The following is a 72089-nucleotide window of genomic DNA, read 5'->3' on the forward strand; positions in this document are numbered from 1 at the left end:
TTACCCCTCCACACTACTGTCCCAGCAAAACCCCAATTGTTAATCTGCCTTTCTCATATGTGTACTGACAGCTGAACATTGATAGAGAAATATCATTCATGTAAACTTACTTGTTTCACTTTAAATTAACATCACAGACCACAAATGGGTACTCAATAAGATCCAGAAATCCTACTGTTTTTCTAAGAGACTCACTCCCACACTGCCTCTTTCATTGTATCTCCTTCTTCTAACATCCCATGCCCCTCCTCAGCTTTCACCTTTACTTTTAGTTAATGACTTTGCTTCATACTTCATTGAGAAGCCATACATGGGAAGACTCATCATCTCACCCTCCACCTACCAATGAACCTGCATTTGCACTGCTCTTCTCTACAAGTCCAGGGGAGAACATGCTCACTCCTTCTAAGGAAGGTCCCTCCTCCAAACATGGCTCTTGATCCAATCCCTCTTGCTGTCACCAAGACTGGGTCATTCTCTCCCTTTCCTTCATTATCATCACTTCTTCTCAACTAAATCATTCCATTGTTATCCTAATATTCCCTACTAGCTCCCAACATAAAAGAAAAGGTCTCACTTCTCTGCATAAACCTCTCCAGGTTCCACTCTATCTCTCCACTTCCTTTCACCAAAAAACTGCTTCCAACTTTTTCTATACTCAGCCCATCCTCTTTCTTACTTTTCATTCTCTCTTCAGTCCACTCCAGTCTGGTTTTCCCTCCTGACCATTCCAATTAAGGCTGTTTCGGTCAGTCGCTATCATCCTCTCTCCTGTCAAGTTCAAATAACTTCTCCCTGTCCTTATCTTACCTCTCAGCAGCATTGCAGAAGAGACTAACTTCTTTCTTTTAAGAATCTTCTGTTTACTTCCCTGACACAATGCATTCTTACTTTTCCTCCTACCTCGCTTGCTACTCCTGACTCTCTTTTGATATCTCTTCTGCAAACTCTCTTTGTTGGTGCTCCTCAGAATCACTCAGGAACTCTCTTCTACTCCTTTCTATTTACACTTAAAAAAAAATCCCATCCAATAGTTTAAATTACCACCTGTATTTTGACGATTCCGAAGTTGGTATCTCCAGTATGGATGTTTCTTCTCAACCCCAGATACCCACCACCAACCTTAACCAATGTCCAGTTGAAAGTTTTACCATCTGAATGAGTCTGAAATTGAATTTCCAATCCAAACCCCCCATACCTCCACCATCTCAGTAGATACCCTTATTGCTCATCTGATTTGCCTAGCTCAAATGCCTCAGGATCTTCTTGATCCCTTTATTTCTCTTATCCGTCACATTTATTCCATCAGAAAGACCTACTGAATCTAGCTTCAAAACCTACTTCAATTATGTCCATTTCTTTCCATCTACTATGCTACCAGCTTTGTCCAGGCCACTGTCATTTCCCTTTTTGGTCTCCCTTTTCTATCTTGCCCATCATTTCCCACTCTATTCTCTACATAGCATGAAGTGATTTTTTAAATAAGATTATTCCTTCACCCATCCATGACTGCATAATTTACTTAGAATAAAATCCAATCCCCTTACTATACCTTCTGCAACTGGGCCTGACCTAGCCCTGCTCAAGTCTATATAGACTTCCTTCCCCCTTGCTGACCAAAACTCATCCCCATAGGTCTTGCCTCAGTTCCTCAGATACAGCATGCTCTTCTGCTTCAAGGCATTTGCATGTGATTTTTTCTCTGCTCGGAATATTCCTCCCACCACTCTTTGCATATCTAGCTTCTTCTCGTCCTCCAGGATGGACCTGAAATGTTATCATCCAGAGTAAATTTTGCCCCAGTCCAACCTTGTTTTTTCAAGAGCTTATTATAATTTATACTTTTTTGTGGACTGAGATTGTCTGTTTACTGAAATAGAATACAAGCCCCATGGGCAATGATCACATCCAACTTGTTCACCTTCATATTCCTATAGTCTAGCACACAGCTGGGCACAGCACATACTTGGTGAATGAATTAAATAAGGAATTACTGAAATAGAAGGAGGGGAGTGATATGATGAAATCAATATTTCAAGGTAATGATTCCCAACTTGGGGCAATCGTTACTCCCCAAGGGATATTTGACAATGTCTGAAAATATTTTTTCTTATCATGACTGCGGTAAGGGAGGATTTGCTCATGGGTAGAGGCCAAGGATGTTACTAAGGATCCAGTGAAGCACAGGACAGCCCTCCACAACAGAGAATTATCTGGCCCCAAATGCTACTAAAGCCAAGGTTTAAAAACCTTGTTTTTAAAGTGAAACTCTGTCTCTTTAAACAAAAACAAAAGCAACCAACTTGCTATACCTCTCTCAGACTCGCTTTTCTCATCTGCAAATGGAGGTAATTATATCTACTTTATAGAGCTATTGTCAGGAATAAAGGAGATAATGTGTGTAAGCAGTTGGGGGGAGCGGAATGGATTGTTCTCTATGGCCTCCAGAGGAAGCCAGCCCTGCCAATGGGATCCCTGGTTCTCAGGCCTTGGATTCAGACTGAATTACATTTATATATGTTTATAGAATCATAATATGAAAATATACTCTTGACCAAGGAAAAGTGTTGTTTAAGAAGAAGTCTTAATTGTAACAGACTAGCATATTTTAACTGTTTTTCTTATTATAACCACACTGGGATAGAAATCACTATGAAGACAAATACTAAGAAAATACACGTTTAATTTCAGATTGAAGTTTATGACTACAGGTAAAGCTTAAACAACGTTTTTTAAATTAAACTATACCTTAGATTCAGCAGAACTCTCCCATCTGCATAAGAAGGTATTCATGGCGTTGAGAACAGCAGTTACATATCAGAGTGACACTTGCATTGATAAATCATCCCTTGCTGTTGCACTCTTCAAATTAGCAAATGAAATAGCATCATCTGGCAATGGGGCAATATTTATAAATTAAATTTATTAACACATGCACAAAAAATCCCTATTTTAGAGAAATCAGCAGAGAATTTAAATAACAGACTATTGCTAGTTGGTCTCTTCTTTAACTGGCAATGGGGAGTCCAGTTAAAATGTTGTTCCCAGGTGAGAGATGATGGCCTGGAATGACGTAGTGCATGCAGTATAGAAAGAAATGAATAAATATTTAGGATGTAGAGTCAACTGTACTTTGTGATAAACTATATGGAGGAGACAGAGAGAGACAAATAGACAGACAAAGATATTCAAGATTATTCCCAGACTTTTGATTTAAATGTCTAGATTAACGTAGTGCATTTATTGAGTCTAAATGTATAAGTGGAGCTCATTTGGAGAGGAAGATGCAATCAATTTCGAATGAAACATGAAGTTAATAAACGACTGTGGAAGTCACAATACAAGCTCAATAAACTCTAAATTTATTGCTAAAGTTAAAAAACTCGATATAAATTTGTAGAGGTAAATCACGACAAATATTATAAAGGTAAAAACAATGTGGCATGGATAAATACCATACAGAGAGTTACTATAGATATTTCACCAAAGAGAAAAAAAGAATAACATGAAATAACATAAAGAGGAGTAAAATTTCAGAAATGTAATGATTAAAAATACCTATAGAAAATAATTGAAAGGATTAATGTATAATTCCTTTTAGCACAAGCAAGTCAATGAAATGACCAGTTTCTACTATTTATATGAAAGGAATTTAAAGTTTTACAATATATAGAAAAAAAAAAAGAAAGAAGACAATAATATCTATTAAAACAATGGTATTAGGTCTTCTGGTTTTATTTCTTTATGACTTGAAGTTCTTTATCATGAAGAAGATTTATATATGTTTATAGAATCATAATATAAAAATATACTTTTGACCAAGGAAAAGTGTTATTTAAAAGGAAGTCTTAACTAGCATATTTTAAAATATTATACTAATTGTGGTAGGCTGAAAACATGGCTCCCGAAAGATACCAGGTTCTAATCCCTGAAACCTGTAAATCTTACCTCATTGGGAAAAAGACTCTCTTTACAGATGTGATTAAGTTAAGGATCTTGCGATGGAAATATTATTTTAGATTATATAACAGGGTCCCAAAGGCAATCTTGTAAGAGGGAGATTTGACACAGAAGGAAGAGAAGGAGGTCATGTCATTGCAGAGACCAATATTGGAGTGATACAGCCACAAATCAAGGAATACTAGAGCCAGCAAAATCTGGAAGAGGCAAGGAATGGATTGTTCCCTACAGCCTCCAGAAGAAGCCAGCCCTGTCAATGGGATCCCTGGTTCTCAGGCCTTGGACTCAGACTGAATTACATCACTGGCTTTCCTGGTTCTCCATCTTGCAGATGGCATATTGGTCTTCATAATCATGTGAGCCAATTCCCATAATAAATCTCCTCTCATATATCTATATATCGACATAGATAGATCTAATTAGCTAGCTAGATATAGACATATAGATTATATTGGTTCTGTTTCTCTGGAGAACCCTAATTCAATGAGATTTGCATTTTAGAAGAATCATTCTGACTACAGACTGGGGAAGGAGTTGGAAGGGAGCTAGAAGGAATGCAAGGAGATTTCTAGGAAAGAAGAAGCAAGCAAGGGATAATGGTGATCTGGAATGCATTAGTGGCTGTGGTGACAGAAAGAAGAAAACAGATTGAAGAGATGTTAAGGGAAATGCATAGATAAAGCTAAGTAATTCATTGCATATGAAGGGAGAGAGGGAGGAAAGAGTCAAGCTGACTCCCAAGTTTCTGAATTCAGCAACTAGTTATTTTGCTATTTATTGAGAGAAGGAAATACTGGTGATGATTTAAGGTGAGAAAAGGGCTCATTTGAATTTGAGATGTCTGTGAGATATCCATGTCAAGACGTGTTCTCTGATTTTAAAAGCAATATGCATTTATAGTGCATTATTCAGAAAACAGAGTACATGGAAAATAAAGCAAACATCACTTTAACCCCACTACCCAGAAATAGCCACAGTTAATATATGGGCATACAGTCTTTTCTTTAAAGCTGTGTGCACGTGCCTACACACACACACTCATAAACACACACATATACACATAGGCACACACAAATATTAGGCTATTAACATTTTGTAGTCTATTTTCCCCTTAACAATGAATCATGGCCATTTATAAAGATATTATTCTTCTACATTATTATTTTCGATGGCCACATAGGATTTCATTATATAATTTGCTAAATTTGATTTAACCAAAGCCCTATTGTTACCAAATTATATTATGAGAAGATTTTTGGACCATGAAACTATGCTGTATATCATTATACATTTGTCAAAACCAATAGAATGACCACCACCAACAGTGAACACTAATTGTAAACTATGGACTTTGGGTGATAATCATGTGTCATATGGGTTTGTTGACTGTGACAAATACACCAATCTGGTTCAAGATGTTGACAGTGAGGGAGGCTGTAAGTATGCAGGGGTAAGGGATATACAAGAACTCTCTATGTCCACTCAGTTTTTCCAGGAACCTAAAATTGCTCTAAAAGAAAGTCTACTCTGTGTGTGTGTGTCTGTGTGTGTGTGCATAGAGAGCAAGTATCCTTGTATATAAAACTGCATATCTATTACTTTAAGATAAATTCCAGTAAATGGCGTTGTCTGTTCAAAGAATATGCTCATTTAACATGTGCTTATTGGGCAAGCACATGTTCAATGAGGCATGGTGTCTCCTGCCTGTAATCCCAGCACTTTGGGAAGACTAGGCACGAGGGCAGAGGATCACTTGAGCCCAGGAGTTCGAGACCAGCCTGGAAAACATAGTGGTATCCCGTCTCTAAAAAATAAAAAAATTGTCCAGGCATGGTAGTGCATGCCTATAGTCCCAGCTACTCCAGAGGCTGAGGCAGGAGGATCGCTTGAGCCCGGGAGGTCAAAGCGTTAGTGAGCCATAATCACACCACACTACACTCAAGCCTGGGTGACAGAGTGAGACCTTGTCTCAAAAAAAGCCACATAGGCAAACTCAGGTTGCTTGTGTTGCCAAATTGCCCTCCAGAAAGTATTTAATAACTTACATTTTTACTAAGAGAGTACAATTGAGTTGATTTTTGATCCCTGACTCAACACAGCTCATTATTGCATTTCACTCTATACTTCCATTTATGCCTTCCTCAAAATGGTAAACATTATTGATGCTTCTGTCAACAATATCCCATTTTCTTCATCACAACGTAGTACCAAGTTCACCTTGTCTTTTGATTACCAGCTAGTTCCATCTCTGAGAAAACGTATGCCATGCTAATTTGTCTTTATTTAAAATTTCAAAGAAATTCTCACATGGATCCCAGATGTTGACTACTTAATGCAAGAAAGTGTTTCCTCATTATACAAATATGGTATGTGCTCAAAATATTGGCATTGTTTAATGAATCACTTACAATAACTACATCACAAAAAACAATGGTTCATGTGTGAGTCATAATTTAAACAATGCCAATTTTTTTATGTGTACCACATTTGTATAATAAGGAAACACCTTCTTGGATTAAATGGTCAACATCTGGAATACATGTGAGGGCTTTGAAAAATTAGCATTGTATTTTCTTAAATTTTCCCAGTATAGAAAGAAATCCACACTGGAGGAAACTTTCACAACAATTTATGTATCCCAGATATTCTTGCAAGTAGTGTGTTGTGTGGTTGGTACACAACAAGCTGAAGTCAAAGCAATATTAGTCAAATTCCATGGGAAGGACTGCCAAGGAAGTCTAAGTCTTTTGCTTTTTTTCATTCTAAGCCTTCTCCTCTGATATTGTAGACTATGATTGTAGGAGGTTGAATAGTGGTCCCCCCCGCAAAAAAAAAAAAAAAAAAAAATACGTCATGTCCTGAACCCTGGAAGATGTGAATGTCAGCTTCTTTGAGAAAAGGGTCTTTGCAGGTGCTATTAAGTAAGGAATCCTGAGACATGATCATCTGGATTTAGGGATGGTTCTAAATCCAATGCCAGGTATCCTTTTAAGAGAAAGGCATAGGGACATTTGGGACACAGACACATAGGGAGAACACATAGGAGAGAAAACCATATGGAGACAGAGGTAGACAATGCAGTCATGCAACCCCAGGTCAAAGAATGCCTGGAGCTGGAGCTGGACCTATCAACAACTGGAAAAAGCAGCCTTCTGGATGCATCGGAGGGAGCATGGCCCTCCTGACACCTTGATTTTAGGTGTCTTTCCTCTACCACTATAAGAGAATAAATTACTGTTGTTTGTGGTAGTTATTGCAACAGACCTAGGAAACTACAATGCCTATTCAGTAGTTGATGGGCATGGCATTCATAGTGAAAGAATTAGATATATATTATGTATTAATTATATCACTGTATTTTATTCAAATTTGGCATGCCTGGTGTTTGGCTTTTGACTAACATCAAGGAATGGTGTTTCTGCTTTTGGTGTAAATAACATTAAAAGTTTCCCAGCTCCCTTTTAACTTTGGAATGTTCTGATCTTGAAAGACTCTCCCCTTCGGTTATTTAAGCAACTTGGAAAAAAAATCCATAAATTTATAACAAGTGGGAGATTCTAGACTAAATAGGCAAACCAGATTTATCACCTCAGGCTTTGGAGTGGTGACAGATGCCAGATCCCCATTAGTTTGCTTGACTCCTGCCCACTTGGTAGACAATAATACATACTCAAAAAGCTGAATAATGTATCAGTTTGACTACAAAGCACAATAAAACAGACAAATATTATCCCATATTATTATGTTTGCTGCTGGCTGTGGACTCAAATCCAAGTGTGTACACTCTCTTGAATTTTGAACGCATGGGATATGTTTTGATAAGCTTTACGGTGGCTTTTTGGAAGAGGCTCTCCCTTTGGTGTATTTGATACACTATATTTAACACCACTAAAAGTATATTTATTCAGTTTTCATTCTAAGTCTTATGTTTGTTGAAGTTTCATTTAGCTCAAATAAATGATAAACATCAGATTGCTTTTCTTAAGTGTATTCTATGGTACAAAAGCCCATGATCATTCTTTCTATCACCTGTCATCTCCTAGCCCCATACCCTGGTCCACCTTAAGAAGTGAAAGAGCTACAAGGAGATATTACACAGCTGTCATAAACAGTTTCAAGTAATTTTTAATGACATGGGGCAATGTTCTGTGTACAAAATTGAGTAAAAAAATAGTAGAATCAACTGGATATATGCTATGGTCCAAATTTGTTTAGACACATATAGTTACATAAAAATACATTCAAAAAATAACTGAAAATGTTTCACGAAAGAGCTAAGTTGGCTATCACCAGGTGGAATTATATATGAACTTTACTTTGTTAGCTATATTTTCAAGTGTGCTTCTTTATAACCAGAAATAATAATGTAACAGAACTGAAGTAGTAGCTGGAAGCTAAGGGCCATCTTTGTTAGGCTATTGCTATGTCTTTAGGGTAGTTGCTTATTTCAGAAATTGTTTGTAATTAATTCTGCAAAATTTTCCATATGTATTCAAGAACATTCATCCTGACTTCCCCAACTTGCACTATTTGCTTTTTCTTCTCTCGTCCTACTTACCATAGGTATAGGCTGACCTGAGGCTGAGAAGGTAGAAAGAAAAATAGAAATAGGGTACACCTTGAACAAAAGGAAACTACTGAATTCTTCCCTGGACTCTTTCTGGCTCCTCTTGGGTCCACTGTGGCCTGAATGGAGGAGGGACAGCACAGAAAAGCAGCAGGGTCAAGCAGCTTGCATTTTTCTGTATGGTGGATCATGGAAGAACCTTGCATTGCAAATGGAAGATGACGTGTTGGAGGATGTCAGAAGCTTATTTTTTGCCCCAAATTCACTGGATCCCATCACCAGTGGAATGGAAAATGTCACAGAATTTCTTCTTGGCAAGAAGACTAGATTAGAAGCTCCTTGAGGTCAAGAACCATGCTCTTCATCATACTTGTTTACATAGAGCTAGGATAAGGCTTCATACATGTACCCGGTAAGTGCTTAAATTTAGAGAGAAAAAATATTTTGAGGAATTTCAGATAGCCAAAATGCAGTGTCTAACAAGCTTATGTACACAGTAGAATAGGCTTCATGGAACCATTAGTCATCAAGGGAGGGGTCATGAGCACACTGGGGGGTATGTAGTTTTTAAGGGAATGCATCAGAAAGTGGAGTGAAGGGGGCCAGAAAGAACATCTGTGGCTTGGACAAGCATATTTAATTGTGACTTGTATTTGAAAAGTGAACAAGAGTGTGTATTAATGATTCTTGAGAAGTGGGGTGGGTGGCAGGGATTTTGAAGCAGTATGTATGAAGTGTATGCCCAAATCTGAGCACATATCCAAAACTGGTTGGAAGGTATAGCATGTTCATGGACATGTACTTATAATGTTTGAGAACCACTGGACTGAATAATTGGGTTCCCCATTCAAACCACCATATTACTAAGAAAATAGAACTGCCCTTTAAACATTAATGATCATGGTTTTCATTGTCTCAAAAGCCAGTGATCATCCCTAACCTGTTTATATATTTCCAACACTAAGTATTTATCTTTCTGAAAGCTTAGGGGATAATGCTCACCATTTTTTCTCATCTGCTTAAGATCTTTTTGATAATGTTTTTTTAAATTAAAATGCTTCAGCCTCCAGGCTTCTATGGCCCTGGCTCTCACTAGACCACTATTTCTCTGGAAAGCAGACAACAAATCTACTAATATGTCATCAACTGAAGAAATGGAGTCTGCATCTAGATGGCAGAGAAAATTATATATTTACATGAGGGGAGGAAGGATGGTAGCAAAGCACAAGAGAGAAGGGAGACCCTTCAACACGACAGGGGGCTCAGCCACTCTCTCCAGCCATTCAGGCAAGTAAAGGCAAAGTGAAAGCACACCGGGCATATGTATGTGTACTGTGTGTGTGTTTCCTAAGTACCGGTAATATATCCATCTAAAGCATACTTTTCCTAAGTGTTAACACATTCCAAAGTGGAAAACAATTAAAAGCTTGATTTATCTATTTGAATATCAAGCTAATTTTACAGTGAGATGCCTCTGCTGGGTCTTAGATGCCTCTGCTGGGTTAGCTCTGAGGGAAGATTATTTAAGAACCAATTAGCCCTACCTGTGTTATCAGATAGCCATGACAGAGGTTTCTCTTATTTGACTTTCAAGTTATTCTCAAGAAACACTGACCACAGGTAAGCATTTTATGATTTTAGCAGTGAGTGATATATATATTATATATATCTCTCATATATATATATATATGATAACAGTGCTTATGCTTAAACACTCCTATGGGACTATTTTCTATAGAGGCTTCATAGTTGAAGGATTTTGCAATTCCTTAATTTCCTTAAAGTTCAAAATCTAATAGAAAAGACAATACTGAAGATAAAATCATTACCCAAGTAAGATGGTAAAGCTTCTGAATTTCTTTAATAAATCTCACTGCAATCCCCAAAATGTATCTCTTACAATGCATCCCATAGCTGTGTGAATACATAACACTGGTATGCAATCCCCACATGGTTGGTAAGATTCCAAGATTCAAAACTTGAATGTCAGGGTTCAAATCCCATTTATTAACTTAATGACGCTGGATAATTACCCCAACCATACTCTGCCTTAGTGTCCTTGTCTGGGTAACAGGAATCCTGATAGCAATTACCGTCTACATCACAGGGTTATTGCCATGAGGATTAGATGAGCGAATCCACCCTAAATGCTTAGCACAGTCTCTAGCACATAGGAAGTACCCTATAAATGTAAATGAGGTTAACATTATAAGAATAGAAACCATACTATAAATCATTTTAAGACTAGTTTTAAATTTCAAATTTTTGTCAGCAGATCCGTGCTCCCATTCCCCACAATGAGGCACTGAGACACGCTTCTAAAATGACTTTTAAGTAAAAGATCATGTGGTAAAGACACGGGTTGACATACCAAGTCCAATTCTATTCATATAAAATAATTTCCTGCTGTTGATTAAAACCATTATCTTCTGAAATATCTTTTCTAAACACTAAACCCTCAAAAGACGTTAACTTCTCAGACTAGCGGAGTTCAGCAAATTAGAAGCCACCATCATTATGCAGCTTACTCACTAACAAAATGCCACTTAATGAACTTCTCAGAGTGTTTCTTGTCCACAGATTGATAAGAGTTCAAGGCAAAACCACATCATTTCCTATTTTTGTTTCATTTCCTTCAAAGTGAAACATAATTTCTTCTTGGTCCTGGAGTAAAAACTTCTGGATTAACTAAGTAGATCATTACCAGAAATGCAATTTTAGAAAGATACGATTTCAGGGTAGTCAAAAAACACAAAACATCTGTGTAGTGTTTGTTAATACATAAAAATAACCTAATATGTAAAGTGTATGTCACCTAAGTGGAAGATTGAGTCTCTAACTAGAAGCGCAAACAGAAATCATCGTTGATTCTGTTAGTTATTGTGGTTTTAAGTCCAGTTAGAAAAATTTTAAGAACTGTGACACCACGACTTTCTTTAGTCTTGGCCAGAGATTACATACTTCTTGGCATAGATATTCTGTTTGGCCAATACGGTATTTGAAAAATTACTTGACTCAAATATCTCTGGGTGAGCCACAGCTTTTATTTACCTGACAGGGTCTTAAAGGCATTTTATTTTGCAAACCCTGGTCTAGGCCCATATTTACAGAGAAAAGATTAAAAAATACTTATTAGTTAAATGGGCCTCCTGATGGCCCGATGGTCCAGAGACTTGGAGATTAAGGATACTAATAGTTATATAGAGAAATTCTTCTAATTTGCTTGTCGGGTTCATTTTAAATATATATTTTCAGTGTATGTATCTAGCAGCAGCTCATTTGATGAGGACTGCTGAGTCAAGGTGTTAAAATTCACTTACAGCTGGATACCAAAAGAAGTTGGAAAATAGAGAATTTTTTAAAACATGTTTTTGGAGTATGAAAGTTTGCACCGAAGTCCAAATTTTACATTATTTTCAAAAATTAATAACATTCTGTCAATGGTATTTTTCTTCACATAAAAGGAAATGAATTTACTCAATGCAATAGTTAAAGAGAAACTAGTTTCTACTAACACATTTTAATGGATATTTATGTATCTACACACATAGAGACACACACACATATACACATACTAAGAGCAGGGACCGAGCCAGCTGTTGCTGTCATTCTTTTCAGTTCCATCATACTTCTTGGGAGATTCTACTCCACTTACAAATTAAGCCTGAGTCTAGGGCCACACTGGAGTGAGTTTCCTAAAGCATTAGTTCATATATCGCTCCAAAGTTGTTAGGCTGTAAGCACTGGTGAGGTACAGGCGAGCTGGCATTAGAGCCCAAATGTTACTACTAAGCGTTCTTTTAAATTGACGTGGAAGAATGCTTCCATTCAGACGGCCCCAGTAAGTACACCCTTGCTTCCAGCTTCTTCTTCAGAACATAAATACAAGGCACCTTGCAGTGAATTTGCTTCTGGGGGTGGTGCCCCTGAACTCTCCTGGATTAGTCTTTCTGAAGGTTCTGGAGAATTCTTCCTCCATCTTGGACTTGAGTGCTGTTGGGGGACATCCCATATTGAAGGACATGGAGAAGGGAAACCCAGAGCAGACCGTGAGAGGGGATCCTCTTGAAGACCTACTTCTTGGATACACCTGTTGGAAAGCACTTCCTTTTCTTTGGAATTCCGCCATTTCATCCTTCTGTTCTGAAACCAAATTTTCACCTATTGACAAAATAATTGCACAAAATGATCACTTATTCCAGGTTATTTTACTTCAGCATTTTCAACTGTAATTGCTTCTACTATCCCTTCTACAGAATACCTTATGAAAGCCAACCTCAAAAAGTCCTTGTGGCTTTTCACATGAACTCCTTCAAAATATCTTTTTTTTTTTTTTTTTTTGAGATGGGGTCTCTCTTTGTCACCCTGGTGCAATCTCAGCTCACTGCAACCTCCACCGCCCAGGCTCAAGCAATCCTCCCACCTCAGCTTCCTGAGTAGCTAGGATGACAGGCATGCACCACCACAACAGGCTAATTTTTATATTTTTTTTGTAGAGACAGTGTTTCACCATGTTGCCCAGGCTGGTATTGAACTCCTGAGCTCAAAGAATCTGTCCGCCTTGGCCTCCAAAAGTGGTGGGATTACAGGCATGAGCCACCACACCCTGCCAAAAATATCTTAATCTAATATCCCCATACACACATTTGAAACAAAACAACTGTGATAAATTGGTTACACCCTGTAAGTCTGATAGCTTTCAAAATTCATTTAACTCCTAGATATTTTAAAATATCATCTAGTCTGTGCTGAATTATTTATTCAAAGAAAATGGATGGGCTAGTATTAGCATCTGAGTGTTTATTTAGTGCCAGGCATCAGGCTATGCACTCGGGATGGATTTTATAATTTGATCCTCAGAATGGCTGTAAGAAGTCCTCATTTCACATGTTAAAAAAACTGAAGTTTGGAGATATTAACTAGCTCATGGTCACACAGCTAGTGAAATGGAAGCACTGAGACTAGAATTCATGACTGTCTGACTCCAGGGCCCAGGCTCTTATAAACATTCAGACCTCATCAGGAGCTTTCTGAGACTAAATTAAGAATGCATTCTGTAATGCTTTGATAAATTGCAGGCTTTATACAGTTTCCAAGTCTTGATTACTCCCAGGATTTATCAAACTGTAAGAATTAGGCTCAATAAATAACAACTAATTGTAATTAAGCCAAAAGTGCTTATGATAGTGGTTCCTAATTTGAACCATACCTACCCCCAACCCATGCCACTTGAGTCTTTATTACTAACCTCCCTCTTTATACACTGTGTAGTCAACTGTGCCTGAGCTGACAACTTCACAACTGGTTTCCTGGAAGCTTAAAAGCCAATCACATTCTTTCCTGTGTATTGCATCACATCCTTACACTAACAAGTTAGTTGATTTCTATTTTTAAAACAAAAACTAGAAAATTTTTACCTGAAGAAATAATTATTATATCAACCAAGTATTTCTCTCAGTGAAGAAAAAAATTCTAGCTGAGGCTCTCATTCCAGATTGGAAAAACAATTTCTTCTTTCTTTCAACTTGATTGGCAGTGTTCAAAATGGCAACCAAAGAAATCTACCCCAGGCAATTCAGTGCAAAAGACTGTCATCTCAGTTACAACACCATGATTAAGGCTTTTCATATGAAAACAGAACTAATGTGTACATACCACAGCACTTGGTTCTACTCATAAGCTCATTTATTGTTTGCGGTGGGCATTTATTCCTAGAAAGCATATTCCTAGAAAGCATGCCAAGTATTTCTAATGGGTTTTTACTGAGACAGTTTTTTGTTTTCAATGGTGATTCTTTCCTTTATCATCACATTCGTTATTTCCTCTTCTCTTAGCTTTTCTGTATATCTATAAATATTTGTTGTTAAGTGATATCTCAAAGAAAAAAAAGCATAAAAGGAGTTTCCTCACAATCAATCGTGTTGAGACAAATGCATATATGGGGAGTAACATTGAAAGTTCTACCTCTCAAGAAATGCAAAAACAAATTCCAGATAGATTAAATAGCTAAATATAAAAATAAAACTGCAAAAGTTTTAAAAGAAAATAGAGATTATCGTGATAGTCTTGGGGAGACGAATGTTTTCATAAGCATGACATAAAACAGAGGATACATGGAAAAGATAAAAAGGAGCCGAATACATAAAAATGAGAAATTTCTGTACAAACATATGAACAAGCCAGAAACTACCCAACAAAACTAAAAGCAAGAAATCTAAATGATATTTGTACATCCATGTTCACAGCAGCATTATTCACAATAGCCAAAAATGGGAAGCAACCAAGCACCTAGGAACAGATAAATGGACACATAAAATGTGGTATATACATACAAAGGAATACTATTCAGCCTTGAACAGGAAGGAAATTCTGGCACATGCTACAACAGAAATGAACCTCGAAGATATTATGCTAAATAAAATAGGCCAGGCATAAAAGTACAAACGCCATATTATTCCACTCATATGAGAGCCTTAGAATAGTCATTAATAGAAACATAAAGTAGAATAGTGGGTGCCAGGAGGTGGGAGAGGGGGAAATGGTGAATTATTGTTTAATAGATACAGAGTTCCAGTTTTACAAGATGAAAAAGTTTCTGGAGATGAATGGTGGTGATGGTTTCACAACAATTTCTATGTACTTAATGTCACTGAACTGAACACCTAAAAAAGGTTAAAATAATAAATTCTGCTATGCATATTTTACCTCGATAAAAAAAGTCACAAACTTAGGACTTTTGTAACATCTGAAACAGGAAAAATTTCCTAACCATAATATTCCATAATTCTTGACTAACAGCCAAAGTATTGCTACATATCAATAAAAAGACAATATGATAAAAAAAAAAAAAGATGCAGCCATGAAAAGGCCAATTCACACACTACAAGTGGCCAATAAAACAATTAAAAGCCCCTCACGTTCTGGTAGTTAGGAAAATTCAAATTGAAAAATAACAAATAGCATTGCCCATGAGAGTGGCAACATTTTTCAAATCATAAATGGTAGAGGTTTTGCAAAATGGAACTATTTGTTAGTAAGAATGAAATTTTCATATGTCAGTACCTAATTTGATACAATGTTGTATTTGGAAAGGAATTTTTAATCTGCCACATTTTAAATGTACGTACACTTTTACACATAAATCTCACTCACACTCTCTTCTTACAAAATATTTTTAAAGTGCATAAAAATTTGTGATAGTGAAAATTGGAAGTAACTTAAAATTGAGGATGGTGAAATGATGGTCTGTTACGAAACACAAAAAAAGAATGAAGTAGATCCGTATGTACTGACATGGAAGGAAACAATCCATAATATTCAAAAAGGAAAAAAGCACCAAACAATACACATTATCAGTAGCATTATTCATAATAGCCCAAAACTGGGAACAATACACATGCCCACTATCAGTAAATGGATGAACTGTGGTATACTACATAATGGTAGTACTACACAGCAATGAATACACATGAGCTTTTACTACACACAACATGAAGATTCTCACAAACATACTGTTAAGTAAAAGAAGCATATAAAATTCTATTTATATAAATAATACTGAAAGATACTATTTTTTAAAATTTGTTAATAGCTCTATGAGCCTATAATTCACATACAATACAATTCGCCCATTTAAAAGGTACAGTTCAAAGGTTTTCATGTATTCACAGATAACACAACCATCACCAATTTTAGAACATTTTCATCACCTCAAAAGGAAATCCCACACCCTTTGGCTATCTCTGTTCTACTCTCTATTTCCCCAGCCCTAAGTAGATTCATTTACTTCCTCTCTGTATAGATTTCCCCATTCTGGACCTTCAAATTAATGGAATCATATAATATGTGGTCCTTGTAAGTGTGCTATTTCACTCAGTAAAATATTTTCAAGGTTCATCCATGTTGTAGCATTATCAGTAAGTAATTCATTCTTTTTTATGGGTAAATAATATTCTACTATATGGATATACCACATTCTGTCTACACACTGAATAATACTACTTATATAAAAGTACAAAAAGAGGCAAAACTAAGAAGTTACAAGTTAGGATAGAGGATACCCTTGGAAGGAGCAGATAGTGAGTGGGAGGGGATACTTGGAGGATCTTCTGGCCTCTACTGCTAGATCTGTGAGCTGGATATACACGTGATTTGTACTGTTCTTTAGAAAATGTCAAAATACATGCACAATGTGATTAAATTTTTATGTAAGTATGTATATGTATATATATATATATATGTACACAAACACAATTATCAGCCTCTTCACTTGTAAAATAGAGGTAGTAAAAGTAGTTACTTCATAAAATTTTTGTATGAATTAATTGACACAAAAATGTAAGGGCACCTGGTAAGCATGCAAGTGTTTGTGTTACTATATGTTCGTGCATATACAATACACATATAAATTTATTTTTTAAATAATACATGATGTGTCAAAAATTCAAACAAGTGCCATTTGTGAATGACAGAAGTAACCAAGGAATTGGATTCGAGGAGAGTAAGATGAGTTTTCACTTTTATCTTTACAGGTTTCCTTTTTAATTGAATTTACCACAATAAATACCATGTAACTGATATATTGTAATTGATGTATTTACAAATAAGAAAATGTTAAATTACTTCTGAGATGCTGTAATTGATATACTGATATATTTACAAATAAGACTGGTATATTTACAAATTGTAATTGTAATGTTATCATTGATATAATTGTGTAATTCATACATTTGTGTAATGGATATATTTACAAACAAGAAAATGTTAAATTCTGAGATGCTGTAACTGATATACTGATACATTTACAAATAAGACTGATATATTTACAAATTGTAATGTTATAATCGATATACTACAATTGTATAATTGATACATTGTGTAATGGATAGGTTTACAAATAAGAAAATGTTAAATTACTTCTGTGATTCAATAAGACAGAAAGTACTCACTCCTGAGGCACCAAATTTTACACACAATATAATTAACTATGTAAAACCATATGCCTATGGATAAGAACAAGATAGCATACAAATAGGAAAATAGTTGTTTTTGAGGCAGGAGGAGAGATTGTGGTCATACCCCATAATTTTTATATATGTCTGTTGCATTCTCTTTTCAGAAGTCTCTTTTTGGGACCACAATATGTACTATCAGAGATTTTCACAATTTCTCAGAGCACTGTCAGATGGAACTTAGCTACTTTCTACTGCTTTCCATCTTTTAACACTTACTTCAAGTTTCAACTCAACCAGAGGCTCTCCAAGCTCCCAAACCTGCCTGTTGTCTCCCCTCTGATAATAGGAGCTTCTTACACCAGTGAGATGCAGGCCAGGCCCACTGAGCTCCCCTAATATCCTCTCTCAGGCCCAACAGCTCCTCTGAGATCAGAGAGTTCCATCACTAGACTTTCCAGAAGTCGTATATGGACCCATCACACGGCTGTCCTTTGCAGAGATGGTGATCAACATAAGGCTTCAGAGAGATAAGTAACTTTGAGAACTGATCCCCTTATTGGGCAGTATATCTAACCTACCACGTGATACTGTCTAACTTTTTATGAGTTTCCATGGGGTGTGGAAGCTTCTGAGGTGCACAGACTGTGTCTTATTCAGTATTTATCAATATTCCCTGTTATTGCCTACCTAGCACAGTGTCTTGCACACAACAGACCATCAAGATCTGGCTGCTGATTTATCTGTTATATACACAAAACTGCTTTGTGACATAGACAGAATTCTTATATTTGTTTCTGTTTTTTTAAGTGAGAAACTGAGGCACAGAACAACCAATTAAGGTTATGGACTCATTAGTACCACACAGCTAGGAGAGCACAGACTGACTAATATAGGCCAATTACCCTCTACTACACCTCGTGCAGCTTCCTACTACTTGACAAAGTTGGGGCAAGCAGCTTGTGAAGACACTTCCCTAGGGTCAAGGAGCGTTTAGTCCAATAATAACTGTGTTTATTTTTTTGTTTTTTGTTTTTTTTTTTTTTGAGATGGAGTCTCACACTGTCACCCAGGCTGGAGCACAGTGGCGTGAACTCGATTCACTGCAAACTCTGCGACCTGAGTTCACATCATTCTCCTGCTCAGCCTCCCAAGTAGCTGGGACTACAGGAGCCCACCACCTCACCCGGCTAATTTTCTTTGTATTTTTAGTGGAGTCAGGGTTTCACTGTGTTAGCCAGGATGGTCTCGATCTCCTGACCTCATGATCCACCCGCCTCAGCCTCCCAAAGTGCTAGGATTACAGGCGTGAGCCACTGCATCCAGCCAATAGCTGGTTTTAATAAGATCCAAAATTAACCACCAAGTCATCGGTAGTGAGGAACAACAGTAGAGTATGGTGGTTAGCCCAGAGCCTCCTCTAACTCTTTAGTCCCTTTATGTTAATTCAAAAATTCCAGGCAGATGTAGGCCTGCACCAGAAAACTCAACCTGGCAAACAGTGTTCGTGCTGCATTTCAGCTGCCACCATTCCTTTTGGCCAGACGCCTTTGTACAGTGAACTTTATGCACAACTGTACGTGGTATTTTTAGGTTAAAGAGAACACAAACCCCAGAGTCAGGTTGTCTAAGGTGGGAGCCTACCTCCGAAACCTCTTTACTACATGATATAGAACCTACATTCAGTTTCTTATTTTTTCATTTAGAAAACAGGGATTATTATAGTGTGTATTTCACATGACAATTATAAGGAGGGTTAAATAGGAAACTTCCAGTGCCTTATGATATTGATTATTTGCAACAAGTAGGTCAAACGTTAAATGGAGTATTATACAACTCCAAAAGCCAGAAAGTCCCATTCACAATTATACAAAACCTCAATGAAGAAGAAAGCTATGTAAGTGTTGCAAATGTGAAACTGCTTAATTGAACTTGACATAAACCTAAAGAACAAAATCATGAAACCCATTAAGAAGTATTCATGAGTCACTCATTCATGCTTTGATTTTGGACTGGAAATGAAAAGAAAGATAGGAAAAGTGGTTCCTGCTTTTTGAAGAATTATTTAACCTGTTTCTCTGAACACAGAGCAAACGATTTATAACGTAATTACCACATCCTTAGCATTTCTCTTCATTTGAAAAGAACTAAGCAGCCCAATGGCAAAAACCTAGACCTCTCAGCAAATGGATCTGTTTCCAAATAGGAAATGGGACATATATCTCCACCCACTAAAAAATATGAAAAGCATTTCAAGAACACCTCAGGCTCTAGCACCATGCCTGGTATAAGAAATATTTGCCAAATAAATGGATTCCATTGTGTGCCTCAAGAAATCAGAAGCAGTTTCCTATGGCCCACCACCCTGAACACAACTGATTTCATCTGATCTCACAAGAAATCAGAGGCAGTAGACATCTTCCTGTTCATTAGTACCTGTGATTCCTTTAGTCCCAAGTTGATGGCAAGTTTCTTTCGGTCTGTTTTGCTGATATATTTCTGTTTCTGAAACATTTTCTCCAGAGCCTTTCTCTGGTCCTCAGAAAAGACAGCTCTTCTTAAAATGCCCCTCCGAGCCTTGGAATTAGAGTCCTGTGTCAGGAGAGGCAGCACGCTGTCTTCTCCTAGAGTTGAGGGAAAAAGATACAAAACCCCAGTTAGCTTCAGAAAGAAGTCAGTCTTTCGTGGGACAATATGGTATCCTCCTACTCTGTACTATGGCCAAATGACCTCATTTCAACTCTGCTCACTTAAAGCAGTACTTCCTAATCTCTTTTTGGCTATGGACTCTGATATGGTCTGGCTCTGTGTCCCCACCCAAATATCATCTTGAATTGTAATCCCCACGTGCTGAGGGAGGGACCTCGTGGGAGGTAACTGAATCATGGGGGTGGTTCCCCCGTGCTGTTCTCATGAAAGTGAATGAGGTCTCATGAGACCTGACGGTTTTGTGAGGGGCTTTTCCCCACTTTGCTCTGCACTTCTCTCATTCTTTGCCTTCCTGCTGCCATGTGAAGAAGGACATGCTTGCTTCCCCCTCTGCCATGACTGTAAGCTTCCTGAGGCCTTCCAGTCATGCTGAACTGTGAGTCAATTAAATCTCTTTCTTTTATAAATTACCCAGTCTCTGGTATGTCTTAATTAGCAGCATGAAAACAGACTAATATAGACTCCTTCGAGAATCTGATAAATACTCTTTGCTCCACAGTGCAGGGGAAATGTACATTTGCTCATCCTTCCAATTTTGCATGCCACATCAGACAGCCCAAGGTCCCGGTTACAAAGCCCCAATATGGATTAAGTAGTAGGTGATTTAAAAACTTCATTTTTCTCTAATTCTTCATTTGTTTATTTACTCATTTTTTCAACAAAATTTTGAACACTTACCATATGCCAGACACTCTGCTCAATACTACACAATGAGAAATAAGACAGATATGTTTAATTGCCCTCCTTACCTGTAAAATATTGTAGAAGGGCATTTATTGAACTAGCATCACAAATGTGTTGTATTCCTAAAGAGGGAGATTTGGGAACACAAAACAAGGGGTCTGACATAAACCTGGGACAGGGAAAACTTGCAAAAGTCAGAGATGTTTAATCTGAGAAGAGAAGAGAGAACTGAAGGGCTCTCAGTCACTCCCCTGCAATTCCACTGATCATCAACTCCTTGAGGTCAAAAAGGCAGAAACTCCTCTTTCTGCCTTTTTGTGCCTAGCACAATACTGGTTCCCATGCTCTGAGAGTTTATAGGCTTTCATGGTTCATTCACTCATTCTGCTTCCCAGGTGTGGCAGGCAGAGAAATGGCTCTCAGAGATGTCCATCTCCTAATCCCCAGAACCTGTGAATATGTTATGTTACATGGCAAGGGGAATTAGGGTTGCAAATTGATTAAAGTTGCTAATCAACTGACCTTGAGATGAAGTATCCTGTATTATCCAGGTGGGCCCAATGTAATCATAAGATTCCTTATAATTGGAAGAGGGAGGCAAATTAGGAGGTCCTAGTCAGAGAGAGATTTCAAGATGCTACATTCTTGCTTTGAGGTTGGAGGAAGGGGCCAGAAGCCAAGGAATGCAGGCAGCCTCAAGAAGCTGGAAAAGACAAGGAAACAGATTCTCCCCAGAGCCTACACAACGAACACAGCCCTGCTTGATTTTAGCCCTGTGAGACCCATTTCAGGGTCTGACCTCTATAACTATAAAATAATAAGTACTTGTTGCTTTAAGACACTCAGTTCATGGTAATTTGTTACAGCAAAAATAGAAAACTAATACACTGGGTGTCAGGCTCACAGAACCAATTGCTGAAGAAACCAGACAAAGAGCACATGGTTCCCACCCTAAAGGAGCTCACTTTCTTATGGGAGGGGTGACTCATGAACATTAACTCTGTAACATAGCACCAGGAAGGCAGGCTTATGGTTATAGCTACTATGCATTCTGCTGCTTAATAATTATTTACTGAATAAACAAGTAAATGAATGTCTTAAGTACTAGAATAGAAAGATCTGCAAAGTGCACTGGCACCACAGAGGAGGAAATGATGAATTCAGAGAAAATAGTCAGGTCAAGTCAAGTCTAAAAGAACAATACCGTTAAAGAGAGAAAGAACCAAAGCCAATTCAAACAGTTACTAGTATGTCTGAAAGCACAAGGAATAAAGTCTATGCAAGGAAAAGTAAGCAGTCATCAAGGCTGCAGAAAGGCATAAAGCAGAGGCTGCAAGAGGGCAACCATATCCAGTCTGCAAATGGGCTTTTTTTGGTCTTAGCATGTTGGTTAAGAATTCTTATTTAGTTATACACATTTAAAAAGTGGGAAGTTCCACATAAAGTCCAGGTTTCTGACACCTCTTCAAAGGTAACCACACTGGGCTTAAAGTGAGTAGCAGGTGCCTCTTTTTTATATGGAACATGTGGCCCCAGTTTGCCACAGTCTTGCTTAGTTTGCTTTTTACCTGCCAGGCTTTTGAAGACATTTGGACCTCTAAAGTGGAATGGAGTCAGATAATAGAGAACTGCAAGGGTTTGGGCAGGTAATGAAGATCAACAGAAGTAGGACAGGACATAATAATAAACATACACTAAACACCACTATTAATGATTACTTTGTGTTAAGCCACTGACATGCATTATTTCATTTAATTCTCACATTGAATCTATGGAATGAATGCTACTATTACTCTCTCCATTTTACAGAAATAAAATGAAACTTAGGAAGGTTAAGTAACTTTGTTCAAGGTCACAAAGCTAGGGTTTCAAACCCAGGAGACAGATACCACAATAAATGTACTAACCCTACACAATACTGGCGTTATCTGATATGTATTTTAGAAGGAAAATGACAACAAATCTTGTCAATTTGGCTTCTACAATGTGACAGCTTCCTTTTCTATTTGTCTAAAAGATTACAAACATCTCCTGGCTAAGCCCCGGGTTACATCTCATTACAATTCATCCTCACTCTGCAAAATGAACCACTAACTTCTCCCTCTTTCCTTCCAGCTCTGTAACTCTGTATCTTCTTTGAATTGCCATAACCTTGAGATGTCATCAAGCCCAATTCTCTATAAAGGTCTACTTTCATTGATGCCCCTCCATTCACCTTCACATAGGATGTTGGTTATTTCCCCTGTTACATCACTAATTCTTTTTGCCTGTCTCATACCAAGATCATATCTTGAAGTCAGACTTTGACAACTAGATTCACTATTCTTTATCAGAGATTTAAGCAGTTTTATGAAATATTGATCAATAATAAAAATATTCTGAATATCTCAATATCTTTTCCTAAGTGTGTTTCTTCTCTGAACATTCCTTGGTTTGGATCTCAGCCCTTACATGCATGTCTTAAAGCAAGTTATTCAGTCTCTTCCAGCTGATTTTATAAGGCTGCTCCCAAGATTCAATGAAATAAGATAGCAAAATTTCAGTGGTTAGCTCACATTAAGGATCCTACAAATCTACTTCACTTCCCATTGTTGGATTTTATTTGATCTTTACAAGAATCATATGCCACAGATATCCCTCACTATAGATGAAGATGTGTTCAGAGCAGTCAAGGTCCAAAGACACACAAAGGACATGGAGCAAAGCTGGCACCAAGATCTTCTGAATTCAAATCAGTGGCTCTTTCCTCTGCACTCCGGCATTCTTAATTTCTAAATGTATCCAATATATAATTATTACAGCAATAAGTATTAAAAATTAGGAGGAAAAATAAATATCCACTGGTAAAGAAATGCATATGTAAATTATCCACTTGGTAAAATTTAAATGAATCATTAAAGATGAGAACTATGAAGATTAGGCAGCAGCAAAGAAAGTACTTACACTATGATTTTTAAAAGTATGATATTTAAGATACATATTATGTTCACAACTAAGCAAAAATGCAGAGAAAAAATGGAAAAGACAAAAGTAAACACAAAACTGTGTCATTGCATTATAGAATTCTGGACAAATAATTCATCTCCACTGTCCATGTTTTAAGTTTGGTTCTATTTTCTAATGAAAACAGGCAAGCATTGTAGCAACCTTTTTGGGAATAACCTGTCAGTTACCAAGTCGTTGTTGAGCAATAATCAAAGATGAATCCAAATCCATCCTTAAGGTGTTCACAGTTGATAAGGAAAAGTCCAAGAAGAATACAGCCACAATACAGTGGGATGAGACCACAGCACAGAAGGCATTAGTGCAGCAGATAAGAAGCCACTGAATTAGGATGGTCAACAAAGTAGGTCTTAAGAGAGAGCAGCACCTAGAAGAACAGCAATTCCTCTTGCTGGCACACGAGGGAAAGGCAGGTAGAGGAATTAGCATTTGCAGAGGCATGAAGCCAGGTGAAGACAAGTGTGAAACATGGCAGACCTAAGAATCTCACACAACCTAGTATTTCTGGATTGCAGGGTATGACTGGAAAGAACACAGGAGAAAAGCTGGAAAGACAGATTAGGGTCAAGGGTGCCTAAAACAAGTTTAGGTTATAACTTGTCAAGGGAAGCCTTTCAAGAAGGACATAACCAACCTAGCATTTTAGAAAGGCAAATGTCCTCTTGAGTTAAAAAAAAACCTTTTATGTCTATATACAGAGTCTAAAACAAATTTATGGTAATGGAAAAAATATGTACCCTTTTTTTTCTAAGTGGAATTTGTATAAGTAAGGCTCAAGATTCTATTCATTTTGGCTCTTCTTCACCAAGATCTACAAGTTAAAATAAAATAGTAAGGAAATAAAACTCATTTAAATGCCCCTAAAACTTTTAGTAGCAACCCATAGGTTTCCCTAACAAGTTGTTTTTAAGTAAAGAAAAAGATTTGTTGCGGGAAGTCAGGGACCCCAAACGGAGGGACCGGCTGGAGCCACGGCAGAGGAACATAAAATGTGAAGATTTCATGGACATTTATTGGTTCCCAAAATTAATACTTTTATAATTTCTTAAGCCTGTCTTTACTTTAACCTATGAACATAAATTGTGAAGATTTCATAGACATTTTTCAGTTCCCAAATAATACTCTTATAATTTCTTATGCCTGTCTTTACTTCAGTCTCTTAATTCTGTTATCTTTGTAAGCTAAGAATGTACGTCCCCTCAGGACCACTATTGTACGAATTGATTGTAAAACCTGTGTTTGAACAATATGAAATCAGTGCACTTTGAAAAAGAACAGAATAACAGCGATTTTCAGGGAACAAGGGAAGACAACCGTAAGGTCTGACTGCTTGCACGGTTGGGCAGAATACAGCCATATTTTTCTTCTTGCAGAGAGCCTATAAATGGATTGCAAGTAGGGAAGATATTGCTAAATTCTTTTCCTAGCAAGGAATATTAATAATTAAGACCCTGGGAAAGGAATGCATTCCTGGGGGCAGGTCTATAAACAGCCGCTCTGGGAGTGTCTGTCTTCTGCAGTTGAGACAAGGACTGAAATACGTCCTGGTCTCCTGCACTATCCTCAGGTTTATTAGAGTGGGGAAAAAACCCCACCCTGGTGAATTTGAGGTCAGACCAGTTCTGTGCTCTCGAACCCTGTTTTCTATTGTTTAAGATGTTTATCAAGACAATGCATGCACAGCTGAACATAGACCCTCTTCAGGAGTTTTTGATTTCACCCTTTGCTTGTGATCTTTGCTTTGCCCTTTGCCTTGTGATCTTTATTGGCCTCAGAAGCATGTGATCTTTGTTCTCTCTTTTGCCCTTTGAAGCATGTGATCTTTGTGACCTACTCCCTGTTTGTACATCCCCTCCCCTTTTAAAGTCCTTAATAAAAACCTGCTGGTTTTGCGGCTCAGGGAGGCATCATGGTCCTACCGATATGTGATGTCACCCCTAGAGGCCCAGCTGTAAAATTCCTCTCTTTGTACTCTTTCTCTTTATTTCTCAGCCAGACGTCACTTTGGGAAAATAGAAAGAATCTACATTGAAATATTGGGGGTGGGTTCCCTCGATAAAGATTCCCATCAAGAAAGCCTACAAATAAATTATTCTTACCATTGTGGTATATATTAACATTTGGGGCATCATCAACCCAAACTAGCCCTTGATCTTGAAAGGTGAGACCTGGAGTGGCTGTAAGGATCAAAGGGTTAACTACTGGGTCTGGTCCTCAAGTTTCAGTGCCCTATAACAAACAAGAACTCAACCAATAGACAAGCAAAAACAAAACACCAAAAATAAAGAATATTGTATTTTTTCCTTCTTTACTAGTTGTCTGGTTTCTTTTAGTACTGACCTCAATACACAAATCAAGCTTGTTCTCATAAAGTGATGTAACGTGGTTCCTACAAGAAGCATATGACAATGCTGCTATTCCTAAACCACCACTGATGCTCCTTCCCATGGCTCACCCATGTCTTTTATGGGCAATCTCTGGATCTAACCACAAACCACATTGATGAACCCATACCACTTTCATACCTTCTAAATATACATATAAGCCCCTAAATTTTATGTCTCCATAACACATGTCCAACTATTCATAAATGTATGACAAATGTCTGACTTTTATGGATACTTCCAGATAAACAAAAATAAACAAACAATATAGAAAGAAACAGGCATGGAGAATAAGGCGTGTAGCAGAAATGAGGCTTTAAAAGCTGGAGTCACCAATTCAAGGCGCTACAGTCTCTATCAGTTCGAGGATATTATTATTATTATGCAGCTTCCACATATATTTGGGCTTACATGTGCTGACATATGTGCCAACTACATGCATTATGTCATGTAATCTTTACAACAATCCCTGGAAGAAGAAATTACTTCCCCCATTGTTTACAGGAAAAACCTAGGTTCTAGAAAGTTAAGTTGTGCAATTAAAGTCACACATCAAAGCAGAGGGAAGCAAATCAATGCCTTTGTCAAATTACATCAAAGATCATCAAAGGTACGAGTGGGCAAGGAAAGAAGTGGGGAAGTGGGAAGAGTCACATTAAAATAGCAGAATGACGCAGGATAGGCTGGGTGCAGTGGCTTATGCGTGTAATCCCAGTACTTTGGGAGGCCGAGGTGGACGGATTGCCTGAGGTCAGGAGTTTGAGAACAGCCTGGCCAACATGGTGAAACTCTGTCTCTACTAAAAATACTAAAATTAGCCGGGCGTGGTGGTGTGTGCCCATAATCCCAGCTACTCAGGAGGCTGAGGCAGGCAGAAGTGCTTGAACCTGGGAGGCAGAGGTTGCAGTGAGCCAAGATCGTGCCACTACTGCACTCCAGGCTAGATGACAAAACAAGACTCCATCTTAAAAAAAAAAAAAAAAAAAAAAGAGTGGCCTGGGATAGAAAACTTTTCAAAGGCATGATTCCCTGGACCCTGACATGCTCCCTAATCACCGTCTTCCCCAGCAGCCCTGTATGAGGGCCCAGTGAAGGGTGCTACAAATGGAGGTATGCTGTGGAGGGGAGGTGGGGGGAGACAGAGAGACAGAGAAACAGAAACACAGCATTGGACAATCTAGTGGTCATCATTGCCTCTCTCTATTGCCTCAACTTCCAGAAAACATGACTTAACTCTGAAGACATGGCAATGGTGTCTGTAGCAGCCAGCAAACACTACCAAACAGAGAGACCTTATCCAGTCACTTTCTAAACATCAGACCACGAGCAAATAGCTGCAGCTCTGGCCTATCTACCACTGCAAATCAAAAGCATCTTGTACTGTGAACAGCTTGCCAGTAATGTGTGTAATGTTTAGACTCACAAGGAACTCATGTTAATCTCTGGATCATTGATCCCATTCGGGGACACTTCCTTTCTCCTGTATCTTTTCACCTATTGCTTTGAGAAGCTCTAGAAAGGCTTCTGGATCATGCATGTCCAGTGCTGCTCTTTGCCCCAGTATAGTTTCCAGCACCTGCCATGGCACTGGCCTTCTCTCTGTTTCCTGTTCTGTTCCAGCCTTTGCTTGCAACCTGGGCTACCCTGAGGTAGGCCAAGGAGTGCTATATAAAGTCCACTTCTAACAAGTCATGTTGTTTAATGTTTGCTTTCTAAGTTTACAGTTTTTCCATATTAAAAACTAATTCATAACCCGGTATCCCCCGACTTTGTAAGGAAAATAATAGCATAAGTCTATGAAGTACCATTGAATCTAAACCTCTCAAAGCTTTTAGTAAAAAATAGGATTATTTCAGGATAACTCAAGCCGGGGGCTACCAATAACACATTCAGAAACAGAATTCTTTCATCCTTTTATATAGATTCAATAGCTTTTCAGAACTGAAAGGGATAAGAGGTCATTTGTTTAATCCAGCTACAACACCATCAGCCTCTATTAACTATTTCCTCAAAAGTAGCTCATTTCAAACCTTGAGTCTGTGTCTCTCCCTCCTGGAGTCAGTTTTCCTCAAATGGGAGATGTTTCTTGTCTGTGTGCTCACCTTTTCCTGCTGCAATATTCCTCACAGTTGAGACTTCCTACCTCCTACCTTTCAGGGGCTTCTCTTCCATGAAGAGCTTCCTTACCCTTCTTATTTTCAAGTGTGTGTGTGTGTGTGTGTGTGTGTGTGTGTGAGAGAGAGAGAGAGAGATGTAATTTTTGCAGATTTGAAGTTCAGAGAGAAAAGACACAGCATTTGCCAAACCCGTGTGATTTAAATTAAAAGTCTATCCTTCTGTCTCTATATAATCTTGTATTTGGGGGTGCCACATGATGACACTTATCAAACAGCTTGATTTGCTAGAAATCATTCCCTTAAAACAAGCCAAAAATTAACTTTCCCTAAACTCCACTCATTGGTCCCAATTCTACACTTCATATCTATATGAATACAGCAGACCTGAGTTAAAGAAAACTCTCATGTTCTCTCTAGCATTTCTCTTCTCCAGGACAAAAATACTCAATTTTTTCCCCAAAATTCCTAACAGTCATACAGAGTCTTTGCTATTTTAAGTTACTGTATACCTCTTAACCTGGTTTTCATATGAGAGTTTGTTCAATGTACCTTTTAAAGTGGGTCTCCAGAACTGAACAGGTGCAGGCAGTCTGACCATTTCAGAGTCCAGTAGCACTCTGATGTCTCTTGTTCTGGAGGGTCTATTTCCAAAAGCACAATCCAAAAACCCTGTATCATTCTGTAGACACATACTGAGCTGACAGTACAACACTTTCCTGCTTTGTTCTATGCAGCCATTCTCCCCCTCCCCTATTCTTCACTTGTTTTTGGAAACCAAAAATCAGGACTTTATAAGTAGCCCTGTTAGGTTTCACGTTATGCTCAGACTAGTGCTATAGACAAGATCAGAGACAACCACTCCATATTGCTAAGCAGTTCCCCTCCCCCACCCATCACCCACCCTTTAACTGCTTAAGAACATTTGGGGCCGGGCGCGGTGGCTCAAGCCTGTAATCCCAGCACTTTGGGAGGCCGAGACGGGCGGATCACGAGGTCAGGAGATCGAGACCAGCCTGGCTAACACGGTGAAACCCAGTCTCTACTAAAAAATACAAAAAACTAGCCAGGCGAGGTGGCGGGCGCCTGTAGTCCCAGCTACTCGGGAGGCTGAGGCAGGAGAATGGCGTAAACCCGGGAGGCGGAGCTTGCAGTGAGCTGAGATCCGGCCACTGCACTCCAGCCTGGGCGACAGAGCAAGACTCCGTCTAAAAAAAAAAAAAAAAAAAAAAAGAACATTTGGGGAGAAAAGGAACTCCATTCCAGGAATGTTACTCCAATACTTTCACTGCCTCTCTAGAACTGCTGAATAGAGCCATCAACTTGGAAAATCCATTGTCTTTGAGTCTCTGACCCCTTTAAACATTGTTCTTGGTTGACTGAATGCCATTTATCTATGGAACAGCCCTCCCTGTACTTTTGAGAAGTCAACACCTATTCAACTTATTGCACAAACTCGATTATGTTTTAGGCAATATAATTAGCCTTCTTTTTATATTAGAAAAAAATTATGCATCCCTCTGAAGATCTTATAGTGCTAAGATTAATCCCTATTTAAAAATTGTATGCAACCTTTTGTAGATTTCCACAGATCCTGTTCAGTGTCCTCAGTCCACTGGACACTCCAGCTGAGAGCAGTAAAAGAGAACACAGTCAGGACAGGTGGTAAGAATACTAATCAGTGCATTCCCCGTCTTTGACCATGAAACTCATAGAACCAACCTACATTCACAATTAGAAAAATAATGTCCCTTCCTTTCTGCCTTCAACACAATCCTAAAAATTGAAACTTGGAAAGTGTATTACTTTTTTTAAGTTTTAACAAGAAGAAGAAGACAGTACAATTATCTTAAAATGTAGAATATAAGTTCATCTCCCAAAAGGCAGAGCAGTTTGTCCCAGAAGAATACTTTCCTGGCTCAAATTTTTATAACGCTGCTCCAAATTTAAGCTTTGTCTTTTAAGGCGTAAAATTCAAAGGTCAAATTCAAGTTGGGTACTCAAAGACGAAACAAAACAATTATCTGATTAATTCAATTAGCTAGTCTACATCATTAGGATTCCTATACTTTAAGTAATTTTTAAAAAGTCATTATTTACATAATTTCCACAACTTTCCATTTCATGTTATTTGAGAAATACGTTATTTTGAAAAGAACCTTGTGGTTGTAATATCAAAGATTTTCCATACACTGCTTTGGGTGAGGGGAGAACTGTTAGCACTGCCTTTTAATTTTTCCCCACTGTAAGTGTTGTGCTTAAATAGCCTATTAAACTATTTACTATATGTGAGAAGGCCATTGAATGATTGTTTCCACATTGCAACAAGAAGTTAGTCGTAAATCTAAGAAGTTCACAAGAAAAACTAAATCAATATTAAATAAATGAATCATGTAAAGAATCAAAATAATACTTCACTCACATAGTTAAAAATGTGCTGGTCTGATCCTACGCTTTTGGAAAGAGTGAAGCAATATAGTGAAACAATGATGAGGGCCATTGATTTAATCAGTTATTACACTTTTCAGTATAAACCTAATTTTGGCTGTCTGAGCTGAAACTTAATGCAAGTTTATTTGGACAGTCCACTTTCCTTTGTTTGTACAATGGAAAATAATATAAAGACCTGGGCATAAAAATCATTCTTATTATTTAAAAAAGAAGAAAAAAAGAAAAACTAGTAAATGTCTTATTAAAAATTGTTGTACGGATATAAACCTTATTAACTGTACCTTATTTATGTAAAATTATTTATTGACAGCTTAATTCTATCATGTTATTATTTGCTGCCAATACAAATGAACATTACAAATAAGAAAATATGAAATTCATTTTAGACTTATAACTAATAATATGAGAAACTATCATTTATTAAAATCACTTGTGGGATCTCTAAACTGTTTTAAAATGCCAACTTTAGAAATGAAGCCAAATCAAGTGAATCATTTTCTATCCTTGATTAGAGCTGCACTGACTTTCAGATTGTATATTTATTTTTAAGAAAAAGATAAACACAGGACTTCATAAACCTCTAGGGTTAAACACTATAATTTACAAGAGTTATGCAAAAGGCACAAAGTAGGAAAAACTGGGAAGCAGATGGAGAAAAATAAGGCCTGCTTAAAGTAATTTTTCAAGCAGTAGAGAAGATAAAGTCATCTAGAAAATGTCTTTAGCATTACTCTTACATGCACTATTTATTGAACTGGCCCAGCCTTTCTTTTCTATCTAGTAAACTGCCCCAAACTTTGATAGCTTGAGACTCTTCAAACATCCCTATAAAATAAGTACACACACACACACACACACACATACACACATACACACATGCACATGAATGTCTGTCCACCTGTTAAATGGAATTTTTTGTCCATTTCCACTTACCTGAACTGCCAGAGATTTTCTGAAGTAAAAACCCAGTATCATATCATGATGAAATAACTGAAGCTAAGCGTGGGACCTCTTTTGATCTCCACTCCCGAAATCTAACACTGAAGACTTAATTCCACAGAGATGCCACCATGATACGGTACCAGATATTTGGGTTTTAGGTCTCTACTCCAGAAGTCTTTTCCTGATACCCTCATATATGGTGATAAATGTCTCCTTAATTTGCACAAGAGTTTTCAATTGTCCTCATAGGAGACCACCTTGAAGGAGCGAGTAAAAGGTTTAGTCATGGTTTCTATTTTTCTGTTTGAATTCAATACATTCTAGTTAAATGGACAATTAATAGGTCACTTCCAAAATAGTAGTGTATCAGTCCCGGTTAATAAACAATCCCCACAGTTGATAATGGGCCCTATGTATTCAGCAAGTCCCTGTATACACTCAGCTCATCGACTAAATCCCTTTTCAGGTAGACAGGGTTATATGGGAAGATGAGCTAGAATGAGTCTATAAAAGTCAGTTTCATTCACTGCTTTATTTTTCAGTCAAGTGTTTTAAATGGTGTCCAGAAATTCACTTGGAATGTGAGACAGGAGAAAAGACTGACACACAGAGCCTTGCTTTATGACCATACAAAAGGGCAACTGACCCTTGCCCAAGCCTTTTCCATGTGAAATGGTTCCTAAAGTTCATCTGCAGAGTGAAAAATCGTGGTGAGGTCGCGTGTGGATGAGTCGAGTGAAAGTGACGATTGGTCACGGGTCTGTCACCCATTGTGGCCGGGTCTCAGCCATGTAAAGTGCTCTGTGGGAAAGTATCAGCCCCCTAAAGAGATGCTCAGAGCCTGCAGCTCATTAAACCGCCAGCATTTGCTGCCTCACTTGTCAGGAATTATTCTGTCGAGCAACTGTTTTCCTGAACCATTCCCAAGACACATGCACAGAGGCAGCAGGGATCTGAATTGAACCGTGATGGGGTTCGGCACAGGAGCCGGACTCAACTCTTATTTCACTTTTCACCTGACAGAGCTGTTAAGCTGAATAAGTGTTTTCTCTTGGGCAGCTGAAAGAAATGCACCCCTCCACTGGATCTCTTTACCGTAAACTCAAATTCCCTGCCTAGAGATTCTCATCTGACCCAGAAATCTCAAGACCAAGGGGAACTTTACTTTTATGCCTGTGTTTTTCCTTTGCCTGTGAGAGTGTGTGTGTGCACGCTGCGAGATTTCGAAAGTCTGTCATTCTCACTCCACCCCCAGACTCTACTAAAATTTTGCTTTTATAATGTTGGGAGAAAAGAGTTCTCTTGAAAATATTTCCAACAGTTCTGGTTGGTTAACTTCAAGATGCCAAAAATGAGAGATTTATCTCCTCTCATGATCTTGACAATTTTAAATTATTCTCCATAGATACTTAGTGACTTTCTGTGTTACATTTTAAGCGGAATGGAAATTTTACACAGCACAACTTTTTCACCTTCCTTCCTTTCCTTTTTCCTCTTCTTTAAAGGAGTGTTGCTACACATTTCAGAAAAGCCAAACTGGTCCCTCCGAGATCTTTTATATCAAATGGAAAACAAGTTGCTTTTGGTGATGTGTCGGCCCTGGGTTTCAATGCCATTAGAACTGCTCACAATTGCTCAGTGTGCTGAGGTTTGATAAATCTCTGGAAAGCTCCTGAATAGGATTGCTGTGATTTTTAGTGAGGAATTAGCTCCTTGCCGTTGCAATACCAATTAGTTTTCCAGAGCACATTAAATCCTGCAGCTTTCGTTTACAGAGTAACTGAGGCATTGCTGATGAAGCATAAAAACTTACTTGGAAAAGCAGCGGAGGATGCAGTGCGCCGACAGGACCCACCACAGCACGCCGAGTAGAATGGCGGCGCGCTCAGAAGAAAAGGTTTGGAAGGTGCTGCGGAGAAAGCATTGATCTCATTGATTAGCCATTTCTTTAAGACAATATTCAAAACTCCAGTTTCCTAAAAGTCATTGAGTAAATACTTTGCTTAGTTTTAATTTGTTTTGAAATTAAAGTTGTTGTAAAGTAGCCTTTGTCTGTCAAAGAGCATGCCAAATAATCTCATCAAGATTTGAGAGGTGTGGTGGAAAGACGCAAAGAGACTATGAAACACCAAGCCTCTTAGATCATTTTCTGCGCAGTCATCATTGTAAACAGTAAACATCAAATATTCCTTTATTTAAAATACCCTAGAGCAACACTGTCCAAGAAAACTATCCGTGATTATTGGAAATGTCTACATCTGCATTGTTCAAAATGGTATCTGCTACCCACATACAGCTACTGTACACTTAAAATGTAGCTAATATAATGAATAACTGAATGTTTAATCTAAATTCACTTATATTTAAATAGACTCATACGACTAGGGGTTACATTAAATAGCACAGCTCTAGATATCCTACTTACCAAGAAACGATTTAAATTTTATGTGCTTACATTTAATTGTTAAAGTTTGTATCACTTTGCTTATTTTCAGATGGTTCTTTGAAACATATAGTTAGTTGGATTCCAAAGTTGGTAAGAGTAAATTTACTGAGCGATTCCATAACAAAAAGTAGTGTTTCTGATCACATTTACATGACTTAAAGTATTTGAGAATAATCCCATCTTATCTCAAGAGAAATCTAGTCACCCTGAAGATATGTGTTTCTAGTATAGTGAGTTGTCGTGTAATTCTGCTCTGCAGTTTTATTAAAATAATCTACTCATAAAATTTTCAGGAGAGACGTATTTATGATTACTCCTGTGCAAAAGTATGAAAAAGAGACCCATTTTGGTGACTAAAAACTTCTATAAAAATTTTTTGAAGTCTCATTAGTATAAGTTGTTCTATTATTTTAACTATAAAACCATCATAGAAATGATGAATCATCCTCTTTGAATTTAACATTTTAAGCTGAACTCTGTTCCTCAGTAGATGACAACAGTTATAAAGGATAAAACATGAATAATAACTCTCCATTACTGAGCACTTACTGTATGCCATGCTTTGGTTATGTGCCTTAGACACACCATGTCCTTTCATAGAATGTGTTTAATACAATATAACTGTAGGTGGAGATTGCCTAAAGTGGGCACTTGCCCATACCATGACACACTCTGAACAGAGTGCCTAGCACATTCTAAATAGTCAAAACTTTTTTAGTAATTGAGCAAATGGTCTTCCAAACTAACAAACAGAAAACTTCCCTGGTCTTAGGGAAAGAATGAGGGTCAAGAATTAATCCTTCCCCTGCTTCCTGACCCATCCTAAAACATGGCGTCTTTCATAACTGATGACCTTGAAATCTAAAACATGACTTGAAAATAAATATTTTTATGATTCGCCTTTCATATTCAAGTGACAAATTCTTTCCTTTTCTTAATCACATTCAGTGAATATTGTTTCCATATGACTACATACCTTTTTGAAGAACACAGTAATTTCAGACTTGTATTTTAATGAACTGATGAGTTGTTTATGTTCATGTTTATTTTCACAATTTCTGTGAAGGATGTATCAAAATAAGTATAGTTCCCAATAAGAATTATTATAGTATTTCAGGGTCCTGGGTGCTTTAAAATTACAGATTAATCATAAATGCAGTTTTCTTCCTAGCACACAATGGGAAGTTGTTAACATTAATGCTTTTAGGTTTTTTAAATACTTGGGCTTTTAAAGAATCAAGTGTTTGTTTTAATGATCAATTAAATCAAGTGTTTGTTTCAAATGATCAATTAAATTCTTAGTGATAAATGTGGTTTACAGATATCTGATCTTAATGCTGAATTTAACCAGCAAAACCATTTTAATTGAATAGTCTATTATATCGCTCTACATTACCCTATCTTAATATATAAAAGCTGTAATCAAAATGACAGTATCAAAATCTGTAATTGCAAAAAAGTTAATCATAATCTACAGTAACAATTCTAGTTTTGACTAAAGAACTGGACTTCTTCACATTTTGTGACATGACCAGGCTTGAAATTCTATTGTGTACAATTTTTCACCATTTTAAATCATCTTTTTGACACACATATTTACACATGAGTTTAAGTCAATTCCTGATTGCTATACACAAATACATCTTGTTTAAGCTGGTTTATGTGAAAATCACTGTAAAATTCCAATTAAGTGTTTTTTTTCTTTATGTGTTCCTATTTTGACCTAAGTCAAATGCTAATCCAGTGAGCATGTGATTGCAGGAGCACTGAATGGTCTTAAGAAATCACCATTTAAAACAATGCACTGCATTGAAGGTATACATATATACATACCATATATATATATATATGTAACACTTTTAACTGTAGTGAACCATATACATTTTTTAAGTAATGACCAAAACAGGAAACTCAGCTTTGAAGAAAACAAAGTGACAAATTGATAGACATACCATAAACCCTTAAGAACTACTTGGAAGGTGCTCTGAAAAAGGTAGAAAAGGTAATTTGATCCTATATAAAATGCATTTCAAACCTGATCCGTGCCATCTAGATGCAGTTGCTTAATCATTTATCATGTTAGAAATGATTAACTGTAGGCTCACTGAACAATATTTATAATGATAATATTTAAGGAGTGCTTACTATATATCAGGCACTGGACTAGCTACAAATTTAACACATGCTATATCATTGATTCATTAACATTCAACACATCTGAAATGTGATTATGACCGCTCATAGCAAATTAAAAGAAAAAAGGATGAGAAAAACAATAAAGATTTAATATAATAATTAATTACTAGCCATGAGGGATAGAGATTTCATGCACCATGACTCTGCCAGTTATTCAATAAGAGCTTGACCCTGGATAACGGACACATCTCCCAAGATTTCCATGAGAAAGAAAAAAAATGGCCTTTCCTCTGGAAAAAAATATAAACAGGTCAGGTTCTAGAGCATGACGCCAGTTTATATTAACACAACATCTTGAGACACTCCAAATTTCATATCCTACTGTGATGGCTAATACTGAGTGTCAACTTGATTAGATTGAAGGATGCAAAGTATTGATGCTGGGTGTGTCTGCGAGGGTGTTGCAAGGGAGATTAACATTTGAGTTAGTGGGCTGGGAAAGGCTGGGTGGGCACCATCTAATCAGCTACCAGCACAGCTAGAATATAAAGCAGGCAGAAAAAAGTGAAAAGCCTAGACTGGCCTAGCCTACCAGCCTACATCTTTCTCCCATGCTTCCTTCCCTCAAACATTGGACTCCAAGTTCTTCAGTTATGGGACTCGAACTGACTCTCCTTGCTCCTCAGCTTGCATACGTCCTATTGTGGGACCTTGTGATCTTGTGTTAATACTTAATAAACTCCCCTTTATATATATGCCTATATATCCTATGAGTTCTGTTCCTCTAGAGAACCCTGACTGATACACCTACCAATCAAGCTTCCAATTTCTGTGTGAAACTGTTATGAGTGACAAACAAAATGACTTAAAATCTTTGGAACTAAACTGGGGCCTGTCTGAATCCAAATGACTAAAATTATGTATTCAGAGAAAACTTCATGAACTTTCCGTATGACTTATTTGAAGATATAGATTCAAGATACTTTTTATTTTGCATGTTTATTTAAGATGGGAACTTCTAGCCAACCTAATGGTGAACTGGACAGATTTTTTTTAACTTAGCTGACTAGATGGTTCTGTGATACAAGTATCCCATAGCCAAGCAAGGTTACAAGTTTAGCTACTGAGAAATTATTCTGTTTTCTAGAAAACAATAATTTTTAAAATTGTTTTTTGTTCTTTTCATTCTCCTTTAGTAAAGCAGAAGAACATCAGGAATCTAAATGGTGTGAAACCACATTCTTATTGGCAATACAAACTATGGTACTAACCGACTTGAACTGTTTTTCGAAGGAAGAATACTGAAGACCACTAATAAAACTTTCAAATAAATTTCAGGAGCCCACTGCATTTAAGAAGGATAAGGAGAAATAACAGAAAGTTCCAAAGTATCTTACTAAGGCAACCACTGGGGGAAAAAACCCTCTAGGAAAGAATGACAGGGAAGTAAATAATTAAGAATATTATTATAATAAATAATATTAATAGTTAATTAATTAAATTAATTAAAGGGATCAATTCAACAGGAAGAGCTAACTATCCTAAATATATATGCATCCAATACAGGAGCACCCAGATTCATAAAGCAAGTCCTTAGAGACTTACAAAGAGACTTAGACTCCCATACAATAACAATGGGAGACTTCAACTCCCCACTGTCAACATTAGACAGATCAACGAGACAGAAAGTTAATAAGGATATCCAGGAATTGAACTCATCTCTGCAGCAAGCAGACCTAATAGACATCTACAGAACTCTCCACCCCAAATCAACAGAATATACATTCTTCTCAACACCACATCACACTTATTCCAAAATTGACCACATAATTGGAAGTAAAGCACTCCTCAGCAAATGTACAAGAACAGAAATTATAACAAACTGTCTCTCAGACCACAGTGCAATCAAACTAGAACTCAGGACTAAGAAACTCAATCAAAACCGCTCAACTACATGGAAACTGAATAACCTGCTCCTGAATGACTACTGGTACACAACGAAATGAAGGCAGAAATAAAGATGTTCTTTGAAACCAATGAGAACAAAGACAAAACATACCAGAATCTCTGGGACACATTTAAAGCAGTGTGTAGAGGGAAATTTATAGCACTAAATGCCCACAAGAGAAAGCAGGAAAAATCTAAAATTGACACTCTAACATCACAATTAAAAGAACTAGAGAAGCAAGAGCAAACACATTCAAAAGCTAGCAGAAGGCAAGAAATAACTAAGATCAGAGCAGAACTGAAGGAGATAGAGACACAAAAAACCCTCCAAAAAATCAATAAATCCAGGAGCTGGTTTTTTGAAAAGATCAACAAAATTGATAGACCGCTAGCAAGACTAATAAAGAAGGAAAGAGAGAAGAATCAAATGGATGCAATAAAAAATGATACAGGGGATATCACCACCGACCCCACAGAAATACAAACTACCATCAGAGAATACTATAAACACCTCTACGCAAATAAACTAGAAAACCTAGAAGAAATGGATAATTTCCTGGACACTTACACTCTTCCAAGACTAAACCAGGAAGAAGCTGAATCCCTGAATAGACCAATAGCAGGCTCTGAAATTGAGGCAATAATTAATAGCCTACCAACCAAAAAAACTCCAGGACCAGATGGATTCACAGCTGAATTCTACCAGAGGTACAAGGAGGAGCTGGTACCATTCCTTCTGAAACTATTCCAATCAATAGAAAAAGAGGGAATCCTCCCTAACTCATTTTATGAGGCCAACATCATCCTGATACCAAAGCCTGGCAGAGATACAACAAAAAAGATAATTTTCGACCAATATCCCTGATGAACATCGATGCAAAAATCCTCAATAAAATACTGGCAAATCGGATCTAGCAGCACATCAAAAAGCTTATCCACCATGATCAAGTGGGCTTCATCCCCGGGATGCAAGGCTGGTTCAACATATGCAAATCAATAAACATAATCCAGCATATAAACAGAACCAAAGATAAAAACCACATGATTATCTCAATAGATGCAGAAAAGGCCTTTGACAAAATTCAACAGCCCTTCATGCTAAAAACGCTCAATAAATTGGGTATTGATGGAATGTATCTCAAAATAATAAGAGCTATTTATGACAAACCCATAGCCAATATCATACTGAATGGGCAAAAACTGGAAAAATTCCCTTTGAAAACTGGCACAAGACAGGGATGCCCTCTTTCACCACTCCTATTTAACATAGTGTTGGAAATTCTGGCTAGGGCAATCAGGCAAGAGAAAGAAATAAAGGGTATTCAGTTAGGAAAAGAAGAAGTCAAATTGTCCCTGTTTGCAGATGACATGATTGTATATTTAGCAAACCCCATTGTCTCAGTGCAAAATCTCCTTAAGCTGATAAGAAACTTCAGCAAAGTCTCAGGGTACAAAATTAATGTGCAAAAATCACAAGCATTCTTATACACCAGTAACAGACAAACAGAGAGCCAAATCATGAATGAACTTCCAGTCACAATTGCTTCAAAGAGAATAAAATACCTAGGAATCCAACTTACAAGGGATGTAAAGGACCTCTTCAAGGAGAACTACAAACCACTGCTCAGTGAAATAAAAGAGGGCATAAACAAATGGAAGAACATACCATGCTCATGGATAGGAAGAATCAATATCATGAAAATGGCCATAGTGCCCAAGGTAATTTATAGATTCAATGCCATCCCCATCAAGCTACCAATGAGTTTCTTCACAGAATTGGAAAAAAAAACTGCTTTAAAGTTCATATGGAACCAAAAAAGAGCCCGCATCTCCAAGACAATCCTAAGTCAAAAGAACAAAGCTGGAGGCATCACGCTACCTGACTTCAAACTATAATACAAGGCTACAGTAATCAAAACAGCATGGTACTGGTACCAAAACAGAGATATAGACCAATGGAACAGAACAGAGCCCTCAGAAATAATACCACACATCTACAGCCATCTGATCTTTGACAAACCTCAGAAAAACAAGAAATGGGGAAAGGATTCCCTATTTAATAAATGGTGCTGGGATAATTGGCTAGCCATAAGTAGAAAGCTGAAACTGGATCCTTTCCTTACTCCTTATACGAAAATTAATTCAAGATGGATTAGACACTTAAATGTTAGACCTAATACCATAAAAACCCTAGAAGAAAACCTAGGTAATACCACTCAGGACATAGGCAAGGGCAAGGACTTCATGTCTAAAACACCAAAAGCAATGGCAACAAAAGCCAAAATTGACAAATGGGATCTAATTAAACTAAAGAGCTTTTGCACAGCAAAAGAAACTACTATCAGAGTGAACAGGCAACCTACAGAATGGGAGAAAATTTTTGCAATCTACTCATCAGACAAAGGGCTAATATCCAGAACCTGCAAAGAACTCAAAAAAATTTACAAGAAAAAAACAAACAACCCCATCAAAAAGTGGGCAAAGGACATGAATAGACATTTCTCAAAAGAAGACATTCATACAGCCAACAGACACATGAAAAAATGCTCATCATCACCGGCCATCAGAGAAATGCAAATCAAAACCACAGTGAGATACCATCTCACACCAGTTAGAATGGCAATCATTAAAAAGTCAGGAAACAACAGGTGCTGGAGAGGATGTGGAGAAATAGGAACACTTTTACACTGTTGGTGGGATTGTAAACTAGTTCAACCATTATGGAAAACAGTATGGCGATTCCTCAAGGATCTAGAACTGGAAGTACCATATGACCCAGCCATCCCATTACTGGGTACATACCCCAAGGATTATAAATCATGCTGCTATAAAGACACATGCACACGTATGTTTATTGTGGCACTATTCACAATAGCAAAGACTTGGAATCAACCCAAATGTCCATCAGTGACAGACTGGATTAAGAAAATTTGGCACATATACACCATGGAATACTATGCAGCCATAAAAAAAGGATGAGTTTGTGTCCTTTGTAGTGACATGGATGCAGCTGGAAACCATCATTCTCAGCAAACTATCACAAGAACAGAAAACCAAACACCGCATGTTCTCACTCATAGGTGGGAACTGAACAATGAGAGCACTTGGACTTGGGAAGGGGAACATCACACACCGGGGCCTATCATGGAGAGGGGGTGGGGGGAGGGATTGCATCGGGAGTTATACCTGATGTAAATGACGAGTTGATGGGTGCTGACGAGTTGATGGGTGCAGCACACCAGCATGGCACAAGTATACATATGTAACAAACCTGCATGTTATGCACATGTACCCTAGAACTTAAAGTATAATAAAAAATAATAATTAATTAAAATTAATAATTAATGAATAATTAAAATAATTAATTTAATAATAAATAATAAATTGATTACAAATAATAATAATGACAGAGAAGTAAATAATTCCAAAAGGATGGTTTTAATGACCTCCTTCACATGCCAGGTACATGGCCATTGAGAAGTTAAAAATCTAAACTTCCGACTTGCAAATAATACACAATTGAACAGACAGTCTATGGTGGGGTAGACCCAAAACACGACTCCAAAGAACAGCAGACATCTGTCTTGAGTAGTTGGAACAAAGAAATATCAATTAGCTAATGAGGTTTGATTTATTTTAATACTTAGTACATCTGAAAGTAATTCATTCATGTGATCTAACTGCAAACCTTGCCTTCAATCACCAGGCATAACAAGTTAGGTAAATTCATCCTTACCTTTCTGTTTATCAGAAAACAAGAGAAGCCTGCATTTTTTTGCCTCAAAGGTGTTTTAAAGACAGAAAAACAAAGGGTCTTAATGTTTCGTAACAGCTCATCAGAAGATAAATCGAATGCAGTGTCTACTTGTTTGCTTCTGTCCTTTCAACTTAGGGCAAATAATATGTATTGCCTATCTGTCAACTGCTGAGCACTGCACTGTGTGCCGGGACTACAAAGATTGAAAAAGGAGTTTTCCTTCCTGGAATAATTTATATTTTTTAATATTCTTTAACTTACAGATTTGAGTCTGCTGGTTAATGAAATGAAATGTAAATTTCTCAGTTACTCCAAATTCAATTTTGTTCAGTGAAACCTGACACACTCCCCAAGGAAATGCAATCTAACAAAATTCATACTGTGCACATCCATAGCCAGTGGTTCTCAACCCTGAATACACATTAGAATTGTCTGGGCTGCTTCTCAAAGATACAGATGCCTAGCCCCCACACCAATTGTTTTAAATCAGGCTGGCTAGGATTGGACACCCGCACAGCATTTTTTCACTTTGTAGGTAATTATAAAATAGAGCAAGGATGAGACTGTGAAAAGAACATAAAACAACACCTGACACATCGTAGACAATCAATAAATGTTAGCCTCTCCTCTTGCCATTAGTATATAATCTGAGATCAAGACTAAAACAGCATATAAAAAAGCAGTATTGTCCAGACTTCTAGTGAAATACAGAATAAAAAGAAAAGGATATTTTAAGAAAGGCTTGTTCAAAGAAGGCTTTAAGCAGAAGAAACATCTTAATCAGGGTCTTGATTTGGAAAGTACTTGAAAGGGCAAAAGAAGAGAATGAAACCATTCCAAAAAGAAAAGGTTGCAGGGACAAAGGAAAAGAGGCAAGGATGGTGTTAACACATGGGGCAGGTAAAGGAGACCAGCCTGGCTACTGGGACAAGGTTCAAGGGGTGAACATTAAGCAATGTGGCTAGAAGAGTTAAATGCAGTTGATGGAATTAAGGTCTTAAAGGCCAAACTAGGTAATTTCATTTAATCTGTAGTCAAATTGGATAATTTGGATTCTCCTGAGTAGCTTGGTGACATGATGAAAACTACATTTGAGAAAAGTTCACCTGGCAGTGGTGGATGGGATGCAGTGGAATAAAGAAGGGCCAGGCCGGGCGCGGTGGCTCAAGCCTGTAATCCCAGCACTTTGGGAGGCCGAGACGGGTGGATCACGAGGTCAGGAGATCGAGACCAGCCTGGCTAACACGGTGAAACCCTGTCTCTACTAAAAAAATACAAAAAACTAGCGGGGCGAGGTGGCGGGCGCCTGTAGTCCCAGCTACTCGGGAGGCTGAGGCAGGAGAATGGCATAAACCCGGGAGGCAGAGCTTGCAGTGAGCTGAGATCCGGCCACTGCACTCCAGCCTGGGCGACAGAGTGAGACTCCATCTCAAAAAAAAAAAAAAAGAAGGGCCAAAGGGAAAGCTGCTATGCAGTAACAACGTGCTGTAGCAACAGGTGATGATAAGCATTTGTGTGAACACTTCCAGCAACATCTTATCTATCCTCACAACACCAACAAGTTGACAGGGTCTGGCTTCCCTCCAGCTGTGGGACGCTAGTTCACTGTGATCATCACAGGTGCCCAGGGTCATCACCTCTGCTGCCTTACCCTCAGGGAGTCTCAATTAGACCGCTCTGAAAAAATGATCTAAACTTGAGGAGATTCCTTGCTCTTTGTATTATAAAGTCTATGTCACAGAAGAGAATACTACAAGCCTTTGTGAAGGCTCCCTGAGCTCCCGGTTATAGTACTCTGTGTGATTAATTCCTGCACTGGTCTACTCCAGCAGAAGATAGACCTAGCAAGAAATGCATCTGATATTGGTTATCTTGATTTCATCCTGGGACAGATTTTAAATGATCACAAATTATTTGGTACTCCTCCCACTGACAGGTGGGGTCTATTTCTTCTTCTCTTGAATTCGGAATGGCCTCGGTGACTTGCTTAACCAAGAGATATGGCAGATAAGACATTCTGAAACTTCTACAACTAAGTCTTATGAAGTTCCAGAATGTCACTTCCAAGACTAAGTCATAAGAAACTGCAAGACTTCATATGACCTAGTGCTGGAAGTACCAGAATGTCCAAAGTTCCAAAGCCACATGGGTTTTTGGAATGTGTGCTCTTGGTGTTCTCCCTTTCAGAACCCAGCCACTCTGCTATAAAAAGGCCAAGAAACTTGGAGAGCCCAAGTATGAATGCTGCAATAAACAGCTCCAGTTGAGCACCCAGTAAACAGATGGTATCAGCACCAGCCATGTGAGTAGCCATCTTGGACATCCAGCCCAGTCAAATCTTCCCATGACTTTAGTCCCAGTTGACATCTAACATCACTCAAGATTCTAAGTGAGAACCACCCAGCTGAGCCTAGTCAACCCACAAAACTGTAAGAGAAAATAACAAATTGTTCTTTAAGCCACTGAGTTTTGGGATGGCTTCTTATACAACAATATCCCTTTTACCAATATTTTGCTTATGGTGAAATGGTGGGAAGGAGTCCTGCGCATCTTTTCCTGTATCTTACCAGTGGGTTTTTGAGGTATGTGCTTTAAAGTCAAATACTGAGTCTACCACTGTTCACATTTTGAAATGAAGAAAGAGAGGCTCTGTGAGGTTATATGAATTCAGGTTATATGGTTACAGAATCAGTAATCTGAAGACCTTGAATCTAGACTTAAATACAGGAATGTTCAGAGAGCTATAGGTAGTTTTAAATTTAACCAATTTGCCATTTACATGTCGCAACAAGCACTGGCGTACTTGTATTATAAAAAGCAAGAGAGTAAATACTTTACGGTTTGTGAGCCCTACACAGTCTCCATTATGACTATTCAATAGAAAAGCAGCTATACGAAATATGTAAACAAATAGGTGTTATTCTGTTCTAGCTTTAAACAATCAGATGGTCTTTTTTGTTTCAAACCCGATATAACCACAAAACTTGTTCAATACACCTAAACTCAATCCAGCCCTAGGTTATCTGTTAAAAACTTGCCAGAAGTCACAGTTTTTATTTCTTTTTTAATGTACATAAATTTTCTCGAACAATGACTTATTAACTCCTTCCCATACAAAGTTTTAAAGAAATTTTGAGTCTTTTCAAGAGGCCTTGTGGAAATCTATATATTGTATATTCTATTTCTGATGGTGCTTAGAGTTAACAAAAAATTAAGGTTGTTATGGCATGGTCCCTGAACATGTGAAAGAAAAGTGAAAAACCTGGTTCATCTGGGGAGTATTTATAAACAAGAAGGCATTAAAATAGTCAGCAATTTTTACAAAAAGACCCAAGTTTTTTTCTGTTTTCCTTTCCTTTTCCTGAATGCTTCAGTTCTAAAAGTCTAAAAACTCCTATAGGCTTTTTGATCTTTGACTTCAGAGAGAATTTTAGTACCTTAAGGTGACTGTTCACATACCTCACAAAACTGTGCCCCTGAAATATTCTCAACTAATAGCTGGTTGACAAAATGAATAATGCTATTAAAAATGAAATCAGCTATGGTAACTTTATATAGAGTGATGAATCACTCAGCATTGCCAAGTTAAGTATTGACTGGAGGCTAAAAGAATGAAAGAGAGAGATTTCATTAAAAGTGGAAACATTACTGAAAGTAAAATAAAATATTTTGGAATAAAATACAAGGGCCTGGTAAGTATGTTATATGTTAAGGCAAAAATCCAATTTCTTACTAAGAGAGTATAAAATAGAAACATGATCTAATGAAGTCTAAAATGAGGATTCTAACAAGCATTCCTAGATAAAAATCATAGTTTCATTTTACAACTTGCCTTTTTATTCCTGACAGACTCCAGGTGTATTTGAATGAAAACTTAGTTACTTAAACTGACTTAAAAGTTGTGTCCTTTCATTGTACATATAAAGAAAAACTACTGTAATTAAGAAAAACTTTACTTAGAGCTTCTTCTAACCGAAAATTAAATAGACAAACACTGTATTAAGGGTTGCAAAGCAAGATCCTCAAAAGATCTTCGCATTTAACGCCCATCTTAATATAAGCACACATTTCTTTAAATAGTTTAAATAACAATTTCATTTCTGTATAAACTTTCATAGCAAAGAATCTCAAAGGATGTTATGAACACAACGATTAAACAGAAATTATGCATGGATGTTAGGTCCTTCACTTTTAAGTTGCTACCGTTTCACTGTTCAGCAGCAAATCTAACCATAAAATATCTTCTTACAGCAAAAAGACACCTACTGGTCAACAAGAACAGGAATGAGGTGGCACACCCAAAGAGGACTATCATGGAGTCTAAGCACAGCTTAGGTTCCAATATAAACCTTGGAAACACATCCATGGCAAACAAATATAAATAAAATCACCCTTGGCAATCCCCCCCCCCCTTTTTTTTTTTTTTTTTTGAGACAGAGTCTCGCTCTGTCACCCAGGCTGGAGTGCAGTGGTGCGATCTCGGCAATCCCTTTAAATTGCCCAAAACATACGGCATCCTTTTGACTTTATGTAGCATAACCCTGAACACTCTAAATTCTACGTAAGTCCATACGTACATTTACGGGCATTCAAACCATCGTATCTCTTAAAATAACCCTCAAATCCCTAAAGGAAGGGAGCTAAGTGGAAAGTTCTAAAACATTCTTATTTGCCTGCTCCATGTACTCCTGTTTTACTATTAAACTTCAAGAGTTTCAGTACATATTACCAGACTGAAATTTACTTGTTGTTACAGCAAAGAAGAGAAGAGAGGCATGTGTTGGGGCAGAAGAGAGGTAGAAATATTGGTTCTAATAGTCTCTTTTATTTTATCCACTGCAAGAACTTCTCCTTGAACCTGAAGGTGTTTATTAACTTAGGGACCATAGAGTTGATTACTCACGAACTAGGTAAAAGTCATTAATATGTTAATTTTAAATAAAAAGGTATGTTGAACAGATTACAGAAAAATATACAGACATAGAAAGAATATGGTTCTGGAATTCTCAAAAAATTCCACCAAAGGATGACTGGAGTGATGGCCTCAGCAAAGAACCACTAGCATGGGTCCCATCACTATCCCATTCGGAATCCCCTTTTGTCATTCTGGTTCTGAATCAGCATCAACACTCAAAATTCTATGATTTTAATTTGTCAAAACGAATCTAAATCATAGTGTCAACAACAGAAAGCTCAAACTCAGGCTTAAAAAATAAGGTCACAAAGTCTTTACTTAGACTGGAATCCCCACCTTGAGCACAAATCCCTTTTCTCCCTCCCCTAGGTGCCTAAAATGTAAGAGAGGCCATTTTATTTCACACTTTCAGTGTATCTCAGTGGAGGAAAAAACTACCATTTGCAGCACCAGACACAAGTGTGAACAGTTTCAGACAGTCAACAATCAATGGGTAAACAGTACCTGGGATTGGGAGACAAATAAGAAAACTAGAGTGCACATTAAGTATTGACGGTCAGAAACAATCCTAACTGGATGCCGGAAAAAAAAAGTACTAACGCTCTTTTATTTCTTTACTACACAGAATGACTTACTTGGCAAAACTACTTTTTGCAGTTCAACTCACCTATCCAGAATGAACATTTGCTTTCCAGTCCTTTCATATGCAGCACAAGAATAGATTTAATAAACAATAAAAGAAATTATATTCAGGAAATTATTTTTATGTCAAACATTTTCTAAAATGCTTAAAATAACAAATGTTATTAATAAGCAAGACTATTTGTTCCACTTATTTTGAAGAGAACTGATGGCATAACCACCAATTGGAAAACTGATGTCATTCTGTAGCCAGGAGAATTTAAATCTTTTGGCATTTTACATTTTCAGGCCCTCTTTTATATACAAAGACATGAATATTTTTATCAGGCATAATATTTTCCAAATATTGTCACAAATAATGGCATCGGCAAACTTCTGAGGAAGGATGTCTGATAATCAGAGTTTACTCCAAAAACCTCCTGGTTTCCACTAATAAACTATAATACATTCATGACATTTTTTCTTTTTTCAGACATAAGCCCTGCAGGAGAACCTATTTACTATCCAATATTGCCCTAAATGTGCCCCTCCCTAGCCCTGAGTCCTTTGATTTTTAAAGTTTTAAAACTATTCTATATAAACAACTTGACAACATATAGCTATGGAGTGTGGCTTTTCTTGCTGTAAATACTCAAACTTAACAACTTTCAGGGATGAAGCACTGACAACTCTACTTTCGCCCATGAGCTGTAAATTTGTGTTACCGTGTTTAACTGTCACCACCTTTCAAATATATTTCATAACAAGAGGAAAGGGAAAGCTAATTTCTTCCATTATGGGCTGAGGTACAAAATCACAATTTGATTTATTATTGTGATACTATGTAATTGGTGATCCAATTGGCCCTCATTATTTTCTTCTGGTCAATGAAAGACTAACCTAAGGTAGGAGTCTGAAGATTTGGAGCAATTTTTTTCTCTTTCACAAGTTCATAGATGATTAAAGTGATACTTTGGACAAAAACAAAATGAGCAAATGAAATAATCATTGAGAAAAACAACTGGAATCCCCACAGCCATCTCATTAGCTTATTAGGAGGATTAAGGGAGCTGTTTTGAAAATGGCTGCTAACCTATAAAGCGGTACAGAACATGGAATGTAAGCTCTACAAGGGCCCAGTCAGTCATCTGTTTTGTTAACTGATTATGCCAATGGCCTAGAACAGAGCCTGATACATGGGTGACACTCAGTAAGCATGTGCTGAATGAATGAAATATATGGTATATTTAAAGTAGGTAACAAAAATAACGAAAAATAATGAAACAAAAACGCATACAGAAGCAGAAATCCCGCAGTTAAATGGTGGTATATTTCACCAATGAACTTAGAAATAACTCTGGGGCTTTCTTATTCAAATTTAGATGTAGTGCACTGAACAAATTAAGGCTAGGAAAAAAGCGGGCAGTCAACATGCAGAAATTACTAAAATCAGATTTTGTGGTCCACTCCCAAGTTAACGTCTAAAGGATCAGAACTGGTTGTTCGACAACATTTCAGAAAAATATAGTATTATCTTCCCGAAAACTCCAACTCTTAGGCTCTCCCCCAGAACACCAAATCACTATTTCATCCTCACCTAATTTCCACCTGATAGGAAAAAAAAAAATTGTTGGCACTCCATTATAATTTCATAATTGTACACTCCATAAAATAATTCCCACATTTGGTAAGGCAAGAATCTGTAATTTAAATAAAACCGGGGCAATGTTCAGAAAACTACATTCTTTATCCAATTATCAAAATATATCAATATAAATTCTGGTTTTAAGCAGCATATTTGTGGGGTCAAATTCATGAGATTTTAGTTTTCTTCTTTAGATGTTTTTCTAGTTTCAGAACCTAATGTTTTCTTTACAAGAATAATTTTTTAAAAAACAAAGGTTGTTTGTTCAAATGAAAATTAATCTAGAACATCATCTCTTCAATGAGTATTGAATAAAATATTTGGAAAACCACATGCTTAAACTGTATTAGAATACTTCAAAAGGAAATAAAAATTCTTACAACCCTCGTAATTATTCCAAAAACAATGTTTGCAATTGGACACTGTAATACGTGTACAAGAATGAATATGTTCTTGAAAATAAAAAATGTAGTTATGAAAACTTTTAACCTTTAGTTGCAATATTTTGAAATAAATAAATAGATATGGGAAATTACTTTTGAGGGTTATTGAAATAACTGCACTTGACTTGCATTTATTTTATTTAAATGTAATCTGTAAAATCTGCAAAGGTTAAAATTAAATACCTTTTCATGGCTGAGACAATTATGATTAGAAACAGCGTAGGAATCCTTGAAAGATAACTTCTATCAATACAAACAAGCCACCAAAAGTTATGCAAATCAACAAATTTTCTGGAAAATAATTATGAAATATAATTTATTAACTCTTGTCCAAGTGAACCTGCTTTATGCCTAATTTTTCTAATACTTCAAAAAGAACAGAGAGGCCCAAATTTCCATAAACTTTGCCTTAACTGTTTGTTCCTCTTTCAGGGTGCAAAAAAGGCTCCCTAGCATTTAGGTTTTACACTAAGTGAATGAGACCGGTGTTCATATAGTTACATTTGTTCCATTCTGTTAGTAACCATTTCAAACTGAAAGACTAGGACAGGTTCTAAACATGTTAAATTCTATAAAGCCATTAGCAATAAATTTGATCCGGCAGTTTGCTGGGACAATGGAAACTGCTGAAAAAGCGTCTATTAGTCATTCTGGACAAACCCATCGGGATTAAAAGAATGAGTTAAGATCGTTTAAGGACGCAGCCAAAAAAAAAAAAAAAATCCAATTGGATCTCAGTTTCCGAGTCTCTAAGAGGCTTTTTCCCTTTTATCACTGACAATTTCAGGGAGCCCCACATAAGCTTTAGCTAATATTTGACTAAATTGTCAGCATCCTTCTTCCCAGTCCCACTAGTTAGGTTTAATACGGTGATTAAAATAAACCCAAACTGCCCTTCTTTCGGTAAATTCTTATTTATTGGTGAACTTCCTATTCCAGTTGCCAATTCAGCTGTTTTTCAGCTCAGCACGAAGAAAGAGCCGGCCTTCATTTCTTTGCGCCTAACGTGATCCAAAATTTAAGAGTGGAGAAAGCCAGAACTTTGCGCAACTCTCCTTCCAAAGATCGTTGCGCGCGTTCCTGACCTATCCCGACAATCCTAACAGTTTGAGTGGCAAAATCTCCCCTAGTTGGGCCGCGCGAAGCTCTCCTTGTCAGTAACTTTTCTGAGAGCTGGTGTCGTGCGGCCCGGGGCACAAGAGCGGGCGGGTTAGAAACGTTGAACTTGGTGAAACCCCTTGAGACTGATCCAGGCAGGCCGAAGAACCTTCAGAGTTTCCCAGTTAAGGCCAAAAACTTAAGGAGCCCTACCACCTGTTGAAAGAAGGGAACAGCAAGGAAGCTGGTGGAATGGAATGGGTGGGATGAGGCAAAAAAAAATCACAGAAAGTGGTGCGCCTCCGCCTGGGCCCCCGACTCCCAAAGTGGCATCTCCACTAAAGCTTGAAATGCTCCAGGAAGGTCCCAAACCGGCGCTCCCCGGGCACAGTGCGCACCGCCGGCGCTGCCAGATCCCGTGACCGCCCGGCCTGGGGACACGGTCGCGGCTGGGGAGGGAGGGGAGAGCTGGCTCACCTGGCGCTGAAGGCTGGAAGGTACAGTCTCGGTCCCCCGGAGCCCGGCCCGGCAGCCTGGCACTGTCCATAGAGGGACTGAGCACTTGAAAAGCCCACCGCGTACCGTAGGGCGCCCCGGCGGGGCTAACTTGTTCGGCTGCGGCGCACAGCTTTAGGGGAACCGGGCTGGCGGGCAGGGGCCGGAGTTGCGCGCCCGCGGTGGCCAGGGCGGTCGCCGGGCCGTGGGACGCGGGCGGCTGCAGCCCGGGCGTCGGGGCACTCCCGACCCGCAGCAAGTTCTCGATCAGGAAACTCTTGCCCAGGTTGCCAAAGCCGGGCGCAGCGGGGAGGTTGAGGAGCGTGGAGGAAGCCACCACGTCCCAGTACGCACCGGCGTGGGCTGCCACCGCGCTGGGGAGCATAGTGCGGCGCCGGCTGGCCTGCTGCGCGCCCGCCGCACCGCACAAGGAGCCGCAGCTTCTCGTCGCCGCCCGCCGCAGGGCTGGAGCGCGCCGAGCCGGGCGGGGAGAAGAGGCCGCCCGGGACGGCGGCGAGCTTGGAACGATATTATTTATTTGCGTTGGGCGTTTTTTTAAGGGGTGGGAGGAGTGAGTGTGGGAGGGGGAAGCTGTGAATTTCTCTGGCCGACGGCTTAGGCTCTGGGAGCGTCGGGGGGAGTCTTTCCCCCTCTCTATGCAGATCTGGACGGTTTTTTCTGGTTTGTTTTTTTTCTGAAAGGACTGAAGGTGTGTCCAGCCCATCCATTCATGTCACCAGTCCTACAAAGTGACAGACGCGGCCAACAATAAGGGCAGTGCTGTGGCAAGGGGAGGGGACTCGTAGTGGGAGGAGGTGGGCATGGAAGCGACGTGAATCGGGCGCGCTCACCTCCTCCCCGCGGCCGTGCAGAGCCTTGGCACTCTCGCTGGAGCCCGCGCAATCCCCCAGGCGCGGGGTCAGGTGGACGCCGGCGTGGAGCGCCCAGAGGGCGGGGTGGGGTGGGGGGAACGCCCTGTCGTCTGGGGCGCCTCCCCGTACTACCTGTTGGGCGAACCCTGGCATTCCAGTGTTGGTTGTCACTTCAGCAACTGATGGGTTTCCGGGGGAAGTAAACGGAGTCGCTAGTGGCTGGAAGGGGTGTTATCAGGGTCAGTGGAAGGATATCACCGAGACTGTTGTAGTTGTGCCGCAGTTGAAAAGTTACTTCTCAAAGAGTGGGTTGTTTGCATATTAAACGAAGCCCTTATGTTGTAAGGGGGAAGGAGATGTGTTTTTCTCAGAGATCTTTTAAGAAATTTCTGTTTCCAGTGACTCATTTCCGGTCACCTTTTAATAAGATTTGTTTTAAGGGTTGTGGGGAGAGGTGCCTACAGCTTCTTCACTCCAGAAGAGAGGAGCTAATACTTGTTGATCTAGAGAAGGAGCTCGTAGTCGGGGTTGGTTAAATGCCAAATGACAGATGGCTGTGTCCAAAACCTAGAGGGAAAAAACCACCACCAGGTCCTCCTAGACATTGGTAGTTGGGTAAGTCTCTGCAGGGAGACGGGGATGAAAACACTGCGTTACTTAGGATTACAGCTGCTCTTTTTTTTTAACGCTGAAAATTTAAGTATTTTAAGATGTATTAACAGTTTGCTAAGTGGGAACTGGACAGATGAAAAGCATGGGTGGGTGGGTGGGTAGGGATGTGTGTGTATGTGTGTGTGTGTGTAATTAAAGCTTGCTTTTTAACCACAAGACAACTTTGGGAAGGCTGCTCTTTTAGGAAACTCTGTGTAACAGTGGAGTGTTAAAATTGTGAACTCTCTGCCAGTTAACACTTACCATTGCTACTCTCCTGTCCAAATTTAGATGAATTTATTTAGAGTGAGATTTTTTAAGGATGTCTGTGAAGTTTGGAGTCACATTATATTTTTCCTCTTTATCCTAAGAATAATTTGGTCTGTGGCCTCAATTTAGTTAAAATCTGGCCAGAGTTGCCAGGCTAGTGAGATAAATATTCTTCATAAGTTCACCTTATGGTGAATTTAAATGCCCAGCTTCATCAAAGATGAGCATAGGTAACTAAAATAATAAAGTTTGGATTTTTTTCCTAAGAGGGTGGACAATTTTATGACCTACTACTAAATGGGAGGAAAGTTATTTGGAAGACTGATGTATACTACCAATGTTCGTTCACTTGTTGATTTAGTCAGCAGACCTTTACTGAGCATTTCATATTTATTGAACACTTGTGGTGGTCTTGGGAATACATAGAAGAAAGATCTGGTCCTTGCCTCGTGGGAATTCACAGCCTACTGCGGGAAGAAAAACAAGTAACATCTGAGGAAGGGCTTCTAATTTGAAAGGAAAAATGTGAGAGAAAACTTTCTAAAGACAGCCTGTATTGTCATTCAGTTTGAAGAATTTTTTAATTTCCATCTTGATTTCATTTTTGACCCAATCATCATTCAGGAGCAGGTTATTTAATTTCCATGTATTTGCATTGTTTTGAAGATTCCCTTTGGAGTTGATTTTCAGTTTTATTCCACTGTGGTCTGAGAGAGTGCTTGATATAATTTCAATGTTCTTAAATTTATTGAAGCTATCTTGGAGAAAGTTCTGTGCACTGATAAATAGAATGTATATTCTGCAGCTGTTGGATAGAATGTTCTGTAAATATCTGTTAAGTCCATTTGTTCCAGGATATAGTTTAAATCCATTGTTCCTTTGCTGACTTCCTGTCTTGATGACCTGTCCAGTGCTGTCAGTGGAGTATGAAGCCCCCCCACTACTATTGTGTTGCTATCTATCTCATTTCTTAGGTGTATTAGTAATTGTTTTATAAAATTAGGAGGTCCAGTGTTAGGTGTCTATCAAAACCTCTGGGATACAACAAAGGCGTGCTAAGAGGAAAGTTCATAGCCCTAAACACCTACATCAGGAAGTATGAGAGAGCACAAACAGACAATCTAAGGTCGCACCTCAAGGAACTAGAGAAAAAAGAACAAACAAAACCCAAACCCAGCAGAAGAAAGGAAATAACCAAGATCATAGCAAAACTAAATGAAATTAAAACAAACAAAATACAAAAGATGAATGAAATAAAAAGCTGGTTCTTTGGAAAGATAAATAAAATTGATAGACTATTAGCAAGATTAACCAAGAAAAGAAGAGAGAAAATCCAAACAAGCTCAATTAGAAATGTAATGGAAGATATTACAACTGACACTGCAGAAATGCAAAAGATCATTCAAGGCTACGATGAACATCCTTATGCACACAAACTAGAAAACTTAGAGGAGATGGATAAATTCCTGGAAAGATACAACCCTCCTAGTATAAATCAGGAAGAATTAGATATCCTAAACAGACCAATAATAAGCAGTGAGATTAAAATGGCAATTTAACATTTACTGACAAAAACAGTCCAGAACCAGACGGATTCACAGCAGAATTCGACCAGACATCCAAAGAATTGGTACCAATCCTGTTGACACTATTCCACAAGATAGAGAAAGAGGGAATCTGCCCTAAATCATTCTGTGAAGCCAGGATTACCCTAATACCAAAACCATGGAAGGACATAACCAAAAAAGAAAACTACAGACCAATATCTCTGATTAACATTAATGCAAAAATCCTTAACAAAATGCTATCTAACCAAATCCAACAAGATAGAAAAAAAAAAAAAATCCACCATGATCAAGTGGGTTTCATACCAGGGATGCAGGAATGGCTTAACATATGCAAGTCAGTAAATGTGATACACCACATAAACAGAATTAAAAGCAAAAATTGCATGATCACCTTGGTAGACACAGAAAAAGCATTCAAAACAATCCAACATTCCTTTATGATTAAAATTCTCAGCAAAATCGGCATACAGGGAACATACCTCAGCGTAACAAAAGCCATCCATCTCTGACAAACCCACCGCCAACATAATACTGAATGGGGAAAAGTTGAAAGCATTCCTTCTGAGAACTGGAACAACGTAAGGATGCCCATTCTCCCCATTTCTCTTCAACATAGTACTGGGAGTCCTAGCCAGAGCAATCAGACAACAGAAATAAATAAATGGCATCCAACTCAGCAAAGAGGAAGTCAACCGGTCGCTGTTTGCTGATGATATGATTGTTTCCCTAAAAATCCCTAAAGACTCCTCCAGAAAGCTCTCAGAATTGATAATAAAAAAAAATTCAGCAAAGATTCCAGATACAAAATTAATATACACAAATCAGTAGCTCTTCTATACATCAACAGCGACCAAGCTGAGAATCAAATCAAGAATTCAACCCCTTCTACAATAGCTGCAAAAAAATAAAATAAAATACTTAGGAATGTATCTAACCAGTGAGGTGAAAGACCTCTACAAGGAAAAGTACAAAACGCTGCTGGAAAAAATCATAGACAACACAAATAAATGGAAACACATCTCATGCTCATGGATGGGTAGAATCAATATTGTGAAAATGATTATACTGCCAAAAGCAATCTACAAATTCAATACAATTCCCACCAAAATACCACCATCATTCTTCACAAAATTGGAAAAAACAATCCTAAAATTCATATGGAACTAAAAAAGAGCCCACATAGCCAAAGCAAGACTACGCAAAATGAACAAATCTGGAGGCATCACATTACCCGACTTCGAACTCTATAAGGCCACAGTCACCAAAACAGCATGGTACTGGTATAAAAATAGGCACGTAGACCAATGGAACAGAATAGAGAACCCAAATACTTACAGCCAACTGATCTTTGACAAAGCAAACAAAAACATAAAGTGGGGATAGGACACCCTATTCAACAAATGGTGCTGAGATAATTGGCTAGCCACATGTAGGAGAATGAAACTCAATTCTCATCTCTCACCTTATATAAAAATCACCTCAAGATTGATCAAGGACTTAAATCTAAAACCTGAAACTATAAAAATTCTAAAAGATAACATTGGAAAACCCCTTCGAGACATTGCCTTAGGCAAGGATTTTATGACTAAGAAGCCAAAAGCAAATGCAACAAAAACAAAGATAAATAGCTGGGACTTAATTAAACTAAAGAGCTTTTGCACAGCGAAGGCACAGTCAGCAGAGTAAACAGACAATCCACAGAGTGGGAGAAAAATCTTCACAAACTACATCTGACAAAGGTCTAATATCCAGAATATACAATGAGCTCAAACAAATTAGCAAGAAAAAAAAATCTCATCAAAAAGTGGGCTAACGACATAAATAGAAAATTCTCAAAAGAAGATATACAAATGGCCAACAAACATATGAAAAAGTGTACAACATCACTAATGATCAGGGAAATGCAAATCAAAACCACGATGTGATCCCACCTTACTCCTGCAAAAACGGCCATAATCAAAAAATAAAAAATAAAAATAATAGATGTTGGCACAGATGTGGTGAACAGGGGACACTTCTACACTGCTAGTGGGAATGTAAACTAGTACAGCCACTATGGAAAACAGTGTGGACATTCCTTACAGAACTAAAAGTAGAACTACCATTTGATCCAGCAGTCTCACTACTGGGTATCTACCCAGAGGAAAACCAGTCATTATACAAACATGCATGTTCATAGCAGCACAATTTGCAATTGCAAAAATGCGGAACCAACCTAAATACCTATCAATCAACGAGTGGATAAAGAAACTGTGTGTTTTATATATATATACACACACACACACACACTCCATATATATTCCATCATATATATATATGATGGAATACTACTCAGCCATAAAAAGGAGTGAATGAATGACATTTGCAGTGACCTGGATGAGATTGGAGACTATTCTAAGTGAAGTAACTCAGGAATGGAAAACCAAACATTGTATGTTCTCACTCATATATGGAAGCTGAGTTATGAGGATGCAAAGGCATACAAATGACACAATGGACTTTGGGGACTCAGGGGAAAGTCTTGAGTGGGGAGTGAGGGATAAAAGACTACAAATTGGGTGCCATGTATACTGTTCGGGTGATGGGTGCACCAAACTCTCACAAATCACCACTAAACTCTCACAAATCACCACTAAAGAACTTATGTAACCAAACACCACCTGTTACCCAATAACCTACGGAAACTAAAAAAAAAAAAAAAAAAAAAAAAAAAAAAAAAAAAAAGGGAGTCCCACTGAACTGAGTTTGCTTGTTGTTGTTGTTGTTGTTCAGTTTTTTTTTTTTTTAAGACAGAATCTGACTTTGTCACCCAGGCAGGAATGCAGACACAATTCTCGAACTCCTGGAACTCCTGGCCTCGGTCAAGTAATCCTCCCACCTGGGTCTCCCCAAGTGCTCGGATTACAGGCATGAGCTGCTGCGCTGGGCCCTGAACTGAATAGTAAAGGTGAATAGCGGTTGGTGATAGGATGTGAAGTGGTAAAATTTGAGATTGAGCAGGGAAAAGAGTGATTACATGATTATTGTCATCACTATATATATATATAATATAATATATAATAGTGACCATGCAGCCAGGCACAGTACAGGCATACCTCAGAGATATTGTGAATTCAGTTCTAGACCACCACCATAAAGTGAATATCAAAAGAAACCAAGTCACACAATTTTTTTTGTTTTCCAGAGCATATAAAAGTTATGTTTACACTCTATTAAGTGTGCAATATCATTATGTCTTTAAAAAAGTACGTACCTTAATTTAAAAATACTTTATTGCTAAAAAGTGCTAATATTCCTTTGATCCTTTAGCGAGTTATAATCTTTTTGCTGGTAGAAGGTCTTGCATCGATGTTGATGGTTGCTGACTGACCAGGGTGGCTAAGGATTGAGGTAGCTGTGGCAATTTCTTAACATAAGACAACAATGAAATTTGCCACACCAATGGACTCTTTCTTTCAGGAAAGATTTGTTTGTAGCATGAAATGCTGGTTGATACCATAGCATTTTACCCATTGTAGAACTTATTTCAAAATTGGAGTCAATCCTTTTAAACCTTGCCACTACTTTACCAAATGAGTTTATGCAGTGTTCTAAATCCTTTGTGGCCATTTCAAAAATGTTCACAGTATCTTCACCAAGAGTAGGTTCCATCTCAAGAACCCAGTTTCTTTGCATATCACTGAGAAGCAACTCCCCATCTGTTCAAGTTTGATCATGAGATTGGGGCAATTCAGTCATGTCTTCGGGTTCCATTTATAAATTCTAGTTCTCTTGCTACTTGTAGCACATTTGCAGTTACTTCCTCCACTAATGTGTTGAACCCCTCAAAGTAATGCATGAAGGTTGGAATTAACTTCTGCTGAACTCCTGTTAATGTTATTTTGACCTCTTCCCGTGAATCATGAATGTTCTTAATGGAATCTAGAATGGTGAATCCTTTCCAGCATGTTTCAATTTACTTTTCCCTGATCCATCAGAGAAATCACCTTTATGGCAGCTATAGCCTTACAAATTTTTTTTAAAGAATAAGACTTAAAAGTTGAAATGGCTCCTTGATCCATGGGCTGCAGAAGGGATATTGTGTTAGCAGCATGGAAACAACATTAATCTCCTTGTATAGCTCCATGAGAGCTCTTCGATGACGAGGTGCATTGTCAATGAGCAATAATATTTTGAAAGAAATCTGAAAGGCCCTAGGATTTTCATAAGAGTAAATGCCATTGGCTTCAACTTAAAGTCACCGGCTGCATTACCCCCTAACAAGAGAGTCAGCCTGTCTTTTGAAGCTTCAAAGCCAGGCACTGACTTCTCCTCTCTGGCTATGAAAGTCCTACCTGGCATCTTCTTCTAACAGAAGACTGTTTCATTTACATTGAAAACCTGTTGTTTAGTGTAGCCACCTCCATCGATGATCTCAGCTAGATCTTCTGGAACACATGCTTCAGCTTTTCCATCAGCACTTGGCACTTCACTTTTGCACTCTTATGTTATGGAGATGGCGTCTCTCCTTAAACCGCATGAATCAACTTCTGTTAGTTTCACATTTTATTCTGTAGCTTCCTCACCTCCCACAACCTTCATAGAATTGAAGAAAGTTGGGGCCTTTCTCTGGCTAAGGCTTTGGCTTAAGGAAATACTGTGGTTGGTTCGGTCTTCTATCCAGACCACTTAAACTTTCTCTATATCAGCAATAAGGCTGTTTTATTTCCTTATCATGTGTGGGTTCCCTAGAGTAGCACTTTTAATTTCCTTCAATAACTTTCCTTTTGCATTCACATCTTAGCTGTTTGGTGCAAGAGGCCTAACTTTTGGCCTGTCTTAACTTTTGACATGCCTTCCTCACTAAGCTTAATCATTTTTAGCTTTTGATTTAAAGTGAGAGTTGTGTGACTTTTCCTTTCACCTGAACGTTTACAAACTAGGCTTTTTAATTGGCTGAATCTTGTTATGTCTCAGGGAATGGGAAAGCATGAGGAGAGGCAGAGAGGTGGGAAAACAACCAACAGCCAGTTGGTGGAGTGGTCAGACCACATACAACATTTATTAAGTTTACTGTCTTATATGGGCACAGTTCTTGGTGCCCCCAAACAATTACAAACAATTTGACATTATAATAATGTCAAAGATCACAGATCACCATAACAGATATAATAATAATGAAAACTTTCAAAATATTGCAAGAATTACCAAAATGTGACACAGAGACACAAAGTGAACACATGCTGTTGGAAAAATTGTACTGATAGCCTTGCAGGGTTGACACAAATCTTCAATTTGTAAAATATGCAATTTCTGTGAAGCACAATGAAGCAAAGTGGAATGAAACAATAAAACAAGGAATGCCTGTATTAAACACTTTATACATATTAACTCATTTATCTTCACAATAATACTATAAGGTTGGTACTACTATTATCCCAGTTTTACTGATGGGGCACATAGAATTTAAATAACTTTCCTAAGGTGGCACAATTGTCAGAGTGATGAAGCTGGGATGCAATGATCCAAGCTGGATGATTCCAAAGCTTTGCTGTTAACCTTTAAGTTCAACTAGCTTCCCTTCATGAACCTAATATTCCATGCTACATTGTGTCAACTGGTTATCCTTAGATGCAAATGAGGCTGAAAAACAAGCATTCCATTTTTCTTTAGTGCATGGTAGCAACGAATATTTGAGTCAAGAATTACTGTTGGTTCAGCAAACTTGCTTGCCAGAGCCAGAGAGGAGGCAATTGGAAACATCTAGAGGCGAAATTATGTGAAATTTAATGAAATGGGTCAGGCAAGGTGGCTCATACCTGTAATTCTAGCACTTTGGGAGGCCGAGGTGGGAGGATTGCTTGAGCTCAGGAGTTTGAGACCAGCCTGAGCAACATAGGGAGACCCCATCTGTACAAAAAAAATCAAAAACATTATTTGGGTGTGGTGGCATGCTCCTGTGGTCCCAGCTTCTTGAGAGGCTGAGGTCGGAGGATCACTTTAGCCCAGGAGGTCAAGGATGCAGTGAGCTGTTATTGTGCCACCGCACTCCAGCCTGGGTGACAGAGTAAAACTTTGTCTCAAAAAAAAAAAAAAAAAAAAAAAAAAGAAGATGAAATGAATGGCAAAAAGATTTAAATGAAGAAAGAAAATGTTGAACTACAGGGTTGAATCTGTAGGACTGGATGATTTTATAGGGCAGTTCTTAACTGGAGATAACTGGAGACAGTCTCCCCCTCCCCAGGGGACATTTGGCAATGTCTGGATATTTTTGGGGATTGTCACAACGTGGGAAGGGGTTCCCTACTGGTATCTAGCAGGTAAAGGCCAAGGATGCTGCTAAACATTCTACAATGTGCAGAACCTCTCCCACAACACATAATTATCTGGCCCAAAATGTCAGTAGTGCTGAGACTGAAACCTTCAGTTACAGAGGATAAAAGAAGAATGTAGGATCACTTCATTTTCTGGTTTGGTGACTGGGGAAGATGCCCACTTACCAAAATGGAGACTTAAAGGAAGAACAGCAGGTTTTACATCGGGCTCTGAACAAAAAGATGGAAATAGATCTGCTGGTTATTTATGGAATGTTCCAGGAAGAATATTTAGTGAGAAGAGAAATGACTTAAGAACAAAGTGCAGCAGGATGCCAACATTTAAGGAAATGAATAAAAGAGGACCTGTGAGAGACTGAAAATAAACAGCCAGGATTTGAAGACAAACCAAGAGAAAATGGTGTCATGGAAGACACAGGAGAGAGTTTCAGAAAGAAACGATGGCAGACTTTGGTAAAGAACTGCTGTATACTCAACAGTTTAATTTTCCAACTGGAAGACAGCTGCAATGCATGTTCCAGCCTTCCTTGCAGGCTGTGTTATGGCCAATGGAAATGGATAAATTTCTCCCTGGCCCTGCCCCCTTCTAACAACTCAAACAATCTTCCACACTCTTCGCTCCTCAGCTGCCAGATGCAGAGCTCCAGTGGAGGGCCTTAAGTCCATAAGAGATGGTGGAGCCACAAGATGAAAGGAGCCTAAGGACCCAGGTCACCACAGGGAATGCCAACAAGCAAATACATGAGGAGATCATGACCTAAATGAAAACTAAGCTTTTATTGGTAATCCCATTAAGATTTAGGAATTGGTTTCCACAGCTTATCCTCACCGACCTTAATATACTAACTCTAAAAATGCCTCAGACCAAATAAATAACTTGATCATGAGTGACTTGGGCAAGAGCCTCTTTTCATGGGGGCAAGGGAGCCATAAACTAGTTTGTGGACTGCTGAATGCCAGTAGAAGGTAAAAAGGTGGCAATGGGGAGGTTGAAGAAACACAAAGGGAAAGCTAAAGGAAATCATGTGATTAAAAGAAGAGTCAAGGATATTTATATGATGAGAGAAAAGGGGCACTGCAGAGGAGAGGCTGAAGGTTAAGGATAGATGGGGGTGTTTAAGGAAGCAAAGTTCTTGAGGAGGAAGGAAAAAGTAGGATCCATAGTCCTAGTGGGGCAATTAAAATTGAACAAAGAAGGGGCAACACTTTTCCTCACATGAGAGAAAAGAGATAAAAATGGATTCAGAGAGACTTTGTGAGAAGGGGGAAGAAAAACATTAGAATTCTTGCCTCATGATTTCTGGATTTTTTTCTGGTGAAGCAGCTGTGAGTATAGAGGAAAGAAAATGGGCTCTGTGTTAAGAGATCTGGGTTTGAAATTCATCTGTACAACTGATTAGCTATGTGTGGTAGATCAATTTCATTTATAGTCCAAACTATGAGTTCCCTCCCCACTACAGTTTTGTAGTTCACTCCCATTCTGACTCTGGGCTTAATCATGGGACTTATTTCATCCCATGGGATAGCAAGCAGAGGCTTGAAGGACACTTGTGTGTTTCTACTTCCTTTCATGAACTTGTTAATATGTGAAAATAGACCTGGTGTAGCCCATGGGAGGAGATAAGAGGCCACATGGAGCAAAGCAGGATTGTCCCAAGATCCCAGCTGACCTGCCAGCTGACAGCAGATGCATGACTGAGTCCAGTCCAGAGCAGCAGAACCAGCCAATGGACTCAGAACTCAAAAGAAATTACTCTAGTTAATTATTTTAAGCCAATAAATTGGAGTGGTTTGTTATACAAGTATACTGGACACTCATGGGACAGTTGTTTAACCTCTCTTAGAATCCATTTTCTCTTAGGTGAAATGGGATATTTATCCCTAACTCATAGCACTATTTTGATGTGTAAATACGATAATGCATTCAAAACATCTTGCTCAGTGTCTGACACTTAAAAGCAAATCAGAGTAATTGTTAACAGAAAGTTTAAAATGAGGTCATCAGCTGAGATTGAGGGCAAGAGACTAGAGTCTGCTGTAGTAAGGAGAGGAGCTAGGGGAAGGTCTGGAATAGCCATCTGAGACGGGAATGTATGACTGTATTAGTCTGTTTTCACATGGCTGTAAAGAACTGCCCAATGCTGGATAATTTATAAAGAAAAGGCGTTTAATTGATTCATAGTTCTGCAGGGTTGGGAAGGCCTCAGGAAACTTACAACAATCATGGCGGGAGGGGAAGAGGCACATCTTTTTTGTTTTGTTTTGTTTTCCATTTTGAAAAAGCCATTTACTTTTTTCCAAATATTATTCTAAATAGGTGTTTTACAGATAAGGCTCAATATAAAGTTAAACATTCTATAGAAGGAAATCATTTTTACAGAAATTAAGAATAATTTTAACAAAAGAAAACCCTAACATCTGTCTAGATGTGGTTGTGTTCCATGGGAAAATTTCAGCATCCAAAGTACAAAGAAAAAATGACTGTGGCTTTTCTTACCACATAAAATATTTACCATCTTCCTTATAGCCTATTTTTTATTGTTAGTTGAGATGCCAAAGGATGACATATTGATCTTTAGAAGTTGGGCTCCACTGGACAAGATTGGGAGTATGGGGGTCAAGCATCAGAATGAATTCAATTTTAAAAGAGAAACTGACTTTGACCCCAAGTTAACCCAAAGTTCAGCCAATGGCATATTAGAGATAAATACAAGTTGTACTTTCACATTTACAAGGTTGTGCCACTCAACACTATTAAAGACCTAATCATCCAAATTAAAACTACGCATACTCCCATCACTAGTTCTGTCCTCAATGCATCCCATTTTTATGAAAGCTCCATATTATAGCTCTGTTCATAATGGGGAATGAGAATTTCCAGGTCTTAGAAGGAGGCATCCTAAATCTTCTGGTGTAATCCTTTCTTTGCCCCACCCTCCCACTTCCCACCCTGAGACAAGTCAATCTTATCAGATAGGTAGGGTTTTTGTCATTGTCTCATGGAAATCAGTTATAAATGAAACTAGAGAAAGATCATTCATTCCATGAGCAGCATTTGACTTTAAGCCAAAGGGATAATAACCCCCCTTCCCCCAAAAGAATCACAATCAATTCCATACTAACCCTGCTACCCTTGGAAAGATCTCTCATCTAAAAGCTCCCAACAATGACCGGAACAAGGTACTGATATTATGTGACTCGAGGAGAAGGAAGGGGAGATACATGTAATTTTAGTAAAACTCTCATGCAAAATTAAACTTGAATAAAAGCCTGGAGAATGCCAAAAGTAGTCATGAGTACAGGAGGCTGCAGAGCAGAGAGTACAGGTGTCCTTTCTTATAGACAGTGCTGGGAGTAATAGGCAGATGTGACTTCACTGGAACATTGTAGAAGTAAAACAGTTGCCTTGTCATCCTAGGTTGGTGGCAAACTTGCTTTTGCTTCCAAATCTGGGAGTGTTCTTTGTGAGGGTGGAACTGACTCTCTGTGACAGGGAACTAGATGAAGGAGTCTTGAGAAGCTGATGTCCAGGAGTGGTCACAGATGCCAGTAAACTCACTTTAATATCTGGTGTCTGTGATGTTGAAAAGGCATTTGAGTTTTCAATGACATGTAGGGGGTCAATGTTCTTTTGCTCCACTATGGTGAACTGACTCCAATACTCCAGGGGCAAGGAAAGCAGGCGCTTGACCACCTTGAGTTGACACTTGATGTCCTGTAACATTGTAACTGGGTCTGGATTGGGCACAGCATGGGCCACTATTATAGGGCAAGGACTTTAGCCAGATTGGCAGCATTCATTTTAGTCTGTGGACTCTGAGCTACTCTCTGCAAGTGAATCGTGAGGAAAGCCAGTGTGTCCCTGTTGACCTGGAGCAGTTCACCAACAGCCTGGTATATGGCAGCTATGCTGTTGTCTTCATCTGTGATTTCTGCTGCTTCCATAAAAGCTTTGTTTAGGCGAAAGGTTCTTTGAAGTTTCGAAGAAAGTCTTTTAGAAGGCTGCAGATAGCGTGGATATCATCCACTTTGCTGAGGAGGGGTACAGTTTTCACTCTGAGGAATTTCTCTTTCAGCTTTTACTGTGCGGTCACCGCCCAAGATCCTATACAGGCCTGTGTCAGTAAGACCTCTCTGCTCAATCTCATTTACACAATGCACAACAATGGAGGGGATCATTGGAGAGGTCTGGGATACAAAGTAAGCCAGCATTCCCTCTCCAATCTTGACAGGTGTTCCTATCAGAGTACGAATGCAGGTAAGGGGACAGTGGTCCCGACATTCTGGATGACAGACCACACAACAGTCTCCACACTTCAGAGATAGTTTCCCAAATTTTATCTGCTTTCCACATGGAACATAGAATTCAGGTTTAATAACCGTCTTAGAGACAAAGTCATGCAGGTACATCCCTCTGTTACTCTCTGGCGTGCCCACATTGTCTCAGTTCTTGGCTCCAGCTGCCTGCTGTTCAGGGTGGGGTCACTGTTCCAAGGTTGTAAAGTACCTGTTTTCCTTTGGCTCCTGATCCAATATGGCACAGTCTCAATAGTGGACACAGCTTTGATGGGCCCGCCATCTCTGGGAACGGTCACAGTAGTTTTTGCAACTATGGATTCATTCCCCCGGTCTACTGTGGAGCCAATGGAACGGGTTTTCTTTACAGGTCCAGAGGGACCATCAACAAACTGTCGGATACTAGAGCGCCTCTTTTCTCTCTTCTTCAGCTTGAAAGTCTTCACCAAAGAAGAGTTCCAATCCAGTGATTCATCAGTCTTGTCAAAGCTGATATCTGATAAAATGGAACCAGATTCATCGATGATTGATAGTCTTTTGTTCCCAGCATTGCTGCTGGATGGTTGGCCTCTGTTGAGAAAAGCCAAAGCTGATTTTTGCTCCTCGCTTAGTTGGCCAGATATGTCACACATGAACATCTCTCGAATCAGCTGAATCTGTCATTCCAGCTTTTGGCAGTCAGCCTCAGCTCGCCGTTTGGATGTCTGCATCCACCTGATTATATGCATGCTTCAGCTTAACATCCAGAGCATTTCACTCAGTCTCTGCTTTTATCAAAAGATCCTTGTATTTCCCCCAGCTCATAGTCAGTCCTCTCCCACTTTTTAAAGAAATCCTCAAAGTCCTTCACCAGCTGGATAAATTGCAGTTCGTTTCCTTCACTGAGAATCTCCGCCCCGAGCACAAGCTGCTCAAACAGATTCTGCATATTCAGTATAGTAGTATCCATCTTTTTCCGTCAGCCTGGCCTCACCTGGGCAGCCCTTCACTTCGCTCTGCGCCTCAACCAATGGCAGAGCAGCGGCCCCGCGGCCAGCTCTTGAGGCACATCTTAACATGGCGGCAGATGAGAGAGAGCAAGCGTGAGCAGGAGGAACTATCAGACAGTTATAAAACCATCAGATCTCGTGAAAACTCACTATCAAGAGAACAGCATGGGCAACAGCGCCCCCATGATCCAATCACCTCCCACCAGGTCTATCCCTCTGCAACTGGGGATTATGGGATTCACGATTTAAGATGAGATTTGGATGGGAGCGCAAAACCTAACCATATCAGAGAGGAAAGTGCCAGATAACACAGTAGATCTCAGCTGAGGCCCTCAGACCATGAATTTTTAGTGGCTTTTTAATAGGCACATACTATTGTGTACTTTTCTCCAAAAGGACCCAAGACTAGAAGGGAGAGTTGGACGGTTTCATAATAACAGTTCTGCAGGCAGGCTCTTGAAAAATAACCCAGGAGCAATGAGCATGAGTAAAGATATGCATTTTGTAGGGTAGACTGGAAAGGGAAGATAGGAGGAACCCTGAGAAGTTAGGGGACCAGCAATCTCAGTAGGGTATAAAATTTGTGAATCATAAATGCCAAAGTGAGAGCACTGGTGAAAGAAATGATTGTGATCAGTGAGGTGGCTGCCAATGTTACAATTTCAGAAGCAGAGCAGTTCCAGTTAATGAAACATTCTAAGATAATGGTAATGGGAGTGAGAGGCTAAAGTGGCAACAAGTCCAAGCCAATACGTTTGACAAAGAGATATCTGAGGTGGAGACAATAGATGAAATATCCCCATAGACACTGAATTCACCAAGGATGTTACATTAGTCTGTTCTCACACAGCTATAAAGAACTACCAGAGACTGGGTAATTTATGAAAAGAGTTTTAATTGACTCAGTTCCACAGGCTGTATAGGAAGCATGATTGCAAGGCCTTAGGAAACTTACAATCACGGTAGAAGGTGAAGAGGGAAACAAGAACCTTCTTCACATGGTAGCAGAAGAGAGAAAGTGCACAAGAGGAGAAGTGCCACACACTTTTAAACCATCAGATCTTGTGAGAACTCACTATCAGGAGAACAGCATGGGGGAAATCTGCCCCTATGATCCAATCACCTCCCACCAGGTCCCTCCTCCAACATTGAGAATTACAATTCAACATGAGATTTGTGTGGGGACACAGAGCCAAACCATATGGGATATGAAACCAGCTTCCTACACACAGTAGACATTACGGCTAACGGACAGCTCCAGCACCTCTCAAAATTTTGTTAGTAACTTAATTCTTTCTCCTATTCCAGTTCAAAAGATTCTAGCAGAGGACTTTGGTGACATGCCTGTGCTTAGACCTAGAGAGGAAGAGTATGATGACTAAAAACAAATGACTAAAGTGAGAAAAAACCAATTTCCCAAAAGATGAAATGCTGTTCCCAGAAGAATGAAGTGGAGGTTAGTATATTACAAAAGAAAACAAACAAATTACACCTACATGTCTACCACATTTGCAAGACTGTAATGTTGTTCACACAGAATCTGTTATCTCCTAGAACCCATATTGTGTGGTCTTTAAATATTCCCCAGTAAAAGGAACCAGGACTCTCTGGAGAAACAGCTGAATCCACCTCTGCAGCAGGATGAGCTTGGAAGATCTAGCCATATAAGGAAGCAAGAAAGCTATCTGGGATCACATCAAAAAGACACAGGAGCCCAATTGAAGGTACTGCCACTAGGACAAGATGGGGCAGCTTGAGTATTGTATTAGTTTGTTTTTGCATTACTGATAAAGACATACCCAAGATTGGGCAATTTACGAAAGAAAGAAATTTCATTGGACTTACAGTGCCACGTGGCTGGAGAGGCCTCAGAATCATGGCATAAGGCAAAAAGCACATCTTACATCGCAGCAGGCAAGAGAGAGAATGAGAACCTAGCTAAACATGTTTCCCTTATCAAATCATCAGATCTTGTGAGACTTATTTACTACCATGAGAACAGTATGGGAGAAACCACCCCCATGATTCAGTTATCTCCCACTGGGTCCCTCCCACAACACATGGGAATTATGGGAGTACGATTCAAGATGAGATATGGGTGAGGACACAGAACCAAACCATATCAAGTATGAAAAGGAATAATGACTATAATGGACCAAAATACCTCAAGTAGGTTAAAAATCCATGAGTCAAAAACAATAATTTTTTTTAAAAAAACTCATTAGCTCCCTTGGAATGCTATGGTACCAATTCACTACTATGAAAATAACAAATACATGGAAATACATGTTCATCGTGTATTTTAGCATAAGCAAATAATTTATAGGAGGTAAGTGCTCCTTTACAGAAGAATTTAAGTGTAGACCAATAAATGCAGAAGTAATGATAGAATTGGTGTATCATCATTACCTGAAAGATAGGCATATTGAGAAGGCAACACTTGAATCTACTGATCAATTTAATATGACAAAATAGACAACCTGATAATTGTATTGTATGTTAGCTTATAAAGGCCCCGGTTAGTGACCTCTATGCATCCAGTGTCTCACACTCCAACTTTGAACTCAGTCATGTGACTTCCTTTGGCCAACAGACAGTAAGCAAGGGCTTGACAAAGCACTTGTGAGTTTCTTCTGCCTTTGTATTAGTCTGTTCTCATGCTGCTATAAAGAACTGCCCAAGACTGAGTAATTTATAAAGGAAACAGGTTTAATTGACTCACAGTTCTGCAGGGCTGTGAGGCTCCAGGAAACACAATTATGGCAGAAGGGGAAGCAAACATGTCCTTCTTCACATGGTGGCAGGGAGGAGAAGTACTGAGCAAAGGGGGAAAAGCCCCTTATAAAACCATCAGATCTCGTGAGAACTCACTCACTGTCACAAGAACAGCATGAGGATAACCACTCCCATGATTCAATAAACTCCCAGTGAGTCCTTCCCACGACATGTGGGGATGATGGGAATTACAATTCAAGATGAGATTTGGGTGAGGACACAGACAAACCATATAATTCTCATGTTCTCACATTTCAAAACTAATTATACCTTCCCAACAGTTCCCCAAAGTCTTAACTCATTCTAGCATTAATACAGAAGTCCAAGTCCAAAGTCTCATCTGAGACAAGGCAAATCCCTTCTGCCTACGAGCCTGTAAAATTGAAAAGCAAGTTAGTTACTTCCTAGGTACAATGGGGGTACAGGCATTGGGTAAATACACCCATTCCAAATGGGAGAAATTTGCCGGAACAACGGGGCTGCAGGCCTCATGCAAGTCCCAAATCCAATAGGGCAGTCATTAACCTTAAAGTTTCAAAATGATTTCCTCTGACTCCATGTCTCATATCTAGGTCACACTGATGTGAGAGAAGGGCTCCCATGGCCTTGGGCAACTCTACCCCTGTGACTTGGCAGGATACAGCCTCCTCTCAGCTTCTTTCATGGCTGGCATTGAATGTCTGTGGCTTTTCCAGGCACACGATGCAAGCTGTCAATGGATCTACCATTCTGGAGTCTGCAGGATGGTGGCCTCTTCTCATAGCTCCACAAGGCAGTGCCCCAGTAGAGACTCTGTAGGGTGGCTCCCGACCCCACATTTCCCTTCTGCACCACCCTAACAGAGGCTTTCCATGAGAGTTCCGGTCCTGCAACAAACTTCTGCCTAGACATCCAGGCATTTCCATATATCCTCTGAAATCTAGGCAGAGGTTCCCAAACTTCAATTCTTGAACTTCTGTGCACCCACATGCCCAACACCAGGTGAAAACTGCCAAGGCTTAGGACTTGCACCCTTTGAAGTAATGGCCTGAACTGTATGTTGGCAACTTTTAGCCATGACTGGAGCTGAAGCAGCTGGGATACAGGGCATCACGTCCTAAGGCTGCACAGAGCGGGGGGGGCCCTGGTCCTGGTCCACAGAACCATTTTTCCTTCCGAGGCCTTTGGGCCTATGATGGGAGGGGCTGCTGTGAAGGTTTCTGATATGCCCTGGAGACATTTTTCCCATTGTCTTGGTGATTACCATTCAGCTCCTCATTACTTATACAAATTTCTGCAGCTGGCTTGAATTTCTCCCCAGAAAATGAGGTTTTCTTTTCTAGTGCATCATCAGGCTGCAAATTTTTCAAACTTTTATGCTCTGCTTTCTCTTGAAGGCTTTGCCACTTAAAAATTTCTTTCACCAGATACCCTAAATTGCCTCTCTCAAGTTCAAAGTTCTTCAGATATCTAGGGCAGGGGCAAAATGCCACTAGTCTCTTTTCTAAAGCATAGCAAGAGTCACATTTACTCCATGATATGGTTTGGCTCTGTGTCCCCACCCAAATCTCAACTTGAACTGTACTCCAATAATTCCCATGTATTGTGGGAGGGACCCAGTGGGACATAATTTGAATCATGGGGGCAGTTTCTCCCATAATGTTATGGTAGTGAATAAGTCTCATGAGATCTGATGGTTTTATCAGGGGTTTCTACTTTTGCATCTCTCTCATTTTCTCTTGCCTCCACCATGTAAGGAGTGCCTTTTGCCTCCTACCATGATTCTGAGGCCTCCCCAGCCATGTGGAACTATAAGTCCAATTAAACCTCTTTTTCTTCCCAGTACCGGCATGTCTTTATCAGCAGCATGAAAAGGGAATAATACACTCCAGTTACCAAGAAGTTCCTCATCTCCATGTGAGACCACTTCAGCCTGGACTTCATTGTCCATATCACTATTAGCATTTGGTTAAAGAAGTCTCTAGGAAGTTCCAAAGTTTCCCACATTTTCCTCTCTTCTGAGCCCTTCAAACTGTTCCAACTTTTACCTGTTACCAAGTTTTAAAGTTGCTTCCACATTTTGGGGTATCTTTGTAGGAGCACCCCACTACTCAGTACCAATTTACAGTACTAGTCCATTCTCACACTGCTATAAAGAACTGTCCAAAATGGGGTAATTTATAAAGGAAAGAAGTTTAATTGACTCACAGTTCCGCAGGACTGGGGAGTCCGCAGGAAACTTAAAATCATGGTGGAAAGGGAAGCAAACACATCCTTCTTCACATGGTGGCAGTAAGGAGAAGTGCCAAGTAAAGGGGAAAAGCTCTTTATAAAACCATTAGATCTTTTGGGAACTCACTATCATGAAAACAGCATGAGGGTAACTAAACAATATCAGCCTTCCTTGAACACCCTGCAATCTCTATGGGAATAAACCTAGGGTCACCCCCTGAAAGAGGAGAGACAACATGGAGTAGAGCTCAATTGATCCAACTGAGACCATTCTAGACTAACCAGATCCCAACCTCTGAAATATATTTTGCCAAAAAACATTGAAATAAATCTTTAATCTGGCTGGGTACAGTGGCTCACCCCTGTAATCCCTTTGGGAGGCCGAGGGGGGAAATCACTTGAGTCCAGGAGTTTAAGACCAGCCTGGGCAACATGACAAAACCCCATATCTACCAAAAAATACAAAAATTTGCCCGGCATGGTGGTACATACCTGTAATCCCAGCTACTTAGGAGGCTGAGGTGGGAGGATCGCTTGAGCCCGGGAGGTGGAGGTTGCAGTGAGCCAAGATTGTGCCACTGCACTCCAGCCTGGGTGACAGAATGAGACCCCCCCCAAAAATATATATATATATGTGTGTATATATATATACACACATACACACAAATTTCTTGGCAGTTATATATTTTGATCAAACCTCTACAGGAAATGCAGGAAATAGAGAAACATATTAACATATTAAGTAACTCCTCAGGTATACAATCTCTAAAATCCAGAATGTGAGACATTCTACACAACAAAAAACTGACTTCATTGTTAAATAAATGAAGAAAAAAAAAAAGAGGGAACTGTTACAGATTAAAAAGAGATCTAAA

General features: G+C 38.8%; 1 protein-coding gene and 1 pseudogene across 1 annotated transcript; both read right to left on the reverse strand.

The window, feature by feature from the left end:
• Nucleotides 1-12031: 12031 nt before the first annotated feature.
• DBX2 (developing brain homeobox 2) lies at nt 12032-52036 on the reverse strand. Its single transcript, XM_025403636.1, has 4 exons — nt 51251-52036; nt 33579-33674; nt 19915-20102; nt 12032-12688 (listed from the first exon to the last, which is right to left on the reverse strand). Exons 1-4 carry the CDS (start codon nt 51990-51992, stop codon nt 12356-12358), a joined length of 1359 nt encoding a protein of 452 aa, XP_025259421.1. The 5' UTR covers nt 51993-52036; the 3' UTR covers nt 12032-12355.
• A 12280-nt stretch (nt 52037-64316) lies between these two features.
• Nucleotides 64317-66188, reverse strand: LOC112634831 (annotated as a pseudogene).
• Between the last annotated feature and the right edge of the window lie 5901 nt (nt 66189-72089).

The sequence above is a fragment of the Theropithecus gelada genome, chromosome 11, assembly GCF_003255815.1.
Source record: "Theropithecus gelada isolate Dixy chromosome 11, Tgel_1.0, whole genome shotgun sequence".
In the NCBI taxonomy this organism is placed as follows: Eukaryota; Metazoa; Chordata; class Mammalia; order Primates; family Cercopithecidae; genus Theropithecus; species Theropithecus gelada.

Bases quoted from the DNA above. Each gene is read 5' to 3' on its own strand.
- DBX2 (XM_025403636.1), bottom strand. From the start codon at position 51,992: ATGGGCTGGACACACCTTCAGTCCTTTCAGAAAAAAAACAAACCAGAA. The intron at 33,675-51,250 runs GTGAGCCAGCTC...CTTTCTCCGCAG, and splicing joins CTTCCAGCCTTCAGCGCCAG to CACCTTCCAAACCTTTTCTT. The intron at 12,689-19,914 runs GTACTAATGAAC...TTTTGTCAATAG, and splicing joins TGGGACTAAAGGAATCACAG to GTGAAAATTTGGTTTCAGAA.